Source organism: Apteryx rowi, unplaced genomic scaffold, assembly GCF_003343035.1.
Source record: "Apteryx rowi isolate R43461 unplaced genomic scaffold, aptRow1 scaffold_89, whole genome shotgun sequence".
Taxonomy (NCBI): Eukaryota; Metazoa; Chordata; class Aves; order Apterygiformes; family Apterygidae; genus Apteryx; species Apteryx rowi.
In genome coordinates, this window is record NW_020451193.1 from 515243 (window position 1) to 587331 (window position 72089).

The following is a 72089-nucleotide window of genomic DNA, read 5'->3' on the forward strand; positions in this document are numbered from 1 at the left end:
AGCGAAAGAACTTATAAAAAGCTTTTTTGATGTGCTAATGACGTGCAGACTGACATGTGGAAAGCTGAGAGCCAAGTGTCAGGCTCCCAAATAAGATATCAAATTTTAGGAAGCTGAGTAAATGCAACAGACTGAGATTGGTGGGAGTTGTAGGCTTTCAGCAGCTCTCTAAAGTAGACTCCTAATATTTAGAAGCTGAACTGCACACTTTGTAAGTATTGGTCCAGCTGTTAAAAACATTGCAAAGATCAGTTCATCAAATTCCAATACAAATCTATTTGAAAGTATATGCACCTTAACAAATCCATGGCAAATACAGCCTTCAGCTTTTGACAGAAAAACAGCACCACAGAGTCCAGCTCTGAAAAAATGAAATCCCTCATATCGCTCCATACTGACTAAAAGAAAGGTCATGCATCAGAATGCCACCAGACTATCGGAGTTGGTGGTGATAAAGTTGCTAATTCTGCAGAAGAGAAATGTTCAGGGATATGCCCTGCTCTTGCAACTCTATCTCACTATCTGAACATGTTCTTGCTAATGCATCTCTGACACAACCCTGCCAGGATGACACAGAGAGGTACTCTCTCAGGTCCAAATTCATTTAGAACTTCAGAAGTTAAAAGCAGCACTTTCAACTTCTGAAATTAAGAGCTGGCCAAACCAGTTAATGAAGCACTTGGGTCAGTGCCTGGTGAATAGACACTCCACATAATGAGCAACTTTGTCATCTTCGCCTCTGGACAGACTGAAATGTAGCTTGCGCAGAGTGAATACACTCCAATAATTCAACATAGGGAAGATACAGATGTGGATTACAGGCCTGGCTTCATTCAGATGCAATCCTGCAGTCTTCAGGATACTGGGTTGGCTTTTAACCTGTCTTGTTACTTGCGAGAACAACCACCAGATTCTTAAAATTAGATGACAACGCCAGAGAGAAAAGTACTCAGCATGTTTGTATTATGTATTGCAGAAAGCTCATTTCATACTCAACAATACCACCTCCGACAGAGTATCTGTACAACGGACTTTGATCCAAACTTCTACACTTACTATTATGTTTAGTGTCAGTGTTTTGGCAGTATTCAGCACCCCTTTTTAAGGTCTCACTGCTATTGGAATGAAACCCCAATCTCTACTTCCCTTTCAGCTGACGTACAGAAACTAGCTTCAGAGCTATCAGCTTGATGGACGTCAAATCTTGAATGTCAGTCAATACACACAAACTTAATTCAGAAACAACCAAGATATTGCTTCTTGCATCCAAACACTCTTTAAAGCCATTAGATATGCCTGTTATGAGCTTTGATGGAAATCAAGTTGCTCCCATTCTCAGGTAGAGCATCTGAAGGTCATACGCTGCCCTTGGCATGCCCAGTATGCAATCAGTATTTAAAAAAAAAAAATTAATTCCACAGAATATTTTATGGGATGTAGCTGGTTTTGTTCCTTTTTAAACTACATTCTATACTATGAAACAGTTGTTACTTGATTGTTACAATACTAAATTATCTGGCTGTCTAAGGGATTTTCCATTTGGTAGATCAGTGTAAAATCCTGATATGCAAATCCTGTAAGATAGAAAAAAGATATTGACATCAGACCTAGAATTACTACACCAGTTACCAGTTACACAGTGAGTTGCTTGCCAGGCTGTTCTCTAAGATGGAAAATTGTACCTTGCTCAACACTTCTGTGTTTGCAGGAACACAAATGGGAGTGCTGTTGGRCTCTGGCGGAGAAATTGCAGTCTTCTCCACCCTTGGTTCACACAACCTCTCCCATTTACTCTTGTTAGAGAAGAGAGAAATCAGAGTCTCACTGGAATGCCAGGTAGTAACCTCCTTAGATAAAACAGTCACAGCCCAGTTGATATAACACAAAAAGGTTTACTCATAGTTCATAGAAGAGCAAGCTGACAGAAACAAAAAGATGTTACACAGCAAATGCTTGAAAGGGAGACAAGGAAACCACTTTCTAACATTTTCCTACTCTTGGGTTACAAAATGTGTGTAGGTTTTTTACGTTATCCATCGCATGACAGGAAAGCTGTACCTCTCCCACAGACTAAAGCCCTCTCTCTGTCTCTTCCCGTCAGAGTTGTGAGTGTGACATATGGTGGCACTGTGAAATGTCCCTAGCAAACACCTCTATATATATATTTCTGTGTTTTTGATGTAAACTCTTCACAAATGATAGTCCACATAAAGTCTTCCTGACCTTGGAAGTCAGAGACAACATGTAAACACAGTATCTCTTCTTGAAACTAACGTATTGGTATGATTGTCCTGCCTCCATTTTATTCCTCACTTTACACCGGTGTATGGGCTCTTTGAATCAGTGTGCATTTTCTTGGAACTATTTGGCCAAAAAAAAAAAAAACCAAAAAACCCCCTTGAACATGTTTTAATCAATTTGTGTTTATAAAAAATGATCATTAAAAGTCCAGTCTATAAAAGTCCATTACACCTCAAATGACCAGCCTGTAGCTTCAGCTTCTTTGTATAACAGAGCTCCTCCATATGAGTTTATTTGCTGAGGTGACTCACAGTAACAGGCACCCCAGGTAAGATTAAAACAGGGGAAATTTCTAACCACTTGTTGTATTTATTCAGTTAGCTCAATGCCTCTTTCAGGAGTGCAGTTAAAAACTCATCTTCACAGCAATGACAAAGTATATCTCTGTGGGGTCAGTGAGAGAGAAAGACTGGGAAGAGTGCCGGCTGGCTTTTTGAGAGACTAGAGAGTGGCAGGAGRGTCAGAAGGAGCTCTAGAGGACTGACAATAGACGAAAGAAAATGAGACATTTTAATGGATTTTGAAGAGAGCTAAATTGAGTGGAGTTTTGGGTGAATGAGATAGACAAGAGGGGTCAACAGCGTTGTGAGGAAGTTGCTGTTGCAGAAGAGGGAGGAATCTGCAAAGTTCAGGTGCTGCATGAAGCTTTGGAGGCCAGTTATGATGGCCTATTTCTCTCCTTACCCAGCTTTTCTCCACTAACCCTGGTGAACGGGCTCCCATGGATACACCACTAAGCAATGATCCTCGCCCACAAAGGTTTCACCATCCCTCATACCCTGGGCTCTTACTGCCACCACGGGTATTGCACTGTTTCCTGTGACTACCTGGCTCTGCCTGCGCCCAAAGCTGGACCTCCACCACTGCAGGGGTGAAATTATATTCAGGGTGATGTGTGCAATCTTCCTGTTCCTGGACACAGACTGAAAGATGACGTGCTGATAGCTTCAAACAGAAGGCATCTGGCAAGCAGGAGTTTACAAATTTCTGTCTGATTTAAGTATCTATGGAAAAATGCATACTTTAAAAATAAGATTAATCTAAGCCTACTTTATTTAATATTTATCTAAATATTAATATATTTCTTTAATGGACCTCATAAACATGAATGCATCTTTTGTGATGAGAAACAAAAATATTGTTTTACAGCATTAACTTGATTTCTGGAGCTGAAATCATTTCATTGTGAACAAATAAAACATCACATGACCAAAGTTTGAAGTAGAGTAGTACTTAAACAATGCTTATGTTTATAATCATAATATCTTTGTTTTCACATAATATACTACTTATATTCTGCCCTGCATTTGTGGCAGTAAGTAGATAGCTGGGTTTTGCGTGTCTATAAGAAGTAAGTTAGCCTTCAAAATACGTTTTACATATAGAAATAAGCCCCAAASCACCCTCAGCAAATTAAAACACTTTAAGAGCTCTGGCCTAGCTGAATACCAGTTAAGATGAATTTGCCTATAGTAATGTCCTAGCTAAATAAACAAACATCATTAACTACAAACAATTTGCAATTCTTTCCATTTTATCAGATCCAATGCATTCTTCAAATGTAACAGAGTGTGACTTCCCTTGATCAAAATGGATTAACATAAGCATAGGTTTAGACTGTATCATTTAACAATCGATTTATTAAAGATGCATCTCTTGTTCGGTCATGGAAATGAAAGCCATTATCAACTGCCTGTGTTAATTTTGAAACAGATTACAGTGGAGATCCATATAACACATTAGTGTAAATGAGAGGTTTCCAGGGCTCCTCTTTCCATACTACAATCCAATAAGAACATATCAGTTCTTATTAAATAAACCACCAAAGGATTTTGATAGTTAAAACTACAACTACTTGCATTTGTTTATTTAGAATTATGCATGAACTAGTATGAAAGACTAGTCATATTAATATTGATGATAATTTCCTAAGAAAAGGCATGTAGTTGGTCTACAACCACAGATGGCAACATTTTTTTGTGAAAGCTGCAGAGCACAATTAAATGGAGATGTGACTATTTTAACCAGAAAAATGCAAAAATAACAGTTTATATCAGAGAAATTAACATGCACAAATTCAGATGACACGGTGAGGGTATGCAAGAAGCTACAAAGCAGGAACAGTCATGCTTTTCCAGTCTCACGGAAACAAAATAGCAAACATACGAAGCAACTAAATTCTATTGGCTGTGCTTGTTATTTTCTGCTTAAACTACCCAACCACTGAACGCTGCCACAAAGATCATATTTATAGGTTCAGTGCCTGCTTTCAGACTTTGCCTGGTACAGGTCCTGTTATGTCGGTTAAAAGAAGAGAAAAACAGAACAAAAAGCAACTTTTCTAGTCCAGGGTTACCTGAGTTGCTGACTACACACATATTGGAAAGAAGCTGGTGTTAGATCACATAAATCTCAGATTTACTTTTACTCTGTGTGCACTCATATTATACCCAAGAAAACCGCTTAGAAAATTAATGAGTATTTATTTAATGTTGTATATGTGATGGCAGATAGACTGAAAAATCAGAGTCAAAGTCAATTGTCTGAACCCTGGAAGAACAAAGTGATGGAAGTGTAGCTGTTGGGGCTGCAGAAGAGAAGACTAGAGAAGAACATGAAAAAAGTCAAAAGATATGAAGACTAGTTGCAAAGAACAAGGAGAAGATGAGTTCTCATGGTATCTAGAATCAACAGTAATCAGAAACATGAATATTTGGGTRAGCCTTTGCAAAAATCTTTGTAAAAGTAAATGGAGTGTTGCACTAGGATGCGCTAAGGAGAGTCTCTAATGGTCAATATTTTTAAGAACAGATACGATAAAGGCATATTGGTTAGACTTTGGCCAAGGGGACAGATTACATAGGAAATTTTAGTTTATGATGGCACATGAATACTAACAAAAAACCACTGCTTTAAACCAGCAGGAAATCCAAGCCACTCCAAGGAAAAGAACCAACCCACCCTCCTGAAATTAATACTGAAGTTCAGGGTGAAACACTGCCCCTGGTAAATGCAATGGTTTGGTACAGGCATATAGGGCAAACCAAAAAGTAGATGGCTTTGATTAACAGGGAGAATGGAGGAGAAGCATGTGGCACTGCAGACAAGTCTTAGAAACAGGGGAACCATAGCCCCAGGCAAATAACTTTTGCGATTTTTTCAAATAAGCACTAGAGAAAAGCCTTCACTATCTCATCAGCTCCTCCAAACTAGTTACAGTAGTTCATGATGCACATATTTATCTTAGAAAGCAAAATAATATATTAGTCTGAGGAAGGAATTCTTATGTCTTACCTATACGTCTGTCACTAACACATCTGTAAAAGGAGAGTAAAAGTTTGTGTGTTGAGCTCATTAGTTTCCCGGTGCTCTAGAAATGCGAAGTGTAATACAAATACTAAAGATGAGTGAAAGGGTTGAAATTCTGGAAGAGGACAACAGGAAGGACAGAATACAATTTATAATAAAATGGAAGCCCAACAGATATCACGAAAGAACAAGCATGGCTGATGACTCATGAGTGAGCTAATGAGATCCCGCTACTTTTTCCTCCTCTGAGATGATAAGGCTGGGGGAGATACACTGTTGAGTTAGTCTTCTGGTCAATAAAAGGCCCATAAGACCCTTTTAGAAACAGTCATAGGAATTTGTTCCCTGAGAAGTCCTGCAGGCAGAGAACTGGACACTCAAATGGGCAAGAAAAGGGCAACAGGAGGTGATACTTTTGTTTCTCTGTCCCAAGTAAAATTAACTTTTCCCAGCTCTAGTAAGATTGGTCTCAGGGGCTAATATAAGTAATCCAGCAAATTCAATACGAGTCAAAGAGATGCCAGCTGCCAGAAGGCTGCTGCATGGCAGAAGACGTACTGGGAAAGGATCAAGGATACATGAAGTGTGTGGGATTCAGTTAAACCCATTAAAGGCAAGTGAGAAAAATTTATCGTTTCCCCCTTGCTTGTGCTCAGTGCTCTCTCCCTGGCTCAGTGACTTCAAGCTGATTCTGTTGAGATGCATAAGACAGCACAAAGTGCAAATCATTGAAGGGTCTGAAATACAGCAGGACTGCTGAAGCCAGTGGAGAGAGCAGCAGAAGACAATCTTGTCAGACTAGGAAGAGCAGCTGTCCTGAAGACTGAAGAGGCTTTTGTTTTCACAGTGGATGGCATCAACCAGAAAACACGCAAGACTTTGCCAGGCAGGGAATTGTGCTGAGGGACTCTAGAGTACATGCAGACTTCTGTTTTGCATGTTGAAGACAAGGAGCAAAATAAAACCTGTAAGAGGCATGAGACAAGACTTTTTTCACCTTCAGAGAGGTATGGGTTTCTTTCAACTCCTGGCACTAGGCACTGAAACAACAGGTAAAACTACAACCACAGGAACTTCTAAGAAACGATGCCTGCAGGCAACTCCCTTAGAACTGTCATCCTTTCCTAACCTTGGAGTCTGTGGAAAAGAGGAACCTTTCAGCAAGAGATAAGAGTCAGCAAATTAAAGCTGTCATAGACCAAAGGAAAATAAAGCAAATTCTAGTATGGGACTTGCAATAAGCCTTTTTCTTTCTTATTATCAGAGGAACTAGCTAGAGTATTTATAGTGCTTATAATTGTTACACCACCACGTAGAAAGGAAAGCTTTTGTTATGAAATCTTAGCCAAAGCCACTTAGTGATTAGCAGCTCAAAAATGGTACTTTAAACTCTATCCAGATATTAAATAGCACCATTGCAATGTGCTCTGGGCAAACAAGAGTAATTGACCTTGCCCRTCTTGCAACAGCACAAAATTCAGATTGAAAGTGTTTGCTTAAACATGCACAATGTAGTCCAGGAGCAAATTTATTATGGAGCTGGTGGGACTGTAACCCTCCTTTTTCCATTTAACACTTTTTCTGTGCAACACATGGACTCCCACATAACCATTATTAACCTCTGGCCAGTCTCATCATTCAGATCAGGGCTAGATTTGTCAATCCACTGGGCTAATCTCAGGATGATGAAGGAGTATCCAAGTGTCACAAGATGCACACCTAATGAAATAAACTGATGGAACAATTCAAAGTCCTGGAAGCTATTTAGAAAAAGTTTATTAATGACCTCACTGTAAAGTGGCCTTTAGGGATATGAAATAAGGAATTATTGCACTGTGAAACTGAAGAGGTGATATTGATTTAAACACAGGTTCATTTTTTATAATTTAATTTTAATTTCTTAAATCAGCTGTATCCGTTCTGTTGTGCCAGATCCAATAAAAAATAAATTATCAGACCTATATTATTGTTACTCATGAGTTTTGAGCCCTGGGACACATGAATGCATATGCATACAACTCACTTTCAGTTGTGTAGTTCACTTGGCCCTACACCAGCTATCTAGAGTAGCTCAATGTATCATTACACTCTTAGTGTCCCAATGGGGTTTAATTTTAATAATTTGACTTATGTACTCAAGCCAGRAATAGTAGTGAGATAATGATTCATCTGATCAGAGTAAAATATATTAAAGAGTGTACCTTGCTATCATTCTGCTCTCTTTCTGTATTGCTAGAAGGATCCAGATTAGCTTTATTTTCACATCTGGAATGTACTGTAATAGAAAATCCTATTGAATTGTACTCCTTGCTGCCAAAGAAAGCATAGTATAATTAGTACTATGATTGTTCCTGATTTTAGGACCATGCACACAAAAGACAGAAGGTAAAGATAAGAGGGTGAGTGTGTTTTCAGATTACATCTGAGAACACAAGAGTAATCATCATATAAATGAATGTATTTTTCTCAGTTGTCAGAGTTACAAGTCCCCATGTGTTAACAAATGGAAAATAACACATTCATTGCAGCCAATCTAAAATAATCCCAGTGTGAAGAACGCCAGTAGCAGACCTGCCAAGACATGCAGAGTCTCAGTGTGACCGCATAGAGTTCATTGGTCACAAATGGAGAAAAGCACACAATTACATTTGAATCACGATAGGCCTGCCAGCATTGCTATACCTGGGAATCAAAGTTTATACTACAAAATAGCAGAATATCACACCTGCATGTTGAGAGGCTTTCACTTGAATGTTTGAGAGCTTCTAAAGGTAAATCACTAAGCTGCTGAAAAAAGGTGTATACCTTGAGTCTTGACATAAGGAATAGCTGTTCCACCATATCTCTTGAATTCAGAGTCATTTGAAAAATTATGTCTTCTCTTGATCTTTAATAAACTCATTTGTCCCACGATCTCATCATACTTATATTTGTTGATTGAGAAAGCTCAACAGTACAAATTAAATGGTAATTGCTCACAGAATAAGACTTGCTAGTGAGTTTTCAGCTTGTTGAAATGCACAGATCTCTGTCCCAGGAGTGTCTTACTAGAAACATCTTAGTTAAGTTCATGGCTTAACTGTGTCTTACACTTTCTCAATTAATAAGATTTCATAACCCCTGAGGTTTATGTGCAACCAAGATTTGTCAGTAAGTTTTGAACTCAGGATACCGAGGAAGAGTAACTACTTTGGCTAATAAATCTCTCAAGTAACAATTAGTTTTACCAATATTTTATACATAGTTTATAATTCCGTTAAAATTGCCAGATGCCTTCTTTAACACTTCAGCCAGACACACACATAAGGTTTAATTCTTAGAAACAGAGAAATTTGCCCTGCCTGCTGAAATTGTGACCAACAGTTTTTTGCCAATTAAAGCTGTGTCACTCACAGAAGTGACCAGCGCTCCTTGCTAACCTCCCTGCACTGACAGCACAACTGGCATCCAGTCAAACCCCAAAGACTTCATCCTGATCTACTGAAGCAAGGAACAAACTGCTGCAGGTGCAGGCCTGGGAGATTTTAAATGGAGGTAAAAAGGAGGTGAAAAAAAAAAAAGGAAAAACAGATCTTTTACATTCTTTATTGATTCTCTATATACCATATTCTAGACTTCCTTTTCACTAGCTCTGAGATTTAGCTAATAAAATGTTGACTAATCAGTTCAATTAGGGAAAGACTGACCTCATTTCACCTGTTGTTGCCTGAGGATAACAGGTTTGAACAGAGTATAAGAGGCCAATAGTGTGCCCACAGTTAAGGAGAGAGTTAGAATTTGGGTTTTTTTTAAACTACACTATCTAAAGAGCACACTGCTCTGAAAAACAAAAAATGATGGAATCTAATTTCATCTATTCTGTCCTTATGTCCACATATCATGTAGATTTATTCCATTTTATAATTTGCTGGGCAGTTGTGTAAATTAAAATATATCCTGGTTCATTTTGAATTTTATACCTGAAGTTTGGAGTTATCACAGTTTCCATTCTGGCATTTATGTATATTTGACCTTGAGCAAGGTAAAGCGGCCAAGAAATCCTGTTCATCTGTCTGCAACTTAGTTATTATCCAGATTCTCATGCTTTTCCTGGACGGTACTTCAAGTAACTCCATCAAAATGAATAAGGTAGTACTAAGTGTATGGTATTGGTAACATCAGAATACACCATCCATGTCTTCTCTGCAGTATTCTCTGCAGTCCTTTGCTTATACTAGAATTCATTAGAATTTGTTATAGTTTAAGAAATGCATTTTAGAAATGACTCAGTCAAGAACTGAGATAATATTAGTTTATATTAAAGGGATACTGCCAAGGAGAAACAGCATGAGTTTTTCACTCTTGTATTTGCAGCATTTCTTCCTTTCCCTCAGTTTGAGCATCCAACCTAGACTGGYTTATCTCACTTTGATTTTAGTGGTTTTTCTTCTTTGGCTCCTTTTCCACCAGTACAATACTGCTGAGCTTCCAAAACTGTGGGAGACTTTAAAACTCAAACCAAAGATATGTTCAGAAAACCTTTCAGTGGTGAAAGCATTTCTATTCACATTAAGGTTTTTTTCTTTTTTTAATTCCTGATTTTTCTTTAAAAATCTCCCATTCATGGCTTAAATTGATTGACAATAGATCTGAAAATTATCACTGAATAGGGTAGCTGGATGAGTCAATTGCTTTTCTTTCATATTTCTGAGTTTTACTCCAACATCACAATGTTGTACAGGCCTCTTAATTAACTTCAGCTTTATAAAAGAGGCATGTTACTACACAGTTTAAGAAATACTAGTTATACAAGAATGGGGAAAAGAAACAAGAGAAACTATCACAAAATAATCTGATTGCCAGTTTTACAGACTTAAAAGCAGCTTCTTTTTCATCAATTAAATTAAAGGATTACAATGCTACTTCTGTTATTAGCAATGGATCTGCTACAATACATTGTCCCTAGAGAAATGTTAATCAGATTAAATTTTAGAAATAACAACAATTAGTGGGAAAAAAGTAATGAATAAATCAAATGATTACTCTCCTTTTTGCACTGTTTTATATATATATATATATATATATATATGTTGACCAGAAAGATACAATGCAAAGCAGATTTTGAAGAGAAAACTGCAATTCCTGCCTATTCAGACCTTTAAGTCTACTGTACCTTGTCTTTTGAGGCATCTCATTCCCAGAAAAGAAAAGAGAGCTGGATCTCTTAGGCAGGAAAAACACAAGCAAAGTAGAAATGGTTCTTTAAATTAACTAAAATTGTACTCTGCTCCAGGTTTACAGATATCTTTCTTCTGTCTCTCTTGCAATAGTATTGTATTAATTTGATTAACTTGTAATTGAAAATGTATTTTGGAGATTTACAGTGTGATCTTGGGAACTGCAGCTGACCTTCCGGTATTCAAACAAAAGCATACCGCATGCTGCACCTAAATCTGTCACTTAAAAAAAAAGCTCTGTTGTATCTTGACTTCCATTAAAAGTAGCCTGTTCAACAGCAAAAGATAAGCATAACAACATCTACCCTCCTCACCAGTAGTTTTTTTGCTGGGTTACTTTTTAAAAACTTTTTTCCCACAATAATCCACGGAAATATGAGTCTGAATCAACCTACCAAATATCACAATGTGCATATTTTGACTCTAGAAAATCTAAGATCAGAATATAGAGATATTTCTCTGGGTTCTCCGGTCCTTTTCCGCCCTCCAGCTCCCTGCTRAGGATGCCACTCCCCCAACAACTAACCAAAGGTCTTTTCTTACTAACCTCTCTCTTCTCTTCCTCTCGTTCCACTTTCATGTGATCAGTTATCATTTTGACCATTACTGTTCAAGAGATGTCTTCAATCTGCAAACACTTTACATAAAAAAAGGCAGCAACCGTCTATTTTTCATCCTTTAGTCCTGAAGTACATTAGTGCCACCTGCACTCCAAAGAGTCTTTGTAATTCAGCATTTGTCTGCCTAAGAATAGTTTGGGATTAGTTACTTATTGAGATGTGGGGTGGGATACCTCAAGCAAAAATTCCTACAGGGATTGGACAGAAAGATCCCCGATAAGAAATTCAGAACTCATTGACTTCAGCTGTCACATAGAGGAGACCTTCTCACAAACTCTCCCAGTTTTCACATGAGTATGTCAGATTACACAGTCACTCAATAGCATCACACAGGAGAGCTCACATAAGCAAAGGCGATGCATGTTTTGCTTGAAGGCAGATCTGCAATAATGCTTTAAGGAAGCAAATTCCACTTAGATCGAGGATAAACAAAATTTTAAGACTTCCTCTTCCCACATTTCCTTCAATAAAAAAATTAAAAATACATGAACAATAAATTAAATATGCACTTCTTATATATGCTGCTTTTACTGTTGAAGACCACAAACATTCAGCATGACCACAGAAAAAGTTTTGAACCCATTTCTTTAAAGGTTTTCTCACTTGGCTCTGTAAGCCTTTTGCATTGCAAACTTGTGTTGCAAACCATTTATATGGTCTCAGTAGAAGAGAGTTTTTACTTTTTAAAAACTGCAATTCTGACTAGACTTTAAGAATCTAGGGAGTGTATTGGAGTCCAGGGAGTCTTGATGTCATTATTGTGCTTCTGCAGATTACAGGTATATTCATTKTTAGAAGACATTTCTCTGTTAGCTGTTCTATATGAACAGATGTAATTTCTTATTTCCCGAGAAAAGTTCCATGTCCTTTCCGAAATTTTGCAGACTTTTAGCAYGTAGTCTTACTGCTTTGTGGGGCATTAGCACTGTTCAGAAAACCTGCAATGGCGCTGATGAAACCTAACAATCTATTGGCTTAAAGATCTTTGAATTTGAAAGGTAGTAAAATAATGCCACAAGATTGGTAACAGCCATCCTACTAAACTGTATTAGAAAAAATAATAACTGATTTGATTAAATCACTGTTGCTTGTTTGTAATGTTGACTTGTTAAATCAAGTGACTTTCTCATTCTATGATCAGAAGCTACTATCAGTTATTCATGTACCTTCCATGATAATTATATACATATATTAACATTAATATAAAAGCATTAAAGAAAATTATGCAGACTCCAACTTGAAGGTAGTCTTTCTCAAAGGTAGTAATTTTCTAGGATGGATGTAATTATAAAGAATGTGCTGACAGTAAGAGACATGGGATCAGATTATCTTTAAATAAAATGGAGTCTCATCTCTTCCTATTACTTCTGGACATGGCTCTTGAAAACTGACTGAGATGCCATCTAATACTTAGATTGTTAGAAACAGTAATTATAATATTCAATTATCTGTGAATCTTAGAATTCTTTAATATTTCCAAAATGTCTTGAATTAATATTGGAAGCATTAATAAAACACAAATTAACCATTTTCCCCCGGGAAATATTATTTAAATAATATAAAATGTCTTCCTTATTATTAAAATAAAGGATTTCATATCAAGTCTGACCCGACCTTTTCTTTTGGAATTGAACTCCATCAATACATTTTTCTGTAGATTCATTTTAGTTTGGCACTTGAGCTTTTTCTCACCATTTGCAAATACAGAAACCACTGATCTGACCAAAAAAGATTAAAGTCAAGGCTATAGCTTTTTCTGAAGTAGTTTGTTCAAGGTGAAGCCAGACCATAAAAGGATAAGACTCCATATGTGATGCTAAGATACTGAAGCAATCTATTTTTTTCAGGAAATAAACTTTTAAAATTTATGAAAACATTCTTAAAGGACCATTGAAATGAATGTAAAACTCACCAGGAAATAGCCACAACATCTCTAACTCATGTATTTTAAAAAGATGCTTTTAGCTAACATCGCAAACCTGGTTTTATTTCTCTCTCTGACGGTTCTTCCCTATTAGTGATTATGTTTAGCAACAACAACATGACACTGTGTCCAGTGTAGGAATCTGTGTAATTGGGTGGAAAGTATTGATAATGAGACCTTATTCCAATTAGGCAGATACAGCGCAGAACTTACTGGATCAGCAAAATGTGTCAGGAACATTTCAAGGACACTTTGCACTCTGAAAAGCACAAAGATACTTTTGTACGTAGAGAAATTTCCTCCATCAGAAAACTTTTGGCTTTCTAATGAAACACAAGACTACCTTGAATTAACATTAAATCAAATCTAAATACCAAAGAAATTTGTCAAATGGAAATATTAAGATTTCTATAAACTTATTTGCTCATGTTACATATAAAGCAGTACTTTCTATTTATACTGTATGAAAAATCCATTCAAATGATCTGTTTATAATAAGTATATGCCATAGAACAGGATGACAAAATGTAGCTTTTGGAAATTCTGTGAGTACATTTCTTAACTTTTTCATTTCAACATCAATGTTTTAACGTTTCATGATATTTAACATCATTTCATCTCCCTGAAAGAGAGAGAGAGAGAAAAATAAAGACACTGGAGATTGGTTAGCATTTAAATTTTCTTAATTTGGAGCCACTATGCTTTAATTTCTTAGGATGATGGGGTTAATACAGAGAAATTTTAGAAATTCCTTAGAACTATTCTGTAATATCACAAGTTTTCAAGCATCTTATTTCCTGGAAAACAGCACTTCCAAATCTCAGTTTGAAATCTTTCTATGGTCTTATTCATATTATACCCAGAACTATGCTTTTAACAACCATAATTCAGTGCTAAGTGAGTTTCAGACACTTTTTAGTAGTAGTGTGAAAAACACATACTTTTAGCTTACTACAGCTAAGTTGCATCAAAACTCCCATCGTGAAGCAAGTCTGTCCTGTCAAAATCCTAAACCTCCACAAAGCTTCAAACAAAATAATTCTCTCTCCAGAAAAATCAGTGTTTCTCAAACAATTAAACCAGTCTGAATTTCCCACAGACAGGTATATAGGAGCGACCAAACTTTCTGACCACAAAACACGTTCCAAAACCATGTTGTGAAGAGCTATCAACACATTACACAATTTGCCATACGTTAGAAAAGTGAAGGGAAAAGGAGGGGCTATGAGAGTAGTTCACAGGTGAGTTACGACAATGATTTCCTGGGGAACTAATAACATTCCTGTAGGGTGAAACTGGCCAGGCATGCTGGTAACCCTGGTGAACCAGTGCTGCTGGCTGCAGAAGCTGCTCCTGGCTCACCCTCTTCCACAGATCCTGGCCTCTGGATTACACAGCAGCTTCTGGACAGCCCAGCCTTTCAGTGAGCCATGTAGTATGGTCACAGCACATGAGCCACACGTGATCTGCATGTTGAGTTACAAGTGATTCAAGAGCTGCAGGTTGGCCACTGCTGCCATTGACAGCTATTGAACTTCTGGATTACTTGTTCTACATCAAAGCATGGAAGTATCTGTTCTGAACCTTTATACAGTTCAACAGAGTTAGCTGAAGGGGTTTTTTTTGCTTGCCCTGACAGAGAAGCTCTCTCTAATATATCTCTTGCCAAACTGTAACCATAAAACCTCTCCAAATGTGAACTTGAAGGATTTCTAGAGTGATTTCTGCACCAGAAGATACTAGCATGTTGCAGCTATACGATTTGGATTCTTAGTTGAAATGATACTCCTGAATACATACTGCATTAAGTATGATGCACACCACCTGGCTTCCCCTTTTCTCTTCTGATATGCATTTAAGACTGGGAACCCTACTGTGTGTATTTGACTTATTGAAAATTTTAATAAAAGAAGACAATAAAAGCTGTTCCATTTCCACACATTTCTACTGAACTCCAAATGTTCAGAGCATTGTTGTATGTTACCGTCTCTCTCTAGTGGACCCAAAGGGACTGTAAATAACACTCAGCCATTAAACATCTTAATTGGAAAGCCTGCTGAGAAAGGCCTGCTATAAACCAGTGGTACAAGAGTAACTAACGCATTTTAATACAATGGCTCAGAAGACAGGATAGCTCTAGGGACCAGGGCAAACAACAGTTTCAGCTCACTGGATAGGACTCAAACCAAGCGAGGATTGACCAGAAGTCACTGCTTTCCTGATGGCTACGTGATAACCTAAGTGAAATGAGGCGGTAGTCTCACTTGCATGGTATGATCCCAATGGACATGCATGTATTTAAAAACACTATGACAATTGGTGCTAACTGGTCTCTGAGTGAACCTGTACAGAGGTCATAACTACACTTCTGTCCTAAAAGTAGCAGGTCCACTTGAGGCAGGGATGCACTGTAAATGGTTCTGTCTGATTCAGCAGTATCTGCTAATAAAATAATACTTTTTTTCACAAACATTTGTTAAACATCATCTCTAGCTAGCTCCCCTGCCTGCTGCAGCCTACTTCTCAGGATGTCTGGGTGCCAACTCCCCACCACGTCCCACCAACGTGGGTCGAGAAATCCCTCCTCCTGAGTATGAAACTATCTGTTATTTGCTAGCATGTCCCTGGGTTAAGCAAGCAGTGCCAGAACTTTGCCCTGCCAGTGCCCTGGTCATCTTTGCTTTTTGAACAGGAATATCAAGCTTCCAAGGAAKTTATCAAACCAACACTCAATATGCTCTATGAAATGCCGTAGGCATTCATGGTTCACCTTACCTACCTTTCAGGAGCACTAAACACATAATAGACTTTCTTTAAAACATTGCAGCTGCAAGAGGCCAGAGTGCTTGGACAAGGCTCTGAACTCCGAAGCAATGACTTCATCATCTGAATACGGCCAAGTCTCCAGTGGAAACTCACAACAGACCAGGTAATTATATTATGGGCATTGCTTTAACCTATCAGACTATTTCCATTTCTTTGGATAGATAGATAGTAGAGACAGTATTTACCACGAATTTGTGTTCTATAAGTATCTGAGATGCAACTATATTTTCCTGTACTTAGAACTTAAGAGTAGTAAAAGTTGTGATTGAGAAACCAAGTTGTAACTACTAGATACTGTATATTCAGATAACTATTTGACAGCCTGGCCTAGATTTTGACCTCATTCTTGAGAGAAATGAATGCTGTATTATTTCATAAAAAAAACTCCCACGATATCCATTTATGYTGAAAACAGATCATGATGCAAACTTGCAGTCAAAGATGATAAGCTTTTCTCTCTAAAATAATTTTGGGTTATGCTTTCATTTTGAGAAATGTGTCAGTGTTGGGGTCAAAATTAGCAGTTTGTAAGGGAAAATTTATTTTCTTATTCTTGATAAAAATGGGGGGGTCTGTGACTCAGCTGGTGTAAAACTGATAAGGAAAACAAGTATACCAGCAAAACACAACTCATTATGTGAAAGGAATAGGAGACTGGTGATGTCTTTAACTATTTTTTTTATTTTATTTTAAATGGATAGAGCACTGTACAGAAATGGGTAGATAAACATTCTGTTATCTCTTAGCAGAATTAAAACTTGGCCTTGGACTTTTTCCAAGGTGGACATAAATTTCTTTTATTTCTGCCTTTAAAGTATACARGAATAGGTGTAAAGCTATCAAACTGAAAGTGCACACAGTGAAGGCAATACTAATCTCCATTTTTTCCTGGTAACTTTTAAAGGATTGAGGAATTAAGGTCAGAAGAAATGCTTAGCTGACACACAGTTCATTACCCCATATGAGAGCTAGTTGGGAAGCGAAAGGCCGCTTCTGAGCAAGAATTGAGGTTTTGGAAAATATTATGCCTCAACTTAGGATGAAAATCTTAAACCTCAAGGACTTCCACTTAAGTGAAAAATTGGAATATTTTCTCTGGGAGCATCACAAGATTCCCACTATGGCTCCAGTTCAGGGCTTGCAAAAGGCAAATCCAAAAGAGCATGGAGTTTTTTGTTGTCAGTGACTGATATTTTGAAATAAAAGCAGGCCTCACAAGAAAATTTTGAATTAGGCCCATCTAGTAGATAATGTGAAAAGTAGAAAGGTACTACAAAGCATATTTCATGTTAATAACGTTGCTTTGCTCAATGAGATGGTCTGTGACAAGAGGGTCTTGATGGGTACGGAAAAGATTTCTAAATGCTACTTGATACTTTTAAATGCTACTTGCTACTGCCTAGCTGATTGAGTGTCCAGTCTGATATACTTGAAAGAGATATTAATCGCCAAAAAGACTTTTCCTCCTCTGAAAAGCCCTACATGTGTGTCTGCTGCATCCAAGAAGAGATAGATGTGATAATTAATTTTGCCCCAGACTCTTTCAGCCATTTAAATCTTTAAATTTTCTGAATTTTGACAGGAATTATGCACACAAGGAAGTGATGAATAGAAGTCTGCATTCATTTCCCATTAGCTGCAATTCCCTCATAAGACTGAGGGTGTCACTAAGCAAGCTACTCTTTCATATTGCAAAGGGCCAAACCTGTTGCCGCGTGACCTATTATTTGTTGGGATCCCCCCACCCCATTCCTAATTCCTTCCTGCAGAGCTGGGGCTGGCAAGCAGGGGGACACCCAGCCCCCCTGCAGCGCTGACCCGAGATGGGCTGCAGCAGGCAGCTCCTGCCCTACCAGCTGGAGGATTTCTGCCCTTGAGCCCCCCTCGCTGCCCACCACTCTGCCCAACCAGTTGAGATTACAAACCTGCCTCACAGTCAGGCTTGTTGGAAAATTCCTGTTTCTTTGAACGCAAAACCAGTTTAGAGCTAGATTAGCAACAGTATAGTCTTTTAAAGGTAGCAACCGAAACGCAGCATGGACTACAGCGAAGATGACCCAGCGGGGAGTCGTGCCCTGCGTGCGTGGTAGGCATAGCGCTCAAGGTCTCGTGGCTGGGGACGTTCACCCCCCTCTGCCCGGACGGGGCGATGCCTGTTCTCGGTTGGCAGTAGCGTGCCCCTGGGGCCATCTTGCGAAGCCCTCCTAGGGACAGCGCTGTGCCGGAGGCTCCGCGCGTGCACCAGCACGGAAACACCAGCCACGCAGTAGCCGAGCTACAGCAAGTAACACAGGGCGCCCTTTCGTTCTTCACTTAGCGTCTAGTTCTCGGAAAAACTTAGACAATGGATACAGGTTCCTGAACGTGAGAAAGGATGATGAGTATCAGCCCTTTCTAAGAAACATCAGCTTTTATTCAGACCCTAACTCCCATAACCTGTGAACTGGGTTACGCCAGAACAACTGCCTGGCCCCAGGCAGTCCTCGTTTGCCCTTGCACGTCTGGTTGTCACCAGCGGCCACCTGCACCCCTTCCTCCTCCAAGCGGAAGAGCACACCTAGGCAAAGTCCTCAGCAAGATCCGGGGGCAACCGCACACACGCCTGCAGCTCAGGAATGAGCTTCRGGATTTAAAGAACTGGTATTAGCAACACGGTCACTACATCATATTCTCAAAGCTGGCTGTCCTTGTGCTCGAAGATGCTCTAATTCRGACTGATTTTATGGCAACATTACCCTGCTAACTATTGATTTATTCCTCTAATGTTGCTTTCTCTTTCACAGGTTATTAACCCTATCATTCCCCCACCTGTAGAAACACCTATATTTTAATGATTACAAAGCAGATTGCACTGGGGTGTTTTTTCTTCAGTCTAGAGCATGGAAACAATTGTAATGTTTTCTAGTTTATAGTACATATTCTGCTACAAATCAAGGCTTTGCCCTGGAGCACTTTTTTTTTTTTTTTTAATAAAAAGGTTGTCTGAGCTTTTCTGTCAGTAACTGACCATCTCTGCTAAATTCTGTAGTTCCTTTCTGTACATATGCAGTTTATTCCTTTTCACCTGTGTCTTCTTAGAGTCAATTTAAGACGGGGCCATTGAGGGTCTACAATCTCAGTACACTGATTGCCTGACTTGCTGCAAAAACTTGCAGGACTTGCCTTGAACTTTCCCAATGGCTTTCTAACTTTTTGCTGTGTTGTGAATGTATTCACATTTTTGCATGTTGTGAATGTATGTAAGTAGGGGGGTTTAATCTTCGTCTTATCTGAACTTTCCCAAAGCTACATTTATTGTGCACCCCTGTGGTATTTTGTTTTGTGAATACATTTCCCTTGGGCATCCGAAYGTTTCCTATGACTTTATTGTCCTGTATACTGGGTATCACAGGTGTATTCTTGTTCCCGAAATCTCAGAATTAGCTTTTGCTGAAACGCATGCCTTCTTTTAAGGTCAGGATACTAAATATCTCTTTTAAGATGTTGACTAAATAGAAGTATTAACAGGGACAAACCTTCCTTTAAAGTCCTGTTTTCACAGGTGCTTTCCTGCAAAAGTATCTTTACTTTTTCTCTTTTCATACAATTTCATGATCTTTGCTTTAACACTGCTCCAGAGCGTTGAGGGTCAGAGGACCACACTGGTAGGCTTCCACACAATAGTTCTAGGAATAGTTCCAAGATATGAATCATCATCTCCTGCCTTGATCATCAGATGCTTATTCAGCCTGTATTATGCCCCATCTGGATAACTCTTAATTCACACATTTGGGGGCCTTCCTGCTGTTTCCCTGGAGCCRCCTGTGGCTCGTGCACAGTTCCCTTGCCAGTGTGTTAGCAAGAGCCAAGGTCCGTGCACGTGCTCTGCGCGGGAGCGGGCGCCTTGCCTTGCGTGGAGCAGCAGGTCAGGTCCTATGTTACCTGTGCTGTTGCCCAGCCACATACATGAAATTTGTTCATGTTTCCTGTGACTTTTCCCTGACTATAGATGCAGAAACACAGGCTTCTTTTCAAGTCAGAGCCCTAAAAGAGATTTTATTACTACTTATTAGCAGTACCCAAACTTACTGTCCAGTCTTCATCATAATGTCTGAATGCCTATGTGTTACTGTTTTGTAATATGGATCTGTTTTCAACTTTATGCTATATGGAGCTCAGTTATTTACACACAGGGGACTACAGGTTGGATCTGATTGAAGGAACACATGCTTCTTCATAGTATGTGACACCTGTTCACACTCGTGTGCCAAATAACATTTTGTTCATGGACACTTCTAGTTGCTACCAAGACAGATTGTATTACAGCAGGTGCCCAGGAAACCCAGAAACTTTTTGGGGATGGAAATCTATGTAATAGGAAAGTAATTCTTGTATTTGAAGCCAGCTTATACTTGCAAACACTGGCATGGACAAAATGAGCCACAAAGAATGGAATCTAATGGAGCTTAAGGAAGAGATTTGCCACACCAGGTGCCGAGTTACCAGCTGAACAGTACTGTTTGACAGAAATAGGAAATTAGATGCCTTTTCTCCTAGGGAGAAGGTTGCAAAGAAAATTTTACATATCTGATTATGGGGAATAGAACAATGCTGTGACAACAGGTTCTCTATGAGTATATCAGGAGCAGGCTTTTATTTACGACTGGTGATGCGCAACCATGTCCTGTGCTTGTCCATCCATGTCAGCTGGTGGTGCTATTAGCAGCTTTTTGATATATCTAAAAAATATATAGAAAATATATATTTTATTTTCATGAACGCTATGCAGATACCAAGAGGTTCCTTCAGAAAATAACTGGTTCACACAGATGTGTCTGAAAACTCACTACCAGAAAGAAAGAAAAACAAACCAAAATGACCAAACAACACTCCCTCCCCCTTCCCCCCCAGCCTTCTCTAGCCCAACTGCTGCTCTCCTCTAAACCTACAAAGAAGCCATAACAGATGCCACCTATCATGGGAACTGGAAATAGCATTCCTAGGCAGGACTTAAATATCGGAGTAATGACGTTCAGTAAGGTGCATTCCTGCTTTCCTGAAGACTGCCGCTGGCTGGAATAATTTACAGACATTGCTGAATGTGCTGATGGTAAGGACCTACTTAAGAGACAAAAGGTGTTCACAAAATAATAGAGAATTATAAAGTAATCAAAGAGAATTTCAACTTTAAAAGAATGATGATATGTAAGATTAAAGAGACATAAGAATGACGAATGAAATAACATAGTTACCATATATTGCAAATAACTATTTAAAAAGTGGTAAGGAACAGGTAGCATTAGCAAACTGTAGTTTCTGATTTAAAAAAATGTTTTAGCATGCACAAGTTCATATTTTCTCACAAGTACTCTGGTACATATCAGACCAGTAAAAAACTTCCAGATGTAAACTGTAAAATGATTATTGTTTAAACCAGATTCATAATAATTCTGCTTTTTCCAGGGCAGATCAAAATCCTACTGTTACAATCTCTTTGTAGATCACTAAGGTTGAAGAAACTTTTTCTTTGAAAAAGTCAGTTTTGCCAAAAACAATTTTTTTAATCTTTATTAAAAAGTTTCCTCCTTTYTTACATTCATTTTGTTACTTTTGTTATTTTTAAAGTAAATCAGTATTTTAAAGAAAACCCCAACACTCTATATTAGAAAGAACTATTCTGTGCTTTCTCCTAATATCTATTACCAAAGATTAAAAAAGTATAGTGTCAATAAACAAACTTTCACAACAATTTCACAACAATTTYATACGGTTTTTTTTTCCAATGTATTACTCTTGGCAGTTTTGAAATCCAAACCCATTACGTTTCTAAAATATGCATGTGTGTGTTTAACATTAGTATGTGAGTAATCTCATTAGGACTTCATTGAAACCACTCATGTGAGTAAAGCTCATGACATGTAAGAGTTTGCAGGATCACCGACAAGGATGTCTTTTGCTGCGTCTGCACTCTGGTTTGCTGATGCAAAGCTGTTCAGAAGGACTGCATTGTATCTGCCGGCTTGTTCTAAAGCACTGCGTATGTGCCATTTATTTTTAGCAGAGTATCAAAGTTTGTGGTCTGAATCTGAAGTGCGGAGTTCTTTCAGCTCTCACTGACTTTGGGRTTTTGAAGTACACAGCAGCACTTCAGAAGAATCAGGCACGCTGTTTTCTTTCTCTTTAAAATGATCAAAATGATACTGTACAAGGTGGATAAAATATGTGGCTGCTCTTAAACCCTAAAGTGGAAGAACTACATGCATTTAGGACTTATATACTATAAGAATTAAAAGAAAGATGTAAAATGGAAAGAAACCTTGATGGAAAAGTTTACAGAATGCAGTGGTTTTTACCTAACATATAGAATTTAATAGACAATTATACTACAGTATAGGATTTTAAAATACCACAGTATAGGACTTAAAAATACATTTAAAAACACTGATTGAAAAATTACATTTTTGTTAAATTATACAGTTTTCAAGAATAATAGAACCCTATTTAAATACATCCATTTAATTTAAAAAGGAATTTTTAGGTGTCAGGAAAAATAGTTGCAGAAAAACAGGTGCAAGAAGCACCTTTCATGAAAGAAGTTGAACTGAACTTATAAAAGTGACTGAATTTGAGGAATGAGAACTAGATAAACGAGTATAAATTTAGGTTTATGAATTCCTTGCATGAAGATGGCAAATTACCTTTTAGATACTAAAATATAAAAACAGATAAGAATAGTTGTCTATTAGCTATCATTATCCATTAGAATTGACCTATTTGACCTTTGCGTTAAATTGTTGATGCCAATAGCTTTTTTTATTCACCCACCTTTAATCCTTTCTTCCACCACCCATCAATATTACAGACTAGATGTGCCAAAATTTTCTTTTAGCTACTGATAAGTCTTCTAGTCTTCTTGAACTTTCAATAGCAATCATAATAATGAAATTAGAACTTACTTAATAAAATGGCAATTTAGAGCTTAGTTCTTTTTGCCAAGCAAGCCCTTTTTATCCATTAGCTGTAAAGAGGAGAAATAGGACTGATTTTTTTAGCTGGGCTGTAATATCAAATTATTTTTAAATACTCCCCCCCCCCCCCGATCCAAGAAGAAAAATCCCTTAAATCTTAAGGGAAATTAGATTAAGCCAAGGTACTTCAAGTGCTATTGGGCTTGAAGTAATAGAAGCTTTCCTGATAGGCTGAGATTAGAAGGGACAAAAGAGTAGAGCCTGTTCGCAGGTTAGGAGAATACAAGGCAGGAGAGATAAGCACTTACTCATTACACAAGAAGCAGCACTTAATATGATTTTTGGAAATCAGAGAAGGGCTTGAGAGTCCCTAGTTACTGACTAAATTACCTAGGAAGATGCTGCTTCTTTAATACACAATTGGAAAGAAAAGGAGAGAGAGCGCTTGAGTAGATACTAAAACTAAAGGTATGATTTGTTAACCAAAACACTCAGTTACTTCACGATGGACAAAAGAGAAACACACAAGTGTCTGGTAATAAGATACCAAGGGACATCAAGCGCCTCTCCAGGACCAAGATCCTGTCTGGACCCACAGAGACAGAGCCTAGGAAGGAGAAACCTTAGAGCACAAGCTTCAAGGTCAAAGCAGCTATTTACATACCAATTTTCGATACTTTACTGAAATGCCACAGGATCTGCTTCATCCGCTACTCAGATGAATTTCAAGAAGCAGTGTATCAGTAACAGCCAAATTTGCTAATAAACATATTACAACCAATTACCCACCTTTTCTCAACAGTAGCGAAGACACTAACAAGTACATCACCCACATCTAAGCAAAACTAATTAAATGAAGACCCATCTTCCTACAGAGACATAATAAGCTAAAATAACCAATACTTTTAAAATATTTCAGTGAACAACCCCCCCTGAGAGTTTGGCTGGAAATTCTCTGGGGAATTTTCCCTCCGAGGAGCTGTATGAAAACAAGCTTGCATGCCAGTTGATGAGCAGCCTTCAATCTTTCAGTTATGTGAGTAGTTCAGTAGCAGCATTTTAAGCACTACTTTTTTTTGATAGYACGGTGGAGATCAGTTGACCACCAGCTTAACTTTACCAATGAAGCAGTGTAACTGCTGGGGTCCCAGAGAGATAGAGGGCAGATAAGGAAATTTAAAGAACTTTCTGAAACTTCTGCATTTCTGATGGCTCCAGAACTAAAGCATGAAATTCTGAATAGAAATATGGGGTATTTTTATCTGAAGTAGCATTTTATCACAGAAGACAGATACTCACATCTAGGCCACTGATTCTTTATGAGGACAGAAATCACTAACTACAATGGTTGCTCAGATCCATCACCTTAAAGTAATGTAACACAGTTTAGAGCCAATTCATACTTTACTACCATTACCTTTAGGCTTAATCCAAATATATACTGAGAAGTAATTTAAATAGTTTGAATACTGGGCTTGATACAGATGCTTCCTAAAGAAACATGCAAACTTATCTTAACCCTGAATTTATTTTTCTTCATGGACATGAACACAGGAAGCTTTCAGGAACCAGTGGTCACTTGCAGACATTATTCTAAGGTGGTGGATGATGTTTCCATAATGAAAGTTTCTCTCAGAGATTTGAGAAATATCAGCTGAGACACCAAAACTGCTTTCTTATTCACTAGCAGAAGCTCTGCAACAATTTTACATCTTTCCAAAACTCTTGCTATACAATTTTGCATTAGGTATTTTTGTTAGGAAAGGCCTAGCAAATATCTGAGAATGACATTCTGTTACAACAAAACAAAACAAAACACTTTGAAAAACTCACAGAAGAAGATGTTTTGGTAACACTGTATGACCACAAACCAAGAGAGAAAGTAACTGGTCTTGAGTTCTAGACTCAGGTCTATGAGACAGAGTCAAAAATAGTTTGCTCTTTCTAGCAACTACTGAGCTCAAATCCATATTGGATGTGATGCAGACGGGTAGCATTTCCCTCCTCCTCCATCAGTCAGGCCCATTGCACCCTGCAAGAGCTTATTTGCAGCAAAAAACAGATGGTGTTTGCAAATGCTGCATTCCAGTTGGGATTCTGCCAAAGGAGGGCAGCTTTCATTTTTGTCCCCTTTTCACCATGACAACTTCCCCAACCTAGCTCTCATCACTTGTTTTTTGTGGCAGTGTTAGCTAGATAGGGATTATGGGGCACAGAGGCAGCGATGGCAACTTCTGGTGGCACAGTTCTTCTTTAGGTGAGCACAGGATTTTGCTTGCGAAACTAGGAACTAAATATAAAAATGATGATCAACACAAGAGATGTGTTTTGTTTTGTTTTTTTAAAAGCACAATGAAAGATGAAGCAAAAGAGATCGGGAGAGCCTGACAAACTTGCTCACTCAGATTAGTGTCATAATTAATGTTAGGGCCAAAATCAGCCAACTAGCGAGCCACCCTGGCTGACCCCATAATGCCCCCCAGCAGTAGTGTAACATTTTTGAGTTTCTGAGACAGTTTCTTAATGTGTAGAACGGACATAATGATATTTCCCTCCATATATCTATGGATGCCTTATGACTGATGTATGTTTGGATTTTACTGATAAAAATAATTTCCCTGATTTAGAGAGGCAGAAACTGAGAAACAGAGAGGTTAAATAATATATATTTTCTTTCCAAATTGTCTAACATTTATTTGGCTGGTACACTGCAGTCAGCACAGTTTGCGTGCAAGAGATTACATGGGAGTTTGACTCCAACAGTTCTAGCACTCTGTGAATAGACCTAACACTACAGTCTGGATAACTAGAGAATTGTGTTGCTGTTCATTTTAAAGCATATCCTTTGTCACCCATCACTTCAAGAAGTACTTATTTCATGAAATGAGCTTTTCTAGTGTCAATCCTTCCAGCTAAACAAAAAAGGAGATGAAAAAAGGAGTATTTCAAAGGCTGTTCTTCATATAGGAACAAATGATGTGGAGTGAAATACACTATTCTTCAAACTCACAGAGGTGAATTGGTATCCAGCTAGGACTGAAGCAGCCTTTAACAATAACACCTGATAGTTCTCATTACACTGCAAATGAAAGTGTTTCACAAGGATCACTTGAAAGGCTCAAGTAAGAGATATTGTCAGCATTTTTCTATTTGGAAGACCAGTGGGATAAGAAACAGATTCAACTACCAAAACCTGTTAAAGGGACTAAATTTCACCAAGCAAGGATATGCTGAAGGAGCTAAAATAACCTCTGTCCTGTGTTTCTACACTCAGTGGATCAAACAGTTCTTTCATTCTGAATGACATTTGTTTAGACAAGAAAAAAAACAATAAGAAAAGAAAATCCAGAGCACAGTGTGTGTTCCCATACAAGATGGGCTGCCACAAGCCTGTTTCTCACAGGGGTGTCCTTCAAGATTTAGAGACTTAGCAGGCAACACAGGCAGGACACCACGCGAAGGGATGGCAGAGCAATTGCCCAGGTTTCCAGAAGACATTCAGGAATGCAGCAGGGCCAGAACAAGAGCAGCCCCTTCCAGGGGCTGAGAGGTAGCAGATAAGAGCCAAGCCCTCCTCTCCGCACCCTTTGCCACCCCAAGGAAGAGGTGCTACAGAGCTGCACAGAGGTTTCAGCAAGCAACCCAAAGAGAAGGGGAGGAGGCACAAGTGCCACCTGTCTTACTATGGCTTTAGAGGTTTTTCTTTTTTCTTTATTTTTCTGCCCTTTCATTTTCTGTTTTCATAGTTTGACACCTGACACCAAAACAGACTTCGCTGCATTCATTCGTGCCTACCAATAAATAGGAAGACAGCAAAATCTCAGGGGAATCTGTTTTGCAGATTTAAAGGGCCCTTAGAGTTTAGCTAGCTAATTATTAGATGCCATCTACAATGAACCTTCTCAGCAAAGTCTTTCACCAAGTACCACCCATAGAATAATGGCATAAAGAGTTCAAACTCTCACTGGCTTTAGTTTGCATAAAATCAGGCTCTCTTGACCCTGGAGAAGTTACTTGCAACTTTTTCTTGCTCCTCACCGTCTCCTCACCTCCAACGCTAGACCATCAATAGCATGGCAAATTTCTGCGTACTGCCCTTCCAGGCATCCTCAGCCTGGATTGCACCCACTAGTAAAAAGATAGCTGGAGCTAATTTGTCCTTTGGATTCACAGCCAACTGGAGTTGTAATATTGGTTAACTTCCTGAGAACACTTTGACCATTAGCTATGATCTGAAATCACCCATGCTGTGAGAGCTGTTCATTTTAAGAAAGTATATGTAGCTCTAGAAATACTTTTCAGTACTTCCCCAGTGGAAATATTGAAAGGATCCTTTTTATTAAATAAATTAGACATGCTGGGAGATAGCAAAAAAGCGTTGGTTGGCAAAAGCCAGGTGTTAAAGAACAGAAGCCAGGTTTTAATGGAAAAAAAACCTACTGAAACACTTAGTTTGACATGCTTCAAATTGTTTTTACATGAATCATCAATGCATTGTATCTGAAAAACAAACAGAGGTATCCTTTCTTTCTTTTAAACTAAACAGCGAAGAGCAGAACTAGCTTAATGTCATTTGATTTATTGGCTGTGTAGAAACTAAGCAGGAAGAATAATTAATCTTCTTTGCCAAACAGAACATATACAATCTTAATAATTCTTTAAATGGCATTTATTGCTGAAAGAAAAGTGTTTTGGTGCTTCTAAATGGAAGAAGAGGCACAGAGATAACATTCTTTGCATTTGATACCATACTTAACAGCACCAGCTCATGGCTCAGGGATTACTACCTCTGTTTGCTTTGAATTCAAACCTCAGTAAAAGCTCAAGCTTCAGATCTTTTGGGAATGTCAGTGTAGTTTAAATGACATTATGCCGAAGATGGGGGGTGAGGGAGGCTGTGTGGCAGCTGTCTCAGGGATGACAGAATGGGGACGGAAAGGATCTTCACAGAAAAAATGGGAGCTTCAGGCAACAACAACACCGTGAGGTAGCACTGAAGATGCCAGTCCTTTGTCCAGGAGGATCCTAAGGAGATTTACTGCCTCTCCTTCTAGATAATGGCATTTGAAATGAATCAATGTTTATTTTATTATTTAAATTGCCTTGTTATAGCTCCAGTGACAAGGTTGTTTGACAAAACATTTTGCACAATACATGGCTTAAGTGTTGCTTTGACAGGTGGCCATTCCTGAATAGGGGTTGCTGGGGTGGTCTTTTCCTCAGTTTTAGAAATGCTGAGGATAAATTTGGGGGTTTAGGGAAGGACTTGCTTGGTTTTTCCACTTTGAGGAAATCATGTGGCAAAAGAAGCAGTGACTGAGCTCACTGCACAAGCTTGGTCCCTGTGGAACAGCAACCCTGTAATCCTGTTCAATGCACCTATCTTTCTCTTGCTAAAGCAGTGGCTGATAAGAGAGAAACACCTTCATACAAGTATTGTAATTGTGTGTTTGATTAATAAGAGCTTCACAGCAGTGGGAGTCAGGTCAGGCTGCACCTACCTTTCTCCCTTTCTCTCCTAGACCAAAGACAAGAGCTCATAGTCAAGCCATACTCCATGGCACAAACTATGCTGGGAAGGTATTCAGCCTCCACCCAGAGGAGGAAGGGAAAGGAGAGAAAAGTGCCCTGCATTGCCACATCTAGCACGTTTAATACAGCATTAGCACTGCCAGGTCTTGGAAAAGAAAACAGCTTTAGCAGTGGTGGTGGAGACAGTCAGGGGACAAGCAAATAGGGTGGGAGGCCACCATGGGCTGGGAGTAGGAGCAGCCAAAGCCTGGAAACAACACAGCTTTCCAGTGGGGTGCGGGGAAAATGGAAAGGGCACTTCCCTCCTAAATCATCTCACTGACCAGGCAGGTCCAGCAGTGATGTTGCTGTGCTCTACTGTACGTGACAGTGCAAAAGGAGAGCATAGGAGAAAACAGGATGGTTTCCAGGAGGCAATAATCATAAATAAGAAGAAATAGTAATGAAACCCCAAGCCCCATTGGTCAGTTGGTAAGTAAAAGTGACATCAAGATTATTCCTTATAACCTTTCCCCACAACTGAAATTCATCATTGAGACAGGGCACAACTCATAGCCTCCTTACTAGTTGCCTGTGATTATGCCTTAGCTTTATAAAACCAAAACCAGAAAAACATTTTTAGTGCCTTGAAAAAAAAATTTGCCAAATAAATGTGAGAAATCTAAGCAAGYACTTGAAGAGGAATAATAATCTCTTAAATGAATAACCTTGTCTTATCCAGAAAGTCACGTAACTAAGCAATATTTACTCAGCAGTTCCAAMAAAAAGCCCTTGACCCTGGCAAGTGCTGCAGTGCACAGATCCTTTCTTGTAACTTGCAATGGAGTTTTAAACTATTCCAGTAACTTGACTAATGGACAATTCAAATATCTTAATTTTACCTGCAATATCTTGGCAGCAAGTGTATTTTTCTTGGAGCCACCACCATGAAATAGGTTGCTTATTATAACTTGGACTGATGTTTTAGAAAGACTTATAGCTACACGAAGTGCCTGGATACTCCTGCTGCAGACAGACTTTCCAAATTTCAAACACCCCACTGCTCAAAGGTGTTTGGCTTTTGCTTCAAATCACTACAGGCAGAAGAAGCAGGTGAGAAACATAGGATTTAAAGACAGATTTCAAAAAGCTACATATTTCTGAAGTCGTCCATGCCAGAACCCATCTTTAACTATCACATGGGGAAGAGAGAAATTGTATTTTGTGCATCACCAGGTAACAGTGGCTCCAGCTTCAGGAAGGTTCAGCCTCCTGCCTGCTGTCCTTTTTGCACTGGAGCTCCGCACTGTAGAGCGTAATTCTGGCTTGCAAACCCCTGCGCTCCTCAGCTCCTCGCCCTGAGGCATGCTGCATCTGCTCAGTCAAGGAACGAACAACAGTTTGCAATGCAGGGTCCAACCCTGCCCTCCCTGAGGCTTGCCACTGGGTGCGATGCGGAGCAGGGACAGGCCAAAGATGAGCATTTTAAAAAGTCCAACTTAGAAAAAAAAGAGTTTAAAGCAAAAGAAAAAGCCTGATATCTGACATTATTCCAGATTCCTGTTTTAACTATATAAAAACTTGATCTTTTTTCTAATGAGAGAAAGAAAAATCTAATAAAATTGTATTATTAATTTTAAAAACAAACAAGCCACCAGACACACTCTACCATAGAATCAGCTTTAAGTATTATTAGAGATTGCACCTGATATTGAATCTAGAAGCAGAAAAGAGTGGAAATGACACTTATATGGTAACATTAAAAGAAAAAAAACCCTACCCTATAGCAGTTTTATTTCCACCATTTACTGCTTTTAGATTTGATCATAGATGCAAGACTGAAGTACATAAGGACCTCAGGAGTTCATGTCACTTTTGAAAAATCAGACATGTACTTTGAAGTCACTTGATCATTTTTAAAATGTTATCCTCTGCTTTGCTGCTCTGCTCATGTGAAGGATAGGATATAGCAAGGATAACTTCATCCCCATAGGTCACAACTCTCTCAGGATAGATCCATCTTTTTCTTGGTCCAGATGTATCCAATTTCAAAGTTCAGGTTTTTTATCACTCACACAGTATCTGCTGGGCTTAGATAAGCTTGATGAAAAATTCTGTAGTACAAGGTAATCGATATTTACTCGAAATATGTAAGTTGACTAAAATGCTCACTGAATGGAAGAGAGCAGTGTAATACATCTAGGGCAGTCAATATTGGATTTTAGGGTGAGCACCTCTGAGTGCCGGTTTTGCTGCCTATTGACTGCACAGGAAGTGGCCCAGAGGCAGGGGCGCTGCTGACCTTCCGTGTGCTTGCGACTCCCTGCCTCAGCATGCAAAATATACTTCCCAATGCAGATAAATGATTTCCTGTTACAAAGACAAATGTGCAGCCAGAGAATACACATCACACTTTCACATCAATAGCTTCTTTCTCTCTCACTCAATTCTTCTTGCCCCCCACTTTGACTTTCTATACAACGCTTTTGCTTGCAGAGCATAACATGGCCAAGAGAAGTTTGTATTTGTGGAAACTTAATTCTTGGGAGTTGCATTTATGGTCATGTATGCAGATCCATCTCCACAGAGTTTTTACTCTAGTAAGGAAAAAAAGAGCTCGTCAATCTGGAGGCTCTGAAGAGTCGCTGTTGGTGCTCAAGAGTCACCCCAGCCACAGCAGAATGGCCAGGCACTTGAGAGAGGAGGACAGGGAATCCCAAACATGCAGCTCATTCTGCATGAGGACGGGAGGATGCAGGAGCAGCCTTTACAAAGCAGATCTTTGGATGTGCTGTTGGACCTACGTGGAAAGCAGCCAGCGTGATGTCAAACTGCCAGGAAACTGCAGTCTGAGCAACTTCATGGAAACTGTGGAGTAAATTTGTGTGTCTTGCGTTCCTGTCACTCCCTTTGTCCTTCCTGACTGTTCCAGCATTATCCTCTGCTCGCCWTATTTATTAGGCACTTGCTGAGAGGTGAAGACATCAGCTATCATTGGTACGGATACTAACTCCTTTCATAYGGGACGTGTGTAGAGGCCCTTATGAGGATGAAGTTACAAAAGTTAAGTTCCCAGAAAACTTAAAAGTGTGAAACAAAACATACTTGAAATCCAAAACTCCACAGCTCAAATAAATCGAAGTTTAGAAAAGTGTCATGGAGCTTATTCCTCTGAACAGACACTTGTTACAAACAGGACAGGGAAATTCAACACACTTTGTGCTCAACTATCAGCTACTCCTAACTGCAAAGTAACTACTGTATTTCAGAGCCACTTCATCATTAAAAGGTGCTACCAAAAGACAAAAAAAATGAAATATAAAATTAAAAATACAAAACAAGTTCAGTATAAAATAATCATGCAAGAAGTCTCTGASTTCTCAAGAAGACACTTGAGGTGGAAAGTCCTATAGCTTTTGTCAGTGACAGTTTAAATGCAAGTCTTTACATAAACATTTGCCATCGTTTTCTCTGCCTAGTAGCAAGGCTTGTCAACCTGTTCAAAGTGTCATTAGAGTTGTCTCCCACACCCTGTTCCAATGACAGTAATTAACCACTACCCGCTCTAGCTCTCCAGTCACTCAGCGATCTTAACACACTTCACTCACAAATCTCATATTTAAAAGCTTTCCAGGTGCTGAAGTTGGCCTTCGCAATTTTGCCACAGAACGTTTCCTAACCGGCTCTTCCACTAATTACTGTCCGCACACAAATGTAAAACCCGGCCTTGGTTTGTTAAAAACAGATGGGGTATTTTACGTAGGTCGCAATAAACTTAGGACTGTCCCTTCGCTTCATGGGCAGCGGTGTCTCACAGCACAGCCCCCCAGCGAGGAGCGCCCTGACRAAAGGGGCTTCGCCCAGCCCCGCACCGAGCCGTCTCGAAGGGCAAGGGCAGGAGCCAGCCGGCAGCTCAGCGTTAGGGCCGCGCCAGCTTGGGGGAGAAGACRACTGTCTGCCTGCAAACGCGGGAAGAACGGTAGCAAAGAAAATGAAAATAAGAGATTGTGTTCTTTTTCTTGCCTGGCTTTGCTTAAAATGATAACCTTCTACAAAGTCCTAATTCCTCCAGACTCAGGACTGGAGCCCATCTGATTATTTTAGGGGAAGGGATGTAACAGAGAATGGGCTGGTTTTGTTTAAGTCAGACTAGATTTTTTTTTCTTTAATTATACTGCTAATAATATTATAAACATCTAGGTCGTCTGAGGCAGTAATTGCACAATATTAAGAAACCYACAAATTTTTAAAATCCTGTTAACCATCATTCTCTTCATCACCACAGCTTTTATTCTAACAGGGCAGCTGCTGGAAAAAAGTAAATATGCTCCACTGAAGCAAGTTTATGATGACATTTCTAACTAGCTGATTACCTCACTGCGTGACTAACGCATCTAAATGGAAGTCCCTAATTCTGTTTCTGCCTCACTAGTTCATCTCAGTGTATTAGGAGAGAGGAAGCAAAAAGCATGAAAAAATTATAAGTATATATTACAGCGTACTGAAACACAAGGACAAAAGGTAAGCGGCACTTGATGGGTAGGTGTTTCTTCAAATCTCTCCTCTGAAAGTATTAAAAATATGCTTCGTTTATGAAATAGAATGAGGTAGCTGAAAAGCTAAAGGAGATCTTTTAAGTATATTATTTGTTCTTTGAAAAGTAATGTTTTGTTTATTATTATTAAAAGCACTTTTTTATGATTTTCTTGCTCTTTTGATTAATGGAGCTTATAAAATATTCCACTGAAGATGTCATACTTGCAGATTGCCTGTACAGCATACAAATAAGCTGTATACATTGTATAGCATATACAGTCTTGCTTTTCTTTCATGGATTTCATGGAAGTTGTCCAGAGATGTCTAGGTTTTTGGACTGCACATTGAAAACTATTGCATTAACTCCAAGGCAGAGTTTTAAAGCCATATTTGAAGAGTGAATGAAGATGTTGAACTTAAATCGAAACTCTTCTTGCAGGCTCTGATTTTAGAATTCTCAAGCAGAGACACAGAGGTTGAAAGCCRAGTCCCATTAATTCTTACAAGGTCTCCTCACTTCAGGGAATTTGAATTGAGCAAGTCTTGAAGAAAAATCTTGGGTCCAATACTGATGATGAMATTTCTGTCTACAGATACAAGCGATTACAGCATATATGTTCTGCTTCCTCATTCGTATTAAGCCCAGTTTCAGGATTGCAGATTTTCTGTGTTGCAAGTCACAGCAGTCTTAAACAGCAGAACAAGCGCAAAGAATGGATTCGCTCTGCTCAGTCTTAAATTTTACGGTTAATTTTGTTTTGCTGAAATAGGGCCCTAAAGCAAAGGCCAGCCTAGGGGAGCGGTGCCCCTGTGTCCCTTTACGTTTCGTTCAGGTAGAAAAGGGGACCATTAAAGACACGGTGCCTGGCAGCTCCGGCAGCGCAGCTGGCGTCCCAGGATGGGTGTGCAGCACTTTGTCCTTGCGCAGGCCTCGGAGCCGGTGGGATGCCGGGCTCGCACAGGTGCACGGCGACGGCGCTGAACGGAGCCATGTTCGGGCTCCTCCGCCTTCCTGTAACAGGAGCCCAAGGCAGCAGCTGCAGCTGAGGACGCTCAGGAGCTGCTCAGGTCTGTGGCCAGGATCAGATCAGCCTCCAGCATATCTCCAAATAAGAGAGATTAAATAGCAGAGAGCTGAATTTGTCTTAGATGTTTCAAGAATCAGTCCCAGCAGCTTTTGCAGGTTACCAATTTTAAACACAGAAAATTTCCTTTCTTTATATACTCAAAGTTGCCTCATGCAAGTGATCTGCTAATGAGGTCGATTACGAAGGTTAGCATATAACAAGCTGAACAAATAACATTGCTCCTTCCCTACAGGATTTCCAAACCACCAAGCTCACACACGCATTATGGGAGCAGGTAACTGCGTGTCAGAGGATGCACCGGGCGCGTCTGCTGCTCTGCAGCTGGGGGTGGCTGCGACTGGGGGGCAGCCGGAGCAAAACTGCAAGGGGAGGGGGAGGCCGTTGTAGGTCCAAATCATTTCTGTACAATGCTAGACTTACACTAACTCAAGCATATTTCATTAGGAGCTACTTTCTTTTTAATGAGTTGTATACATTTTGTATGAATGACATGTAAAACGTTGTTGTTTACTATGTGAGATGAAGCAAATACAGCATTAAACGCTATATGTCTCTCTGAGAATACTTTGTTTCTTTTCCGAATCAGGGTTCAGTGGGAGGAAAATGACAATGACACAGAAAGAAATTCACTTATTTAGAATATTGTAACATAACAAAATGAAAGAAAGGAAATTTACTATTCTAACGTTATTCAAAAGATTGTAAGATTTGTCAGAAACATGGAGACACAGTCACTGTACACACAAGAATTTTGACGAGAAAATCTGTTTGGGGAAATCTCCAGTTTCACCCACTAAAACCATGTCAAAAATGGGACCAGAGCAAAATACTCTGGTTATAATAGATCTCTGAAAGAAAGAATATATGTTAACGTTTGTCATTGGAAGACACAGTGGGACTCTGAGCTCCTCAGCTGACTAGAGCACAGTTTAGCTCTGGCAGCAGACACTTGAAATCAAGTGAAAGTGTCACCGAAATCACACAAGATTTTATGGTGAGGAAACAAAGTTTCACCTTTTCTTTTTCAGTGGCATAGTTATGACCTGCTGGCAATGACACGTATCATAGCAAACAGAAGAAAAGCAGGCTAGAGAAGCAAGGGTTCAACTGAGGAGCTTGCTGCAGGACTGTACCACAAAGATCATCCAGATGCAGAGTCAGTACCTCTGCACTGACTTCGGGGTTGGCTATACTCTCTACCTCCCCGCCTTTCCTCTAACCAAGTAGATCTTTGGTACCAGGCTTTGTTAGAGCACTAATTCCACCTTCTGTAGGCAAAATGCCTCCAGTACCACTGCCTGTGTCCTTCCAACTCATGCCATAACACAGCTCAGATGCTAAGGAAAAAAAAAAAAAAGAAGACGACCTGGTTACATGGTTTATATATAGTACACTATAGCTGTAAGTAGTAATTGCATAAGGGTTACTAATACTATCTGGGTCCTGAAATAAATTCGGGCACTTAACATCTGCAACACTTTTTCCTCTGTTTTGCACTTTCAGAACATGGAGCAGGCAGTCTCAAATAGGGTGACTTGTACCTTTAATTAAACAGCAAATAAAGAAAAGTTAAATGAACTATGATCTAGTATAAGCGGTAGCCACTGCTGCCCTTAGCAGTGATTCTCGGTCTGTTCCAGGTGAGACGTAGGGGGGTTGACCTCAGCTCCCTACAGCAGAATCCAGTTTTAAGCTTCAATGAATTATTATTATTTTTTAAAACAACTTGGGATATCAGCATGGATGCAGCTGAACTGGTCTTGTAAATGATTTTGCCACATTGAAAGACAAAGGCAAGCCACGTGTGGCACTAGTTCAGCTGCTGACACCAGTTTTTAGCAGAGGATTATTCTGTAGGATATATAAGCCTAAGGGCCAGGTTTTCAAAAGGACTCAGCAGCCAGCAGCTCCGACTGACACTCTCAGAGCCAGTATCCGAAAATATCCTGAACTCTTGTTCCAGTGAGGTCTGATGCTGAGAGGTGTCTAGCATCCACAATCCTGATGAATTTCCAGAGTGTTTGAGAGCTTTCTGTATTAACATCAAGCGTACTGTCAACTCTTCTGCTCTCTCCTTTTTTATTTATTTATTTATTTATTTTATTACCAACAGTAATCCCATTCTGGCAATGTTAAATCATGTTACATGATTTCCTCTGTCCTATTATCAGTTTCCCTCTGTGGGAATAGCTGGCAAGTGCCAAATTTATTCTGTACAAATTGTTTTAAGAGAAGACGGATGTTCTTCAATCTTTCCTTAAATTGAAAGTTGTATCTTGCTGGTGAGGACTGCCTATCAGAGGCATTTGACTTGCCACACTCCTACTCTGCGCGAAGAATTAGATTGATGCTTCATATTACAGAATAGATGTTCTGAACAGCTGGGAACACATCTCGCAGCCACTTAGTGCATTTCTTCATTTTTAATATCTCTTCTGCTACCCTTTAACAAACTGCAGCCCAATTACTCGAGGGGGCAGGTAAAGGGCTGACCCTCTCATGCTGCTTCATCAATCATGATCAATACTCTGCTGTTCGCACTGAGGATGTCTTGAAAGCACTGTACGCTCTATAAGAGGAGGAGAGCAGAACAGGTACCCAGTCCTACCTCAGCGTTTACGTCAAGAAATGTCAATCCCAAGGTAATGAATGAGGTTATAATCATACTACGATTTGTCACACCTACTCTAAACATCACTGGACTAGAAAATATATCAATGAAAAATATTTCAATTTCTGAAATTCCTCTCCTTCCCTCCTCTCRTTTCCCTAGACATGTGCATGCACACATCCATGCACACATGCGTGCGCGCACACACACACACACACACAGACCTTTCCTCTTTGAAGCTTGCCAGTTGCCACAGATTCAGCTTTCCAAGTACATAATTCAATCCACTGAGCATTACGCTGTGGTAATGCTGATGAGCTCTTAATTCTTCTGTATTTATTGCAGCAAATTTATCACTGACCTTAATGAATCTTCCATTATGACAAAAAATGTCAGTGCCAAATCTCTTAAGAAGGTCTGGCATACAGTGGTTTTAAAAGGTCAATGTGTTATTTTTTAAAATGGGTCATTTAAAAAACAGGCACTTATGTTTAAAAAGAGAAGATTACACACAAAAAAAAAATCACTGACTCATCTGTTAGGGTCTTGACAGACTGTTACTGAACTAAAGCTCAAAAATTGCAGGGAAAATTATTTTTCAGAAGCTCTACTTTCATTAGCTGGTGCAAGTCTTCGAGAGCCACGTGGTCACATCTTCACGGTCACTAGGACCCTTCACGAAAGCATGATCCAGGAACGGAACATGTGACGAGGAGATTGCTTGGATTTAGGGTGATGTGTGGCAGGACTCAAGTCTGGCTGAAAGTAGCACAGAGACTCCTTCCTTTGACTTCTAGCAAATAATCTTGTTTTAAATGTATTTTTACTGAGTTACTGTGTGAAATTATTTGCTTATAACATGTATAATAATAGTAGTGCCTATATAATACCTCGCAGTGGCTGAGTGCTTAAAAGGTAGGCAGCTTCACTGTTTTCATTTTACAGGCAGATAAAGAGACACAGAAGCTAAAAGTCTAAGGTTAAACAGCAAGCTAGCAGCTGGAGTGAGCAGAATTTCAATGGGGGAATTCTTTAAATCATGTTACCCAGATTTTAGTGCTTTTGCTGCACTTGTCGCAGTTGTCCTGTGTAAGTATCAAGCGTAAATCAAGCTTTTGGGATGAAGTATGTTCTCACTGGAAAGGTTAACCACCCAACAGAAGTGTTTGAGAGTAGATGCTAGGAGCAAAATCTTATCAAAGTATATGAAAAAACACACTGCTAACACACATCCTTTTATAAAGTACTCTCTAAAGGAAATACTGCCAGAATGGGGTACTACAGCACTATTTCTTGCCCATGGCTTGACTTAAAGTCAAATCTAGGTCCCCTAAAACAAGAAAACCCACAACAGCGCTGTCTACCACTGGCTTCAAGAGCAACCTCTAAAATTTCAAATACCCACTGTCTTAATAAAAAGAAGTCTGGCCTTTCCCCTTCCAGCCCCAGAGCTGTCTAAAACCAAAATGCTCCTTTCAACAAATCAACCTGCAGTCTGAGTGAATTATGAAGGGGAGAAATCAACACTGTCATCTGCTTGTGGAACAATAATTATCCCTTGTATGCTACTCCAGAAGTGATGCCATTATCAAAAGCATCATGTCTGTAATATAATACTTCTGGGAATGATGCCAGATTGGGAGCTCAGGGCTTTCACTCAGTTTTCAAAAACAAATCAGTCTACACATTTGTTCCTCTGCTGTCTTCTCTAACAGAAACCAGGCCCCCAGCTCACCCGGCGCGACTGGGTACATGGATACAACAAATCTGGAAGAGCCCCTGCTCCTGAGGTTAACTGTGGAGCTGTTAAAATGTTATTTGCCCAATGCTGGGAGACAGGAATTTCTTGGTGACGCTGTAACAAACAGTCGTCCATAACAGCCTACAGAATCACAAGATTCCTTCTGCCTCAAAATCTGCTAGTTCAGTGAATGAAACCACCTACGATCCGTTTGATTTTGGATACTTACTCATCAGGAGAGCTCACAAAACCAGGTGACAAACCTTTGCCGAGTCTGAAGTGAGCTTTGCTTGACAAACGAGCAAACACGTTAGGGGGAAGCTGGAGACTAATACAAGGACCAAAGCAAGCATAGCAAAAAAAAGTACTTTATCTCCAACAGCTCCACAAAAAAATTGGTGGTCCTGGGAATTTACGACTTCCTTCTCCATTTTGGCCTGCTTCCCTTGGGACAAACTTCTGCTGACGTACTGAGCTGATTTGGCACGGGACAGCTCAGGGTCGGGAGGCTCCGTAGTGAAGTACCGGGCTCCACTGCCCAGGGAGAGGTGACGGGGGGAAGCCCACCACATGACCAATCAGACACTTTTCCTGGATTTGACTTGCTACCGGAAACAGATAAAATGTTGGGAAGAGGCAGTGCACTTCCCAGAGAAGTATGCTTGTAATTTGGATTACTTGGGAGATAATAAGATTGCCACTGGTTTTAAGCTTGTTGAGCTCATTTCTGACATACTGTAATTTCAAAACTAAGTTATCGTATCAGTCAGTAAGTGACAAGTTCAGCACTAATCTATAAAAATTACAGCTTCCTTACTGCTCAGCTCATTAAACTGACTCTGTCTTCCGGCCACTCATTCATCTTCATAATCATCCCCCATTCAGCTACTAACCTCTCCTGCATGTGTGCAGTTTACAGTACACCAGGAAGATAAAGTGGTCTGATACTTGCTTCTAAAGAGCAATGCCTTTTAATTTTTAGACACACCTAGAGCACAAAGATAAATACGTTAATTCAATATCACATTTTCAGCTCAAACATTAAAAAAAACAATAACTCAAAATACATTCAGATTCTACAGCAACATTAACTTGGCTACACACAGCCAATTATTTTTCTAAATGTAGTTGTATTTATGGAGCACCACTGAAACATCTGTGTCTGAAATAATGCAGGGCAACGTTTTCTTCTCTAGCACTGTCCTGTCAAAGAAATAAGGGGAGAAGTGCGTGTAAGATATAAGATACGGTTATGGTTTGGGTTATTGTTTGTGAAGCAACGYGTGTGCATGAGGGTGAAGGTGTCCGTGTGCATGTGGAATAAGGTGTCACCCCCCAGTGCCGCTCCGTGCGAAGTGTGTCAACCTCTGCGTCTGCTCTGGCTCCGTTACTCTCCATGAGAGCAGAGCAGGGCAGTTTCTCAACAAGTGTTGCAGGAACGGCACCTTGCGGTGCCCCTTGAGCTTAAGGCACATACGTGTCAGAATGAAAAATGTGGCTGCTCCCAAAGTATCTTTTGCCACTGTCTGGAAGGGGCCATGGAYGGCATGTGGGAGATGCTGACTACAGAAGGTGAAACAGCCTTCAGGAGGGCCAGGAGCAGCTGGCTGCTGGGTACGAATGCAGACAGAGTCCTGGCTGCCTGCACAGTTACTGAATGGTTTGACAACTCTGAATTATATATCCAGATGTTGTAATTAATAGATTTACAGATTTTATGGGCAGAATGGACCATATGATAATGTAGGCTGACTGATACTTAACAGATTTTAAGATTTCTGCAAACAGGTGCATAATACTGAAGACAATATACAGAAAACTTGGTAATTTCAGTTGTAAATGCATGCAACTTCAGACTATGTAACAAATATAGATTATTTGATATTTTATGTAGATTAAATGCTTATTCTGATTTTACATTTAGCTCTACATGACCAGCCACTTTGTTCTGCTCTGCACCAACTCCAAATCTGGAGAAGCTTTGTGCATCGCTATCTGCAGTTTTTGCTTCAGCACCAGGAGGGGGCAAGGCAGGAGGAAGGGCACAGTACTTCAGGTTCTCCTCCCTGAAACGCAGTGCTCCTCCCGCACCTGCAAAGCACCAGGCTGGAGAGGCAATGCCTCAAACACACAAACCCACACATCCTCCAGGAAGAGGGTGGGTTGTTTGGGGATGAGGGAGCCTACGCCAATGTACAGGGAAGGGGCCCGTACCTCCTGCGAAGCCACAGCCTGCAACAGCCTTTACTCTGGGGAAAGGCAGAGACACTGGGCATCAGAGCAGTTGGATAATGGGGTTAGAAACATGAGAAAAGAAAGCCACAGCCTCCTTCTTAGTATAATGGCTAGTAATTTTGTACTACTCCAGTATGTACGAGTATTGCGAGAGCTTCCAACACCATCCAGTTGCAGCACACAATAGACGTCTTCTAACTATCACCTTTTTTGTAGGGCTACCAGTAAATATCGAGTGTGACTGGTTCAGATGCTCTTAGGAAGGTGAATTTACAGGATGACTTTATAAACTGGCTTTGAAAGGCAAATTTCAAAGTCAAAGGCACTGTTCCCCAGTGAATTATATTAATTGACTCATTTATATTTTCAAAGAAGGAACTGAATTTAAAACTTGCTCTTTAAGTGACAACCTTTGTTTCTAATACTGGTATGTACCACACTTAAGAGTATGTCTGCCTTGGTAATGGAGGGGAAATGAAGGCCAGGAGAAAAACCTTTTTTTCCAATGCTTTTAGGTGAGACTGAATACAAACAAGCTTAGTCCATACTTGTCAACTTTGGAGAAACTCAAGGCACAATTTGTATAAACTTGGTCTTATCAGTGACAAGACATATCATTTTTAGTCCAACCACAAGAAAACTAAGTTTTTTCTTTCAATAATGCAGCATATTTACAGATATAGGCACACTGCCTATATAACTAAAGTTACCAGAGTTAATATGTACTCTCTTCTGTTATATTTAATGTTAAAATATAAGAAGCAAGTAAGCTTTGTAGGCAACATACACAGGCATACACAAAAGGGCACAAAATCCCTACATACATACACACACACACACACACACACATACATATATATGTAAAAGCAAACAAACCAGTGCAGATCCAGTTGCAGGATACAGCCCTAAGCCAATACAATACAGAAAGGGAACATTATAACAAACATCAGCTGAATACCTGTAGTAACATTTAACAAGTTCAGTAATTCTAATTTTCCTAGCCATCTCCATTCTGAACACTTTTCTAGTGGGCTACCAAAACCTCTCAGTATCACTGAAGCACGTTAAAGAGCGTGTGCCAACGGGGATATAAAAAGCAATGGTAATACTGGCTAGAGAGAGTGTAGGGGAAGAGTTGCATGCAGAGGACTGAAGAACACTCAGAGGAAGAAAGAAACAGTGTGCTATTGTAGTTAGAGATGGACGGATGGATGRATGGATAGTGCTTGTCTGGACTATTTTCAGACTGACTTGAACTCTCTGGGTGGACTTCAGCACAAGTGTTAGAGAATTCATCACCCATTTGGAGATGTTATGTGAAGCAAAGATTAGAGTATGAAGTAAAATTTTGCATTATGGCAGGGAATCCCTTAATAAAATACTAGCTTTGGGAAATTGCTGTTTTATTCAAGATACCTAATAAAAGTTTGCCTTGTACCAAGACTTTTTTTTTCCTTTTTCTTTTTCTTTTTTAAAAAAGGACCCTGATTTAAAAAGCCCTGGTCTGGTATCCCCAACATTTAAATTGTAAGAAATAATACATTTTCTTTTTTTAACCAACAGTCTTTACGAAGTTCCATGTTCCTACTGGCAAGTAAGGGTGGATGAGAAATTACTACCTCATCCTGCAAAACCGTTAGATTTCAAAATTCTTCCCTTTTTACACAGGGACGGAACAAGCACTTTTCAAAAATTGCCTTGGGAGCTGTGCAAAGGAATGGGGGGAGGAGGGAGCAGAGGCGGTGGAGAGTTACACTTCCCCAAAAAGCCAGTTTGTGGGGGTGTGCACAAGCTGTGGCATCCAAGTCCTGTCATCCTCCCCCAGCTGAAGTGCCCCAATCACTCACACAAGCACAAGGAGGAGTGTCATCCTGCGCCTGAGAAACTTCTGATACAGTTTCTCAGAAATTGGTGTATGTATGCCTGCTGTTTACCCTTAAGCAGCAGCATAAAATAAAAACATCAACAATAAATCCTCAACAGGTCTTAGAAAATGCCTTCAAGCTAGGTACCAAGTCTGGCCACTTGCTAACTACAGATACAATTTTTTACTGGTTACTGAAATACGTGCCATCATCACTGGAAGCTCACAGTATCTCTTCACAAGAATGAGAAAAGCACATTCATCTTCATACATCTTCATGTGTCTGAAGCACAGGCAGGCTTGGTGATGTACCCAGGCTGCCCAGAGAGGTCTGAACGGCGTGGTGGGTACCCAAGCCCTCGGTATTGATCCAAGCTCTGCTTGCTGTCTCCTAATTCGTGCAAGTCTGAGACATTCACATTATTTTAGATGACAGCATAATTTTGTTATCGTCATTCAATATGAAGCATTACTGATAATAGAATAATCATGGAAAAAATGTACTTTGTGGGTCTGTTTTTCAAGCTTCTCTCTTACTGGGTTTAGCACATCTATAGAYGAGGAATTTAACAAGGGAATTCACAATCTCTTAGAAGGAAGTTTCTGTTCTTTGAAGAACAGAACAGCCCAACCTGGTTTTTCTAGTCCACCTTGATTCCCGATTTCCTGACAGTAACAGTGATGAGAAAGGCACTTCTGAGGTTTAATCAGATTAATCAAGCCAGTTTCTCATTTCTGCTACTATTCAAAGGTTTTGGCCATCAAGTGTGATCTTGTCAGAAAACCGATAGTTAGTTACTTACTCTGAATACACTGAACCTATTCAATTCACTTTTCCTTCTCTGAAATGTCTCATATCTTTGATTAAACCAGTCTGTGGGTTTCAAATAAACATTAGGCAGAATGTCTGTTTAAAATGCATCCCATTCTTGCTTTATGTCCTTCACACTGCCAAATATGGAATTGTTTTCCCCAAAGAGTCATTGTCAGAGCATCCTAGATGATTAGGACCATTAAAAGTAACGGTSCTTGTCCTGCTTTTGAGCTTAGAGCCTTCATACATGGAATGCATTTCACATTATAAGCTGTAAAGTATGTTAACAACTGCAAGTGCTAACTGGCTTTGCCATAAGCTGAAATATAATACAAGAAGCAAATGTCAGAAGACCTCAGGAATCAATAGACCCCTCCATGGCCCAGCTCAATGGCTCCCATTGATCGGGAACACGCTTCTCCACCCATTTCAGTGGACAAGGATCAAACTACCTGGGCCAAATTCTATTACAGCACTCAGAGCTCCTCCTGCGCTCATCTAAGGAAGAAACCTGGAGAGAGCATATGAAACACAATATCACATTTCAGTACACACAGTTATAAAACATGAAAATGCAAAAAGCCCAGAAAATAAATGTGAAAGAGAAAGATTTCAGTCTTCAGAGACAGACAATGAAATTGATTGTAGTAGTTCCACTGGTTTCACTTTATCTGTGTGAGTAAATTTGCTTAGAAAAGCAAGCAACAGTGCTATTCCTGGAGCGAAGTTACTCAGGAGATTGAGTGCATACTTGCTAAAGCATCTTGAATCTATATCCACTTTTACTCCTGGCAAGTTAAAAAAAAAGTTCAAAATCCATCCCTGCATTTCATAGTGGTGCTCACATTTATGGACTATAAATATCTTAAAACAATTCATGATATCACATTTCCGATTTATATTTAGCCCTAGTATTTATAAACATACTCAGTATTAAAAGCAAATCTTCATTAAAGCCACATACTGATAGTTGAAATTGCATCCCCCCCCAAATAAAATAAAATAAAATAAAAACCCTGAAACCATGTTATATTCATGTTTTAAAGGTAAGAAGGATAATTGATTTTTTCATAGAAGCAGTAATGTTTAATTTAAGATGGTATACTTTTATGCAGTTGTGAATTTTTAGTGTAGTCAATTATTACTTTTAAATCAGTTAGAACTGCTTATTAACAGGTGCTCCAACTGACTTTAAGTTTGTGCAAAGCAGTCTTAAATATGCTGTTGAAGCAGTTTAAGCAGTTATTATTCTTGTGAAGTGTTACTGGTAGCTCTGAAATTATTTTCTAAGTCTTAGTAAATTTACTAGGCCTGCTTCTCTCTTTATAATCTGCCTTCTCCAATACAGCCATACCCTGAAAACTTCTTATGGTGCAAGGGAAGCCTGGTGCCACCATATCTTAGAGCAAAGACTTAACACGACCAGGTTTGCCCTGGATCTGGCAGGGTTGTCCTGGTAAGATGAGAGATTTGTAGCAGTCAAGTCCCTTTTACATTCCAAATCACTCATGGGCGTCCACTGCACCCAAGCGAGGCCCCTTTCCCTGTTCTTCCTTAGGAACTGCATTGGGGAGAAAAGAAAGGGGAAAAGAGTCTCTTCAGAGAGCCTATTTTCAAACACAGCCGTGTTACTTTTATGCTGGAATTAGTTGGGTCAGAGGAGACTTGAATAAACCTCCCAGGAAACAATGAATGGGGAGAACAGGGGTGACAAAACTCAAATATTGCAGTAACAATCTGACTTATTTAGAAGGAGATACTTGCACTGCAAGACACTTCTTACAGCCCCCAGTTTCCAGAATGAAGCATTTTTGACATGCAAGGCATTTCACATCTTGCTCTTGCTCAGATTGAGGCCACGCTACAACGCTTTGCATGGATCCCCTCAGCCAGCGCCAGGCGGGCTGGTTTGCTGCCAGGGCTTTGCCAGCACCACCACTGCTGGGGAAGGTCAGGAACTGTTCAGGCAGTGTTGCTTTACCTAAAGGAGAGAAAAACCACTGCTCTGATAACAGGTCTGTATTAGAACAGTATGAATAGCTTTGGTTAACACTTCCTTAGGAGTCAAAATTGCAGATTCACCAGCACTAAAACTTTTCATAAACTTGCTTCACTTCTATTTTTTTCTAAAAGGAAAAAAAAAAGAAAAAAATCCCAAAGCTTCCTGACATCAAAACACAAACTTTTCAATGGCAAACAGCTTTTTATTGACATTTCATTTCATTTTATTTAATTTCAAAAGTCTTTAAAGTGCTTAAATTGAAAGGCAATATTTAAATTTTTACTCTAAATTTGCTAAACATTTCTAAAAAACTCAGATTTTGTTTCTAGTCACATTCAGGCAATTTTCCATCCAGTTTTATCCAGCAACTGCTGGCAAACCAGAATATTCACAGGCCTTGTTCCTTCTACATTCCAAAAAGTAGCCAGCTTCGACACACTTAAGTTTTTATTAGGTGCGCTCTGAAGCGGACAGAGTTGCTTTGCAGAGACCCTGCGTCCTTTGCTCCCTTCCCTTCCCTTCCCAGGGCGAGGAGTYGGCTCCATGCAACGGTCAGGCTGAGCAGCAGCCGCCTTCGTACTTCCCACTTCTAGAATCACCAAGTTCCCGGCAGCACCGCTAGCACACATGAATTAGATATTACAATTTACTTGAAGTCTTTTACGCTTCCTGTTCTCAGTTTCAATCCACAGTATGCTTTGTACTATATGAATACACAAGACAACACAGTGCAGAGACTGTAATCTAAGAAAAAAGCTGTTTTACTGTTCCTGTCAAAATAAAATATCTTAAGCTACAATGACATAATGATAAATCTCTTATTATAAAAGAAATTTGGGGATGATGGTGGTTTAAAGCCTGATTCTTCTAATATAAAATCATAAAGACACAAGTAGACAGACTTGTGCCTGTATCTTTTATAAGGTAACCTCTGTAGACACAGCTATTTTCTCCACAAATATACCTTATTCAGGCATATTTCACATATAATTTTTAATTAAAGGTTTTGCTTTGGGAGCCATTAGTGGGTAAAAACCCAGGCCATAAATTATTCAGCTATGTATTAAACTTCTGTAGGATCACTGAGGAGTTAGTTCTAAGTACTAACAGACCATTCACTTTCATAAACACAAGTATTTTTAAGTAACAGAATTTGAATATTTTTTCTAATTTTGTGAGATAAGCCAAAAGTTAGTGCAGCATAAAAAGATGACCAGCTACATGGTTTTTTTAAAAGCTTAAAAATGATCCCTTCTTGGATCTATACTGACATATATACAGCACTAATGCAAATGTGACTGACTTATCATTCTCTTCCCCTTCTGTTTACCGCAGCTATTATCTAACGTTGCTCTGCTGGCCTTACTGTTACCTCTAGACACAAGTGACAGGAAGAGTGTCAGGGAGCTGTGCAATTTTCAGTCTCCTGCCGTTGCTACCAATCTCAAGGAGTTTAGCAATTTCAGGGGGTTAAATTCTCACATGGACTTTTTTTCCCTCCCAAATCCTGCCGTATGATATATACTGCAAAGGGCCCTCTTTGTCCACAGAGAAGGTATATTCTCCAGAAGAATGTGGCTATTTTATTGTGAACATCCTTAATTTTTTCAAAACCATACAAAGATTTAAAAATAGAAGAAACTAATATAACAAGAGAAGCAGCAGTAAGAAGAAGATTGTCCCAAAAATGCTCATATTGTCTTTAATTTTCCATATATTGCAGAAACTGTTAATACTCTATGCAGTGGCACCCAAAAAGCTATGAACATCATCACTTATATTCTAATACAGGTACTTATTTTTAGGAGACAAAATCTTTTATGCTCTGTAAGGCACATAATAAAGCAAAGAAAAAAGTCAAAATTTTAAAGCTTATTTTATTCTGAATAGAGCAATTATGCTTACCAGTAAGAGAACTCAGATTTACTATTATAGGACAGACAAACACCAAACAAGTTCTTGCAAAAATACGCAAGGCTCTGCATGTACCTGCAGCCATACCTTTGGAGGGCCTCACTTGACGAAACTGATACTCGTTATCTGTTACAGAATAAGAAAGAGTTAAATACCATCTGTATTTCTAGCTTCTCCTTGATATGGAAAGGGGAGGATAACTGCGAATGTGCTTTGTGAAAATGAGGCCTTGAGCTATTCCGGTAATCACAAGTGATTGCAGAAAATGTTTAAACAACTCTAGGATATCCAATCCCTTTTTAAGGATTCCACCTCAGCCTRTTAGTTACTAATAGTGGAAATGATCATGTAGAAAGTCAATGTTTTTGGTAAGAGTTTGATTAAAGAGAAACTCCAAAGCCAGAAAGCCTAGCTTTAATCAAAAGGAAACCATTCATACTGTTGCCACCCAGTAGAAGCAAACCAGTGGCAGCGAGACGCGTGATGACCTGCTTCTGCACACATACAGCGCAGGGGAAGGGCTATTTCTCATTTTGTACTCTGCTCTAACACAGCTAGAAACACATGGCGGAGAGTTAATGCTCTCATTCTGTTTTCTTTTTTTTGACCATGAGTGTAAAAGAAACAGCTAGAGAGGAAGGATGCTGTGAGATTCAAGAGGCTGGACTAGGACTTGGGAATAATGTGAACTAGAAGTCTCTTAACCAAAACTGAGCTTTTGACCAGTCCCAAACTATTTGAGTCTACGACTGCATTCACCCAATAGTTTCAGTGGGAAAAAGTACTTAGAAGTTTGCTTAACAAATATAAAAATGGCAAAAGTGATGCCACAAAAGCAATATTCAAAGAATAAAGTCATTCTCCCAATTAAGGTAACACCAACCTACTACAAGTTACCAGAAAGGTTTGTGAAAGTGAATATTGAATAAAAATACTTTAGTGGAGCTGTGCCAGTAATCAATATGCTAGTATACAGCCTGAATTGAAAAATAAACAAAGTTCAGACAGAACCAGAATGAAGTTTTCATTTTTTCCTCACCAAACTGAGGGGGGAAACAAAGAAAAAGGCAAAATAAGATGCAAGAGAGCAGGTTAGCTGTTCTTCACAAAACACAAGGGGGCAATGATCCTGTTTTTTACTGAATAGGCAGTGATCAAAAGCACCAGCCAGTTTTTACTGACCGGGGTTCAAAGAGAAGCCCTCTCGGCTCTCTCTCTCCTGTCTGCCACAAGCAAGTCCTCTAACCATCAGGTCATGGGGTTGTTTTCTGTCCCTTTCACTAAACAATTAACTATCCCCTATTGATTTGGTTCCACRTTATATGGGAACAGAGGTCCAGACGAGGCTACATCTGCCTGCAGTGACAAAGCTGCATTAGCCAGGGACCTGAAGCTGACCTATGAAAACATACTTCATCTTTACAAGAAATCTATGACACAGTATGGAAAAAATACTTCCATCCCATTTCTTGAGTCAGAGGCAGTTTACACTAAGAAGTGTTTGCTGAGGTACAGTTGTGCAAGAGAACTGTAGAAACTCACTTCTTTATTTACTGATTTCTTAGGTGAGTCAATTTATACCAGTGTGACTGAGACTGTTAATATTTAGAGGGACTCTAAGGATATTTTTTGTGTCCTGAACAATATATAAATAAGGCTATTCTAGAAGACAGTTCTATGGCAACACCTTGATATAACCCATTCAGTGCTTTATGGATGCCCTTCAGGCAGTGCCATATGTACACATTAATATTTCTAACACATTTTACATTTATATATCTGATTTAAGTGACAAAAACAGAGGAAAAAAACCTACAACATGTAGTCAGACAACATCCTGATGAGTCCATAGCTGCTCAAGTAGATGGGACTTTTTCCATCAAATTCAGACCTCATATCAGATCATGTATATTAACAAAACATTGTTCTAAATGAGTTTATTATAAACTTTTGCTTGACATGCACCAAAGCATGCTCTGTACTCTTTGTTGGGGACTTGGCCTGTGCTTGAATTTGAGACTATGACCTAGTAGCAGGGAAAGTGTGTTCCTCTGAACTTTGGAGGCATTAGTTTTGGTCACTTATATGATAGAGGAAGAATGTATTCAGACAAGGACACCTCTGCATGGATGTGTGCAGTTTCTTCTGAACTTCCCTGCCTGTGCCTAAAAGGATCAGGCAAGATTCATTTCTGGTCAGCTTTAGTATCTAAGCAGAAACACCCTGCCTCTCAGGGCCGAGGGATGCAGTGCCAGCAYGCATGGCCTGGCTCCACGTGCATTTCTACAACAGTTGCCTCCCAGGAGGAGGGGAAACGAAGAGGGTCATCTGGTTTGCCTCCTACTCACGCTCGTCTCAGTCCCGCTCCCTGCCCTCACCACAGACCGAGGAGAGTGCATGACTGCCTCTACCTCCTGCCCTGGTGGATTCATACCTACTCTTAACTGCATTGCCTGGGACACGGCCAGGGATTTGCCTAGACACGTGACAGAAGAAACGCTGCTTATAACCCCCCCCCCCCAAAATACTTCTGTATTTTGTAGAGAACAATTCCCACTGTTAAAAAATTGCAACATGTAATGTATAGTGCAGTACTTAAAAGTATAGAAAATATAGTACTCTAAAAGAGACAGTGACATTTTTCTAACTGTATAAAGGGCACAATATTCCTAGTCTTTTACCTAAGTGTACGTGGAAATTTTTGCACTAATAGYGAGAATTTTTTTATTTTTCTCTTTTTGTCAAAAGGAAAGCTKTTTCTAGCTGAAAAGCTAATAGCTGTTTCCTAGAGCCTGTCAGGTTGTTGCGCAAGTGGCGAGTACAAAGCTGTTCATGCTGCTTCTGTGGCTCTCTGGGACCATTGCTCACRTGACGGTGCTTGAAGTAAGGCAGATAAAAGCTAAGAATGAACCAGGAAATCCAAGCATTTCCCAGCTCAGGGCACTACACATCAACAACTTGCAAGTTCTAGGGTATGGCTCAGTTTATAAAATCAGAATATGGGCAAGTAATCCATCATTATGGTTCCCTTATTTTAGTGGGTGTACATAATTGCAATCCTTAGAGTTTGGGATCTACATAAGAAAAAACAAGCCTCCCTGTGGAACAGCAGAGTTAACAGCCAAAGCACTCTAGATGCACAGTATTTTGCTGGAGCCTGATAAAGCAACTGCAAGGCTTGTGCACTGCTGGAATATCAACTAGTGAAACTGTGTAAGGGAATTACGTGCCTGTAAGTGTAAAGGATGGAGAAGAAATACATAGAAAACTACCAAACAGATTAGCCAAGTCAACTGTCCCCCTAAAAATACCACCACCACCACCACCCCCCCCCGCAAAAAGTCAGAGTAGTCCTGGTAGCATTACCTGAGGAATAAGAAATATTTGGGTAATGCCTGCTCACTGCAGGAGGTCTGAATCTGCTAGCAAAGTCTCCTGTTGATTTCTACTGTCCTCAAGAAACTGGACTTTTTACACAATTGCCTTTTTTAATCCACTGGGGGTAAGTGAAATTCAAAGAAATACTCGAGGCATCAAAACCTTTTTGTCAGCTCAGAGCAAGGGTCAGAGGAAACTCGCATCTGCCCCCCGTACACCATGTAAACATTTCCCCTATTCAAAATATGTCAGGTCTCTGCAGGTTTCCAATGCAAAGATGAAAGATATGATATTCCTTATTACAGAATAGTTCATCTCTACCTCTAAGAGAAACTCATTTCTGGTTTCATTTTTTTTCTCTACAATCAAGAGACTTTGCTCAACAACATTCCACATTTCAGTTAAAAAGGAAAAAGGGTCCAAGAAATATCCTTCCCATCTCGGTCAGTAAGATGTGGCAAAAATCCACCAGCCCTAAACCAGAGAGCCTGGCAAGGCTGACTCAGAAATTTGAGCTGATAGTATAGAGCACAAATGGATGAAACCGATGAGGCTTCAGATATACAAGGTCAAAACAAGCAAACAGACAAAAACCCATTAAAAAAAACCCTAACAGCACATACCATCCCAACATCAGCCTAGTAAGGACTCCAGGCAGGAAACACAAGAATTACTCCTGTGCCTAGTGCTGACCTATGGGTTATTCCCCTCCCACCCGACTGAGTCAGCTGGGTTCCCAGACATTTTGTCTCATTGCTTTTCCATTAAAGTTCCTCCCTGCTGCTATCCACCAGTCATTCATTTAAAACCAGCCTTTCTGGGCTGGGRTTAGCATACTATGCCCCAGGAACGCAAGATACCATCACATTTCGACTCCAGGACTGCTGAAGACAAGATTACTTTTGCTGTGGAGACTCCTACAGACTTGGGGTCCTCACCAACGACACGGCTTCTCTGGAGACACGTCTGGATGGGCTGAAGCATTAGAGTACCTACCGCGATGTCTCATCATACCCCGGAGTATCAATTCTGCTGAGTGACCTCAGCAACCCCAAAGCTGGTTTATTTTCCTGACAAAAGTCAGGTTAACCAGAATGAACTGCCTTTTTTTTTTTTAATATTAGTTTGACATCATGTATGCTAGTAACTATAATAAAGTTCTAAAAAAGAGAATGCTTAAGTTACATTATTTTATTATTTTTTATTTTTATTTTTATATATTCTTATATTTATTATTTTATTACGTTACTTCTACTTAAGCAATACAGATTGAAAAAGACCATGAACCATATCATTTCACCATTGTTATAGCTCACTTAAATAGCTTTTTACATTTTAAGTGTATTTTTCTGACCTGCACAAGAAAGCTACTTCCACTATTTGCTGGAGTTAACCCATCTTCCATGATGTGGCTTTTAGGCACTTAAACRTATACGCATATGGTTTGTCACCAAATTCAACACTAGTGGGTTTTGGCATTATCCTTTTTCAACTTTTCACTCGATYATTTCATGGCAGAAATGCACATTCCAAAGGCAAAAGAAGCTTGGTTTCTCCATAATATAGAAAATCTCTTCTGCTCAGCCAAAATGATTTAATAGGAAAAGAAACCATTTGTTATTGCACCTGGCTCTAGCCACAAAATGTAGATGAAAACGAGAGGGGCTCAGAGCTAGGTATTTGACTTAGTCCAAAATGTAGTAAGTTCATAAATTTCTCAGATGCTTTTAATTCCTACATCACTAATTCTGAAAGATGCATCACTGGCTTTACTGAAGCAAGAGTTGTTGCATGTCTGGATCTAACCATCTCTAAAAATGATGTGTTTTGACACCTTTATGCATGACCACCTACTTTTATTCACAGCACAGAGTTTAATCAGTCCAAAGAAACAACACAAAGTTCACAAGCCAATAGTATCAACTGCCATTCAAAATATTTTAAACTAAGGCATTTGATAAAGCATTTTTATGAAATTGAAATTTATGAATAAAAAATTAACTGATACAGGAAATCTGTGAAAAAAATGTTAACAGTATATGAAGGATACCTAAACTTTTCATTTTTTCCTAAAAAGGGATACATTTACATTATTAAATGTTAATAAGAATCAGCTTTATCTGAATGAATGCTTGAAGTAAATCATTTAAAAATAAAGTCATGCTCTCATTCATGTATTGTCAGAGATGGTACCATTACTGGCATCTTCCCATACAAGTTCCTTTTGTATAAGTAAAGAATTTTTGCACTGAAGCACTATACATACTTCATAAGGGTTTTATTCTAACCAAGCATTTTCTCTCAGATCCTTTTCTCCCCCTCTTAAAAGGGCTGCTGAACCAGCTAGCTGAGAAACTATTAAAATAAGGAGCAGAAGAATCATATAACAACCAAGCCATTTTCTTCTTTGTATTTTAAAAACGAACATGCAAAAATAAAGTTAACTTCCATTTCATGCACTTTTTAAAATGCCAGTAAAACCTATGATACCCTGAAATTTTTCCCCACGGTAAGTGAATTTGTCAGTCTGCTATTGAATTGCGCTCTTAATGAAAGCCTGTATCTGCTGAATTTTACTCTGTACCCTTGAAGCATAATAAAGCAGGTTTCAAATAACTGTTTATTGACATGCATCATATGCACAGACATGTATTTTGGGGTTTGTGGTTGGCTCCTGGAACTTCTGCCTCCAGGAACTCAGGGGGCACCACTGAAGAGCTTGCAGCCTCTTCAGAGGTGTGCTGCCAACTCCCTGGTACTTCGGCATGAACCACAGAGCTGTCCTTCAGAGACTACAACTCAGCCAGAGCTTACAGCCAGGTTTGCCTAGACCTTTGCTTTACTGGGAGCTTTTCAAAGACAACTGAAAGGCTTTTAAACTCAAAAAAGCCAGATTCATTAAACTGTCAAGTGGGATATTTAACTTTTTTAAATGGAAAAGCTCAAAGCAACTAAGCCAAACTGAATAGGAATGAGAAGTGCTATGACTAGCTTTCCTCCTGCCACTGCACCCTTGCAGATGGGTCAGTGCTTCTGGATAGGATTTTAATTGACTCACTAGTTCCTCCCAGTCCTACCTCATCTCTAGGACACTCTTTGAGCCCCTTTGAATCCCGTTCGACTGATTCCTGCTTCTTATTGCAGCCTCTTCATGAGCTACACGTTTTGTGCATAATTTCTTGTTTTCCTCTTTTGTCTCTGGACATAGTTTTGTCCCCCATTTAGTTCTGCAGCTTCTCAAAAGAGACAGCACTGAGCTGCAGCAGGGGCTCTCGCTTCCCCCAGCAGCTCCCCACGCTCCTGCACGTTTAAACTGCTGGGGCAAAACCACGGTGCCGCAGCGCCTTATAGCAGCACAAGGGCAACACGGAGCTGTAACATCAGACCCCTCTCACACCAGCTGCAAAACATGGAAAATGGAAACAGAGTCATGCCCTCCCTGCCAACCTTCACCAATACCCAACTTTCTCTCAGCTATAGAGCATCAAGCTTTATATTTTTACCAATTAATTTGTTTCCACAAAATAAATACCAATTGTCATCCATTTATCCAGGTATGCACTGTAACATGGTGGGAGAATAGTTCTTTGCTGCTTCTTGTTGTGAGGTTTAGCCATCAAGCTTGATAACAAGGATGGTTTTGTCATAGCTGCTTTCACCCACAGATGCTGCACGTAATCTTGTGACTTTTTTTTTTCTTTTTAAATCACAGAATAGTGACAGATGGCTGTTAGGGAATTTTAGCACTATAGGAAGGGGTGGCTATGCATAACAACAAAAAGATAAGCACCTTGCATATCAATATTTTGCCAGCTTCGTTTCTCCCAAATGATAAAGGAATAATGTTTTGACTATAACCTTCAGCAGCAACTAAGAAAATATTTGTTTTTTCTCTTATTTTGAAAGAAAACTTTCATTTTTTATTTATTAAAAAAATGCTAATGTTGTGACAAAAAAAGATATGCAGCTCAATTTTCATTTAGTGCAGTGGTAGCCAACAGAGGGAGGCAGTCAGCTTGTGGGGTTGGAGTCTCACTGAAAGCAAATGATAAATATCTTTGGAGTTTCCCATGATGCTCACAGCCTTGAAGGGTTTGTTTTCCTGTCTTCCATTATTCACACAAAATAAGAATCAGATACCTGTAGTTAGCATGGGATAAAGSAGACTCCCTCATCAGCACTAATATGTCTCAAGAGCCTACAGCTAGACTAATTTTTGCCTCTGGCACTATGATTTGCTGTGACTCACTTGCTGGGTGACTACCATTTTCACATTTTGAATGCATGTGCCAAGCACCGTCATTAAAAGCATTTACTAAAGTGAGAATGAGTTTGCCTCTACCACAGGAGGATTGCTGCAGTCTAATAGCCCCACAGGTTGACAGCTCAAGTGTTTAAATGCAACACTGCAATTTCCAAAGCTCACTTGAAAAAAAAAAAAAAGTCTACAGGTTGTATGAAGTAGATAATCAAACACACCCTGTCCCATTCGCTTTTTGGGCATGGGGCTCTCTACAAGTCAGTCTTCCATAAGATTTTCACATGGTTACTTAAAATTTTGCAGGAATTTCACAAACATTGTTTCCCTACTGTTAATCTGCGCAAAACGCATGTGGCTGGTTCCAGAATAACACGCTGCGGACCTGTACACTGCTGAGGTGTGAGTTTGACCTGCACCAGACACAGGAACCTGTGTGCAGTTCTGCCAGACTAGGTATGGCACACTATAATTCTGCTGGCTTTATATTTTTTATACTGGTTTTACACTAGATACAGAAGCTCTTTTAGAAAAGTTAAGTGACTCAGACAAATGATGTCTGATCTAGTGTAAGGTCTCCTGGGATAAAGTGACCCCTTAAAAATACTGAGGTAATATTACCCCTGCTGGCCTGTAAAGCATCAAATATAAGGGCAGACATGCAGACTATGGGGCTTCCTCCTGTCCAGAGCAGGTAATTAGATCCTCTTCCTATACGATAACCATGAAACATCTTTCGCACACACATCTCCACAGCCAAACCAGTCCTCATATCCCTGCCATTTACTGGGGCTTTTTGACACTATAATCCCCCATTTAAAAACTGTATAGTTAGAACTCCGTGCTGTATCTGCTCTTCTCATGGGAAGCAGAATCAGGCCATGGAGTACCTGTAACCCTCTATTACACGCTGCTCTTTTGCCACCTGTGAATACAAGTGGTGGTTCCAATATAAAATTTTTATTTTCTCAGTTGCTAAGTAATAAGAGTTAAATTCTGTCCTCTGATCACCCCACAGATTCCCTTGAATTCTATTCTACAATCTCTGTTTGTATTAAATGCCAATTGATGTCAATGGGGGTGCTGTACTCACAGGGAGAGCAGGATAACTCTGAAGAGATGCACCATGCGTTCAAAGAGAAATTTAACCCTTAACTTTTTGGTGTCATAAACATAATATTTTGCTTCTACCAAAGCTTCTCTATGTTACTTTTTTGTGTTTGAAAACAAATCTGTACTTTTTTGTATATCTTAAAATGCTGCAGGGGAAAAAAGAAAAAAAAGAACCAAGGATCTCATGGTAGAAAGTGAGAATTAAAGAAACAAAAGATACGTAATTATATGGCTTATTCCTTTTTCTCTAGGTGACTCTGCTGGTGGTATTGTCACAGAAGTAAATTCTGCTCTAATTCATTCAGCAGATGAGCCCAAGCTCAACACCAAGTTGCTATGCTACACACAGAACTATTAAATACGTGTCGTTATGCCGAAGACTGAACTCAGCGATCACAGTAGCTCCAACTTTCATACTGTGGCATGATTGGCAGTTGGTGAAAGGACGCTGGAAAGCAGCAGATTCCTTTAAGCTGATTTTAACCAAGACTGACAAATAAACTTGATCAGACTAGCRCATGTTAATTATAACATGGCATATCTAAGTTAAATACACATTATATAATCATTCCCTGAAATGTCAAAACTGTCCTATAACAAACGAAATGGGCATTAGATAGATGATAATACTGGGCATTATCATCTAGAAACATACTTGAATATTTAAGTTTGTTCTCTTTTCAGCAAACTCACACTCAACCTTTCCTTCAGTTGACTGCAATGCCAGTCTGTAGCCTGTGGCCCAAACCCTGACACATATAGAATAAAGTAGTTTAGAAATTGTCTAAAAACATTTGGCCTTTTGAATATATGCCCCAGCCAAAACAACACTGTATTCTAGATTCAGCTATATTAGAGTGTTCTTGTGCCAGATACGATAGTAAATGAAGTCAAGTTGACCTAAACCCATCTAAATTGAAGTAACCCTGCAGGACCTTGGATGAAAAGCTCTGGGGTGCAGGAGCTCAGCGTGGCTGCAGGGAAGTCAGCCTGTGTTCACAGAGCTCGTAGCGCTGCACAGTGCAACAGGTAAACCTAACCCGGCTCTTCAGGAGGTCGGGAGCGATTTCACCTGCCGTACAGCACAGAGTGCTGTGGCCGTGATCCGTTCAGCAACAGCGAGAGTAAATGCCTTAAGCAGAACTATGGGATTGACACTTCTCCTTCCTAGCACGGCACGTCTGGCTGCAGCAGGAGTGGTGCGGGACAGCATTCGCTGGTAAGCGCTACTGGATAGCAGCTTTTATGATAGTTACAAGACAATTGTTCTACGGCTTCAGGGAGATCGATATGCTTCTCCTCCAGCACATACTGCAGTTGCTTCCTCAGACCAATTCAGTGCTCCACCTAGGAGCAACGTAGTAACATCATACCCCTATAAATAGGGCTTTGCCACTATGTTACAGTATGAGCATTTACCAGGTAGCGGGAGGGGTAGGGGGCAGAAAAATATGGACAAAAGCCCAACAAGACATTTTGACAATAGTTAGAGAAGTAAGTAACGTTTATGTTGCTTATGCTACTGCATGTGAGTAATTATATCCAAAAATTAAAACCAACTAGTAGCCTGGCTCAGGTGGAGAGGGAGGAGAGACCAAAGATTAAAAGTCACTAATCAATCTATGTAGAGTTTGAATTAATTAGAAACTAATCCTGTGTGAATTAAAAAAAAGGGAAGAYAGATAAGTGAAACGAATGATAAAAAAGCACTATGAAAATCAATCCCTTTTCCACAAAAGCTAGCCTCCCTGATTCATTTCCTTTACAAATTTATTACAAGTCTAATTTAAATYGCATAATTAACTGCTTAATCTTCCACAAGAATTCCCTGTCTCATACTTTTCTGTCTTGCTCCTTGTTGATTTTTTCTTATATGAAATATAAAACTCTCCTAGAGGAAGGACAGGAAGAGGAAATGCAAATACCTGTCTTACAGGGATGCAATCAATAAGCACTATCCTGTTTGAATCAGCTGGGAAGGATTTCAAAGAAAATCCAGTCTTGACTAGAAAACGTCAATGACAAGAGTCCTACATTCTTCACTGAGAGTGGGTTTTCACAACGGGGAACTGAAGGATTTGGTGGAAGCAGACTTTGAGGACACTGAACACAGGACTTGGATTTTTTTATCTGACATTTCTGTTACTCTGACACACTGGTAAGTTAACCTAGAAACACAAAATACATCTTGTAACTCACTGAACATATAACACCACTACCCACGCTGTGGAGCATAAGGCAGACTCAGCTAGACAACACGGAGCTCTGTCTTTTGGTGAGATAAATTTGGTCTGTGCCGAATTCTGCGTTGCTGGAGCTGGTCTGCTCATAGCACCTGTGCTAACCTGGACATCACAGTGCAAGAGTGCAGCCTGAAGCCCAGGCATCATACCCATGATATCAGCCAGCCAGCTCTTTCCCCTGTGTCTASTTGTTTTCAAGGCAGTATTTCCAGCAAAACATGTCTCTGTTTTAACACACTGCTTAGCACACTGTTTTAACACAAGCATGCCTTAAAGAGCATTGGATTGTACCACCACTCTGCCATTAAGATTCCTCTTGTAACTCCAAAATCATCAGTTATGTTACACTAGTAATGAGTTCAGCTCATTTCACCTCTTGGTACGTGCAAAGAGGATTTCTTCGATTTTGTTTTCTGCTAATCACAGAAGTAAATTTGGGTATTCCTCCCCCACTTCAGTCTTCAATACTGTATAAATTCATTTAGCTAAGAGAACCAGGTCCTACTCTCAGCCCTGACAAAGATGACTCTTTCATTGGGAAAGAACAAAGAGYATTAATGCTTAAATATGCCTCTGACTATACCTCTTGTCTAGAGGTGGTTCGTATTTTTTGTTACTATCCATTTCACCCTCCCATCCCCCGCCCAGACCCACATGTATTTATATGTATTTCCACATAAGATATGCAAGATGTACATCTTACATGGGACTATATGCAGTAAGTTCCCTTTCAAATGAAGCTCCTCATCATGAGCAAAGCAGTATAATGGCAGTTCGAGCTGCAGCCCAGATCCAAAACAGAAAGTTGACTAGCATCAGCTTTGGAAGAAATTGCATGATCTTTATCATAAGACTGAGCTCAGTTTTGCTCTTGCAGATATGTGTACACTGAGTGACACATTTTTCCTAATTAGATAGATTTCTATCAAGTTTGCCATAAAGTGATAACAATGTTATCTTTTGATCATCTTTTTTTCCAGGACAAGAATGCACCTTGCTACCCACCYACCTGCATTTTCTTTGATTCTTCAGAGTCAAGGCAGGCATCTGACAGCAACGCTGTAGTCTCTACACTACGCAAAACACCAAATATGTTTTAAGTCACTGGTTTAAATAGGGCTTTTTTTCCCCACATCAGTGATCATGACTACAGAGATTGAAACCTTAAGATGGATTAAATTCCCTCATCTGCTCATCTGAAAGGGCCTCACACATGATTTGAACAAAGGCCTTGTAGGAAGGGGTTGAAGTGCTGAGTAAGCCAAACTCGCATCTTCTGAGAATCAGGGAAGGGACAAAGCACATGAAGGAGAGATGAGTTGCCAAAGTCTCCAGAGTTGGGAAAAGGAAGACACAGCATCATCGGCTTCAGAGTTCCTGTGCTTTCCTGCACTTGAGGAGCACGCTATCAGGATGCAGGGCCAACAGGGTATTGCCAGCTCCCAGCTTTTACAGAGCTGGATGAATATCAACWGGTGATCTTAAAAACAATAGAAAACAACCAAAAAAAGTCTTAAGTAGTTCCTCCTCACGAATGTGCAATAATAAAGCAGATGTTAGCATTCAAGAAATCCACTGTTTAGCTTAAACTCCTCTTCATTTCTACTAATCTAATGGGAAACGTCACAGAACTATTATCAAATAAAGTCACACAGTCGAAATCAGAATAATAGTCAGTGAATTAATAATGATATTGAATTAAATCAGTGTTAAAATGAAAAATAATCACAGCAGATAAGTTATGAGTCTATAGCAACAACTCATTCTTTTCTAACAGTCCTAAATCCATAGCTTGAAGGAGGTAGCTGTGTGTGTGTTTTTTGCTTTTTGATTAGTGAAAAAGCCCCAGTAAAAGATTTCACCTGGAGGACTGACATTCACTTAGCTGATTAAGGACACATGCCCATTTTAGTTTCAAATGTCAGTTTGGGCTGTCTTGCATGGGACAGCCAAATGAAAAAAGTTACTTTGAATGAGGCATGGAAAGCAAACTGGTTCATTTTTGGATTGCAGTCTTAATGCACAATGGAAATTCTTCCCTAGGTCTCACTTGTTATGGAGCCCACTTCGTTTCCCCACTGAGCTCCACCCCATGCACAAAGCAGAGCTGTTAATATGCTGTTACGCTTCAAACTGTCGCTGTGCTCAGAAGTTAGGAGTGGTAGGGCTAACCAAAATAGACAGAATAATCATTTCCTCAGTTATTTTCAGCACAGTTTCTTAACAGCCTAGCCAGCAACAATATCTTCCTTCATGAAAACATGTGCACAGCATTCTGGGAGTGAATTTTAGTAGTTAGTGACAGTCTGAGGCATCTCTTACCAAAGAAGACAAACAGGGAAACAGCCGCTCATCTTGCATGTGTAAACCAGTGTGGCTTTTTAATCTCAAGCCATGGTCCTTGTTTGCTTCTGTCATGCATACAGGACCAGTAAACTGCTGGGATAAACAGTTTTTGATCAGTTTCTCCAGGGCATGTTCAGAATGACCCAGAGAAAATAAGTTTTTGAAGTTTCCTGATGCATCTAACCTTTCTGTAATAATTTTTCCCTTCTCAGAGTGAAGAGTTCCTAATAACCCAACACGATGCTATGAACATCCTCTATACTCATGAGACTGCTGCTCACATAGGCAATTTACATTTAGGATGTGGCCAGACAAATTTGGCTACCAATTAGCATATTTGCAAGGAATACAAGTTGTAGCATAGTTATTTCACAAGACTGCCCATTTGCCATTCATACTTTCACAGGTTTAAATGAGACTACTTTTTTTTTTTTCTTTCTAGTACTGCAGTTTGCAATAATTTTCCTTGAGTGCTAAATTACATGCAACTAAATATGAGCACATCCTTGGAGACATTCTGGTGCCCTCTGAAAGCAGTCAAGTGCTGGTGAAATTCATCACTGAAGACTGAGTAAATGACATGGCTTTTCTCTTCAAACTCCCCTTAGTCAATGGTAGGAGAGTGTTCTCCAAGGGAGGATTGAGAGCACCTAAATTAGAGTCCTGTTCTGAATTGCCTCTGAAATTTCTCTTTGACTACAGAGGAACTTTAGTTTGAACTTCAGTAGTGTGAAAACCCCCTTGCCYCTCCTGTTTCTAAATGCAATCCTTACTAGTCCACATGTAGGTTCCACACTGAAATCATTAAACCTGCAAGGGTTTATGGCATCAGCAGCAGCCTTCACTCACATGTGAAACAGCTGCTCTAATTGCACCTGACCAGTCCACTCACTGACCTGCCCTGAAATTTAGTGTAATTTATGAGCAAGTAGGACATAATGAGTTTTTTGGCAATAATTACGCAAAAAGCCAAACTAATAGAAATGAAATCTAAAGCTGAAACAATTTTTACTTAAAAAAACCTGTCAGTTTTATCTGACTATTTAAAACATAAAGGGACCTGATCCATGTTTCAGCTAAGATTTTTTTCAAGGTGGTGTAAAAGTCATCTACCCTTTTGCACTGTCAAAATGAGTCTCTTCAGATAAAATGCACTTAAGCCTTGTAATAGTTACCAATTTGCATTACATACATCTGCCATTAACAGTGTATCTAAGCATTTCAGTCATTGATGCGTTTTTCCTTATATTAACCTACACTGTTTTATTGTATTTAACCTCAAATCCCAAATGCTATTTAAATTCTCTCTTTGTTTTCTCATTTATAACTTAGTCATTAGCTGCAAGTAAATAAACCCTGCTTTCCTCTCTCCTCTGTTCAGGAACCCGTTGCCAGCCTGCACTCAAGCAGGCAGCACTGCTGCTGTTAGAACAGAAAGAGGCATTTTGTATGCAGTGAACAATTTCAATTTACTGCTGTTTGGCTTCATATTCCACATAGATCTCCCTTAAAATCTTTCTGAGGTTTTAGCCAATTGCTTGTAGAATTTCTCTTCCTGCCAAAGGCTAAACTTCGGTTGCTTGAGTTTACGCACACTGAGCAACTAACTATGAAGGCATCAAGAAAAAAAGGGGGGGGGGTAGGGGGGAGAAAAAAGACTCCAGTCATTTCCAGAGGCAAATTACTTCACACTTCAGTAATAAACTGAATTCTCACACACCTGCACTGGTTAGCAGGACAGAGAAAGAAGAGTTTATGGCTTTAGTTTATTGACCATAGTTGTAAAAAAAAGAAGAAAAACACACATCTGCTGTAACTTGATACAAAGAACAAAAGTTGCAAAAAAGAGAATGAAAACAAATATTTAACTGGCCAACGCTATTGCTGGTGATTGCCTTGAAAATCTTCAGACCCACTCAGAAACATATTGAAGACATTACATTCTCTAAAACAGAAAAAATTCTTAAGGGACTCTAATTTACAGCAGTTGGTAATTTTAATTCACATGCAATTCATGATTTTAAAGCAAAATATTAAGTATTTTTGATAAACTGCAAAAATTTAAAATTGTGTTAGCTACTTCCTACACAGCATGACCTTTTTATATATGAATTTATATTAATTACCAAATTATTACATTATCATACTATCAAATTATTACCAGATTATTTCTAGGGAAAAGCATGTTCAGTTATATAACATTTAAAATACTTTCCTCTCACAAGAGAACTTTTCCCTCCTTATCAAAGGGACACAAAAAAAACTTCATAGACTGTTTCTCCCTACGTACATAAGTGAAGATGACTTGCTATGATCATAACTTCCACAAAAGAAAACAGAGATAAATTAGTCCAGAGAACCCATTTTCTATCCCTACTGAAATTAAAGATGTCATCATATCATTGCGATAGTTGAGTTTTATTTAACTACTTCTAGTGTCACTGCATCTAGATCTATAGTGCTAATTCATCTAAAGAGAAAACAAAACAGCCATCTAGCATGTGTGAGCATGCTTGGTGGTGTGTGACCTGCAGGGTAATTTATTTCTGCTGAATAGTCAATTAATTTAAAAAGTATTGAGAGCAGGGTTTTTGATGGCCTGGAGTAGTACTAGAGATCACTTTGGTGAGATGTTTTTTCTTTATATCCCTTTTCATATCCGGGGCGGGGGGGGGGGGGGGGAACACCACCAAATCCCATCCCCTTTTCTAGGGCTGGGAATAAAACATGCCTGGACACCAGGTTATCCACCTGACAGCCTGCATTTCATATTTGGTGCCTGTTGTGTTGTAGCAGCTGATATTTATTGGTGCTGCAGCATGTGAAGGTTTGAACTCTACARAGTTACTCTGTAAGGGGGGGTTCAGGGGAGAGGAAGGAAAGATTGGCCTCCAAACACTTTGGGCTTTCCACCTTCTGTCAAGTGCTAAGTCACATGAGCTACAGGAGACTAACGTGCACTCGCATTTGAAGAGCTTTCAATTAGGCATTCAAGTTTCATAGCTCATCTGTTTTTCTGACAAGAGAATGTAACTGCCTCTGATACCAGTAATCTGAAAGGCAATATAAACACACACATATATGTATTTGTAATCACTTAAACAAATCCAATTATGGAAAAATATAACAATGTTTTCTTCATGGATAGTGTTGCAAGTTCATGAAAATACAGAAGTAGTTTTGACTGCAAATTTTGTATCTGCTGCTACGAAGACCACAGGCCTGATTCCACCACCCTTTCTTACCCTGCAATGCAAACAARCATTGAAGCAGCAAATTTTTAACTTTCCTACTTCAGTGTTACCTCCTGGCTGCACATAGGGCTGGCAGTACACAGCAGCAGCAGATCTCTCATGGAGTAGCGCATGATTAAGATGTGGCAGAAAGGCAGAAGAAAGCAGCTTTAGATTATTCCAGTAATCAAAAAAAGAGATCATGAAACATGACATTGTAATGTAACTTGTAGGTTAGTGATTCATGAGGAGGAGTCATATAGAACTTACGATAAGTTCATTTATTCTGGCCTCAACACTGCGCAGTATGCTTCATCACTTTTTCTAAAGGGAGACCTCTTTCCTGCTAAATCACATTGTTCCTATTACTTAAGAAATTATATTATTTGTACACTTTAGATGCATGCAATACAATAGGATTTGCATAATATAAAAGGTATCAGTGCTTTGACTAGGAGAAGAGCCTGCAAAACATTTCTATGTCACATGTTAAAGCTCCTAACAAACAGCCAGGTTTTATCTGTGCTACAGCCACAAGAGTTGCCACTGCTTCTGGTTTTCTGGGATTAACACAGCCAACAAGAAGAAATAAGTGTTGTTTCATTCGGCCTGGCATGCAGATGGCTGTGGCATCTCGTCTCATGGAAGACACCATGGTCTTGGGCATGTGGGTATCAGTACAGCAACAGACATAGCGCTTTATGCTCTCCTCAAACTGGCTAATCAGTGAAGGAAATAAGAGACTGAGTGCTTATTTTTCCTGAACCTAGCACAGAGCAAGGCTATGTACTTCTATGAGAACAGATACATCCTTTAAATCCTAGTGCCTTAAAATCCTCAATGACTGTCAATGAGATAATACATTTTCCCACAGGAAAGAGATCCTGAGATAATTCCTCTTCCCTCACACCCTCATCTTATAGCAAAAGGACTTCCACTGAAGGTATGAAGGGGACAACCCAGCAGCTTCAACTCCAGCGCTCCCTTTTTAGTCACTAAAGACACTCAAGCTGAAAGAAATGCTTTGGTAATATTATAGCATTTGGACTTCTCTTCTGGTAGGCAGTTCAGGGCTACACACTTAAGTTTGAGAAGAATAATAAACACAGTTAGGTTTCAGGCTGGCAAAGTACTAAAGACACACGTGTAAGTTTCACTGACCATAGTACTTACATGTGTTGAACAGGAAGGGTCTTAGTTATGCAAAACACTCTGCTCATCTCAGGAGGAAATATTTTCCAGAGTTTGAACCCTGGTAATTCACAGTGCAGCTGTTAGAATGACTTTTAAAAAAAATAAAAAATCTTTACAACATGGATTCATAGGGAGAGGTAGTATGTTGTTTTACCAACTGATAGAGTTGTAAAAATAAAGTAGGCAAGCTTCCAAGAATACATCCCCTCTTTACAGCCTTGAAAACAGGTTTTCTCCAGACTGATATCCAAAAAGCTCCTGCAAACAAAGCAAGGAACAAGTGGTACTTCTCAAATTTCCCAAAAGAGAATAGAGGCTTCAATTCCCTTTTACTCTGAATGTCATGTTAATTCAGCACAAGTTGGAAAAAGCAAAATACTATTTGTACTTAGCTTCCCAATTCAATAATAAGAAAAAAGTTCTCCAATACAGATTTTCTCCCTTCTCAGAATTTGTTGTTCCCAGATCAAACTATAACAGGTTTTGCCATTTAAAAATAGATCAGAAGGAGAGAAAATAACATCTAAGAACTGTAAGTAGCAAAATAGATATTTGCAAATTCAGCAGTGCAATGAGCAGCCAGAGTTCTGTGTCTTGCTGGATGACCTTCCTCTTGATGGCAGTTTTACTTCTCAAAAAAGATCATTTTGAAATCAGGATGAAGCCCTGAAGTGTTCCTACAGATAGAGCACTAGAGGACAAAAGAGGACTCATATGGCTAGATCAAAGGTCCATCCACATCGGTGCCTGTTTTTTGACACAGGCCATCAGGATACTCCTGGAGAACCAGACAAGCACATGGAGAGGCGCCTGCAGAACACCACTTCTCTGAACACTATGTCTGAACACGACGTCTGAGGCTGGCACTTCATTATACTGCACCAGGCAGCAAATTAGACTACAGAATATTCGGAATGCAGACAATTACCTTACTGACTTTACTACAAGTTGTTTGATTTATAAATGACTAACRTATAAATAGGAGAACATCCATCTTTGTAGTAAAGACAAACAAATTTGTCTCAAATTCTATTGTGATTCAAAAATCTATTACAATATTTAAATAATGTTGTTATGATCGGCTTTCCATGAAACTATTATTAGAGGTTAATATTATGATTCCACTTTGTCAGTTCAATGAAATTACATATTGATGCCTTGTTTTTTCACAGTGACTTACCCTGCTGTTTATTTTGCTTGGCAACTGGATTTTAATTTTTAAGTGAGGCTGCAAGTAGGAAAGAGTGAATTCAATTAAATACTTTGTGATCCCTTTTGTTTATCTATAAAAGACTTTCTGATGTCTTGAGATTCTCTGAAGTTACGGTAAGCTCTTCAAAAGAAAGACACAGAAAAATGTATCATCTCAGTGAAACTTAAAACTAAAAATGGAGGGGGGGGATGAATTTAAGTCTCTTTACTTCCCACAATGTGGTAAGATGGCTTTAATACTTATTGTCCTAGTCCAAACACCAGGCAGTCACAACAGCTTTAGTTTATTGCCACATATCCATGTGTAAAGAGAAAAGGTCAGGTGCTCCTGTTTTCCAGGGGGAAAAAAAAGAAGCACCTATGTGCATCTGTCAGTGGCTTCTAAGAGAGATACTTTGTACAGTACAGGGATTCTCCTGACAGTATGTATATATGTTAACTCAGTGAATGACACAATTCACCAATAGGTTTGGTATTCTCTCTAGTTTTCTTCTAGAAATATTCTTTAAGCCTCTGCTAAAAAAAAAAACACCCTTTAGATGACACAGTTTTGTCATAAAAAGGCATTTTCTTCTTACTTCTTTGCAATCTCATTCACTTTACAGGATAAGAAAACTAGTATGACATAGCAGGGTTTTTTTTGAACCTCAGGTTTTATTTATAGTTGCTTTTACAACAAAACCCTCTCAAAACCAACTCCCAGTTGCAAAATAAAGCACACCACTGTACAACATTTCAAAAGAAAATAAAAATCTCTTGTGCTATTAAAATACCACTGCACTTGATTCCTTTCTGCTTTAAAATCACTGTAGAAGGCAGTTGTTAGAATGCAGTTGCCATGCTGCCTACAGATCATCTCTTTCTCTTTTCAAGAAAAAAGATAGATAGCATTAAAACATTGCTGCATGGGGAGGTTATAGAACATATTGCAAGCATTATTGAGTAAAGAATGCAAAAAAGGGCTGGGAGAAGATGAATACATCCCACTGGGGAGATTCATGAGCTGTTTTCACTTGATTCTTTCACTTGTACAAATTCATCATCATGCTTCTATACTGTTAATTATCTTTTTGTAATACCCAACTCTGATTTTTGTTCTTCATGGTTTGCTGCTTCACAGCATGCATCTGTCAGGGCAATATCAGCAAGGAATACATACTGAACTCTACTCTTAACTACAGCCAGGGACATTTCTATAGCACTGRTAGTATTCTGCCTTTCTCTAGTCCATTCAGAAATTCAAAACAAAAGGTGCAGTTGAATATTTAGTTGGTCAAGATTTTGTAAGCATTTTCTTCATAAAATTACTACCTAATGAAGCTATATAAGGTTTTTATTATGTGTTTTATTGTCCTTGAATTAAATTTAAGGAAATTAAATACACTTAAAAATTGAGTTGTAATGACTTGCAACATATAAATAAGTTATTTCAATTCTTTTTGACAAGAGGAAGAGCTGCTTCATTATGCACAATACTGTTGTCAGCATGTGGAAAACCCTGTTAAGACAGTGAAGGTTAGGACTATGCCCAAGGTGAATGGCTTGGCAGTTTCCCAATCTGCAAGACACATCCACACACCACTAAGTAAGTATATTTGAATTGATAAGAATTTATTTTCCAAGATAATTAGAACTAATAGAAACTATGCAGGAATCTTCTGTGCTCCTAACATTAGCAAGCAAACGCTGGAGAGAGAGAGGATACAGACAGACATATTGGGGCCAAGTCTGCCCAGAGCTCCAATAGATGTCATGAGCGTATCTCAAGGAAAAATCACCTCTGGTATCTGAAAGACAAATAGTTATTCTGAGATGTGTTCTAACTTGATAACACAACTGGTTAATTGGTTATCTAATAGTTTCCCTAGGTACAAGAAGCACTCAGAAAAATCACCCCATCCTTTCTCAGAAACCTCACTCAGGTTTGAGAAACCTAGCAAAAATTAAAGAAAAATGGTTATAAATATCAATTTAATTAAGTGGTATCTATTACAGAAAATGTTGCTTTAGTCCCAGATCAGAGACACGTGAGCACACTCTGTATAAGTAATTTGACTCYGCTAAGGTAAGGAGCTCCCCACTTCCAGCTGGCCAGGGACAAAGCCATATCCTGGTCCAAAGCCAATTCACAGCTCTGGATCATTGTAATGCTGGGGGTTTTTTTAGAGCTCTAGTCCACTGCAGAAGGTGAGTTATGATTTCCAGCATTGCTGCCAACAACCAATGAGTCTTGGTTTATTATAAAAGGGCATTTAAACAGAAACCCAAAAAAGCAAGGGCTTCATGTAGTTATCAGCTAGAGCTGACCTTTCAGATGGAGGCAGACCGGACTATGAAAGCAGCTGAGCTGACAGCAGAGTTGAAGTGCCAAATAAGATAGGACCTAATAACTGATAAATAGATTCTCTTAAGAAACTATCCAGACATGACAGAAATACTTACTAGTAAAATTTGTTCATTATTTTAAAGGATCTTAATTATTACAGTTATAAAGGGTAGAAAAAAGAAGGAAGATAGAAGTTAGTTATGGGAGAATTAGGATCCAAAGCAAATACAGAGGTGAAAGAGATATATATACACTAAGGTCAGTTGCTACATAATCCCATTATTATAGAGGATATGAACTGAATCTGGACTTTAAACATGAACTTCAGAGTTAAGGAGAGAGTCTTGTTTCAGACCTGTTAGCTAGCATTTTCTCTAATAATTTTTCTTTACATTACGTATTACAGCATGTGATATTATTTACAAATACTCTTGTTTATTAAAGACCTGTTATTTATTAATTTGTAATGGATCCTAATGTCATCATTGACAAGGTTTTTAAAATTAATAATAAACACTTAATATATGCATATATAGAGAAAATACAAAGACTTGAGTTTTCTGAGGATGTTTTCTAGTGGATTTTCTTTCTCCTCCATGACAATTCCCATAAATTCAAAGTGGGCACAGCTTTCTGAAGGTCCTTATTAGTAAAAAAAAAAATTAATAACTTAAAGTGCTTTAATCACTACACTTTAAGTTCACACTAGCCACATGTCTGGATGCTTTCATTTCAAAGTGGCCTTGGATCAACTTCACTTAAGGTCCTTGGTGAACGCAGTTTATTTTCTTTTTTTTTTTTTTATTTTTGTCAGCTGGGCTCCAAATGCAGAAATATCCTTGTGTGGACAGGTTCTCTGTGACTCACTGAAAATGTCACTACAGAAAGCTAGAGGCCTATAGGCAAAGATCAAGGCCCTGTTATCTTTAGAATTTCATAATCATACATTAAAAGATCCCTACTCTTAAAAACAAAGAAAAAAAGTGTTATCTTCAGGAGTGCATAACAGGTGGATGAAAGGAGGAAAGTGAAGGCAGAGAAGAAAGGAGAAGGACAGGTGAAGTGGCAATAAAATAATCATTTAAGTCATGGACAAAATGGAAGTTGACAAGTTTGACCAGCCTTTGGTTAATTTAATACTTCAGTCAAAAAAAGGTATTCCCTTTTCTTCCCACTTTTGGGGGGAAGAAGTAGAAGGTATTTATTCATTCTTAACTATTTTTATATCATTTTTCTACTTTCCAGAGATATTAAGACCTAGCAAAACATCAGAGTTCCCTCCTACACAAAAGGGTTCCTCTCTTCCATACACTCTTTTACCTCTAATTTGCTCAAATCTCTGAAAGTTTGCCCTTCCAAAGACCTGATTTTACGGCAGTTCTAAACCAGTCCAAGGCCAAACTGCCGCAAAAGAGATGTTCTCTTCCTCACCCCTGCCCCTAGCAGCTCATAGTTGCCACCTCCTTTTTTCTACTATAGCTCTGTGTAGCTGCAGGGCAAGTCAGATAAGCTCACTAACCTGCATTAAAAAAAAATTGTTGTTTTGATAGGGATAGTTTTCAGCTGAATCAGCAATCTGACCTAACTCAACATGTAGCCATGCAAAACCAACTGACATTGCAAGGGAGGTGGGAGATCCTTTGGAGGCAGATGTGTGACCACCCCTTTCTACAGGCAGTGCTGGCTTAGATCCATTTAATTTCATGGACTCCAAGGCATCCCCTGCATAAATGCCCTTGTTATCTTTCTTTTCATTCTTCCTCATTCCTCAGCCTTTCCTCCCAGTAATCTGTTTCACTGTCATTTTTGTTCCATCCACAAACTCTCCACCTCTTTAGTTCTATGTATTTGCAATACTGTTGCATCTTGGTTATATCAGTCAACCAGGGGTGGGAGGCAAGCTTTCATTTAAGCACATGTAACAAGAGATAGGGAAAGGATCAGCTGATGATTGATATCATACTGAARGGGAGCCAGAGAAAGGAAGCAAGGTGAAAGGAAACTGGCAATGTGGTCAACACAACAGGCTGAGAAAGTGATCTATGCAGCAGAACTGCAAACAGGTATGGATCAAGGATGACATTACAGGTCATCTTGAATTAATCAGCTTTGATCCAAAAGGTACCAGGAACAGCCTGCCATAACAAGTTCTGAACTGTTTTTGCCAAGGGGAAAGTCTCTCTTCCTGTTCCAATCCTTTATCAGTGCCTTCAGAAAATAGAAAAGCTACCTCTCTGCCCAGGGTAATGACCCTGCACTCGTTAGGTTCAATCCATATAGTCCTGGCCCCTGTCTGCAGAATTCCTTTCATCCTGATTAAAGGGCAGTCCTGCTGGATGACTACAACAGCAGCYAAACTTATTTTTGTCTTAGTCAAGTGCAGCTCCAAGAACTGTTACCACATGAGTTACCATTTCCTATCCCACAAGTTTCCGGAACAACATACTTTGGGTCAAAACAGTGTTTCAGTAAAATTAAATTGTTTCCTTCAAAATGCAGATCTTTATACTTGTCATATGACAGAAGACATTTGAAATTAAAAGCCAACTTGATACGTTACAACAAAAAGCCAAGTAGGTGAACCAAAAGCGTTTYTCATGACAGAGTTCCAACCACAAATCAGATTTCTTCCCCCACTCTCCGATGAATTCTCCGCTCCCTTCCAAAAAAGCTCCTTAGCAACAAAATCTCCTCTTTGCTCTGAGCCCTCCCCTCTGATACATTCTGCAGGCTTGTCCTTAGTTTGGAAACTACTACACTAGAACAAAACAGCCGATTCCTTGCCTTATTCGCTGTTACACATGTTCCATTTTTGCTGGCAAATTTTCTTTGTTTTCTGTTGGCTCATTTAAGTCAGCGCAGCTTTTCTAAATACTTATTCTATACCTGGTCACCACTAGAACAATGGTCTCTGAATCCAGATCACCCTCTTGTAAAAGGGCCAATTGCTCTGCTTAGTGCAATTTTTCAGCCCCCACTTAGAATATCAAAAAATGTCAGCCTGTGAGGAGGTGAAGCTGTTGATGATCTCAGACAACAAAACACAGTCACTTCAGTCAAAAGATCTACCAATTTTTGTCAAAATCTCCACATGTGGTGGAAAAAAAATTAAATCTGCAAACCTGAATGAGGGAATGATAACAAAGACCTTGCACTTAATCATGCATGAACTAGTGGTGGTTCTAAATCTTGGGCATGATTTACAGTTTTCTGTTTTATGATGAGGTTCTGTTAAACAGCTATATTAATTGTGACAGATTCTCCACTACTGCCATTTCTTAAATTAAGATAATAACTTAGTTCAAGCTAGAATTTACCCGCTGAAGT